A 72,089-nucleotide genomic window follows, 5' to 3' on the forward strand; every position below is an offset into this window, starting at 1 on the left:
GATCTAAAAGATTTTTTTGAAATATTTATTTCTTGCATAGTAATATAAAATCACACTTTAATCGGGCTCTTTAAAGTCCTGAAATCAGAATTCAGACTTGGGTTTTTAAAAAATTTTAAATATTGGACTGGGCTAGAGTTTAAATTTTAAAAAATTTGGGTTGGGCTCAATTATTCTAAAAAATAAAATAGTCAATGATTGTTTTCGCTTATTTTATTAAAATAACTTTGGAATTAGGACAAATAACTCGTGATTTTTATATAATTTAACTTTATAAAAATGTGTTTGATTTATATTTCTCAATTAAAATTTTCGGGCCGGGCTTGAGATTAAAATATATAATATGCTAGGCTCGAATGAACAGATAAAAATTTCGGATATGTCAAAATAACTAATAAATATTTGGAATCTAGTTTATAAATTAATAAAAATATTAAGCCAAGTCAAAAAATTGAATTTCCAGATCTCTCAGCTTAAAGCTAGAATTTTTTAGCCAAAATTTAAAGTTTGGGAAGATCCGATGGTTTTATTTTTATATGATATATCTTTTATGAGATGAAAATGAATAACATTAATTTTCTAGACTAGTAAAATTGTCGTGTGGCTCCAAATTCTGGTGATGAATGTTGAGTAGTTAATCTAATTTTTTAAGATGATATTTTAAAGTCATATCTGCTGTTTCAGTCGGCTTAATTGTTCATATAAGGTATTCATAACGTGTTTATATATTGTAAGAGGGTGGGGGATAACATTTTTTAATTTTAAGATCTGAATAGTATATTATATTATTCATATAAATAATAAATTATTCCATTCATTTAAATGAATCGAAAGATGAACTATTTAATTCACTATTCAATAGAAGGAACAAGGAACGAAGGGAAATTAGAGTTAATAGAGCGGGAAAGTTGGACAATTCCTTTGTCTCAAACACACGAATTTCCTCTTATTTACAGAGAGATGGCGATGCTCTACTCAACAAAGGCTCTGTCGCTTACCTAAAATCGAACCTTCCTTATTACAATTTCGATTTCTAACACATATACCAAGCATGTTTATGAGTTCCTGGAAGCCATTTCTCCTAATAATCTCGATTTGCTTTTATCACGGAAAATCTAAGATTTGATATTGGGCTAAGGCTTAACTGCAAAATTGTTTTGTCCTACTAATGCAATCAGAAAATCAACCTCTCTAGACTGGAACCAACCGACATCTTTCGGAACAATGATAAACGTCCTGACAAAATGTTCTCAAATCCATGGTCATGCGATCAGCCTCTGAATTTAAACTTTACATGTATCAATCAAAATTCCTCACGCAATTAAAACACCGATGCCCTCGCACTTACTAGATCTTGAAAAATAACCAAATAAAGTTCCATTACTCTTTCTTACACAATCATACCCATTGCTTGCTCTGCTCTAACGGCCTTTGGTAGCAGAGCTCAGTTTTTTTTAGAGAAATAGGAAGATGGATCCGTGAAGAGACCAATAAACTCCTTTCTATGACAAAGAATTGCTATCGCAATTATTTTCTCCAACTATCTAAGCTTTATTTCTTCTATAAAATACCATTTCCAATATTGCTTTCTTCTCTTTGCTACCTTTTAGATTATTTCTTAAATTTCTCCTATTTGTTAATTTTTTACATTTATCGGCCTCTATTAATTTAATATTTTAAATAAATAAATATATGCTTTTCCTAAAAATTTGTTATAATTTTACATAAAATGATTTTAAATTTTAGTAGAGAATATTGCTAGCAAGTTATTGTTGGAAGATGTTTTCCCACACTCCTATTTTTATTAACACCACCCAACAAATATAAATAATATTTATGAGAATTATTAATGCATAGATGGAAAAATTAATACAGATTAATGATTGTAGTTTAATAATATAGGTAGTGTTGTTAAACGACTCGTTTTGAGCCGATTTTTTAAAACGGCTAACTCAATACTTCACCTAGAAAAATATTACGCAAGCCTGAAGATTTTGCTTATAGAAGGAACAAAGGTCCATACATATATTATCGAAATCTCAAGGCTTAGGCTATATTTTTCTGGCTAAAATATTGAGTTCGCCGTTTTTAAAAATCGGCTCAAAACGAGTCGTTTAACAACACTAAATATAGGAATCAAATTAAATATTTTTTATAAACGCGTTCCAGATCTGAAATGTGGAACGGAACATTTTTGGCCGTAAATATATTTATTTTTTTATTAAATAAAAATTTATATACTATATGAATAAATATACAATTACATCATTGGCTTTAAATCAATAAAAAGAAATTGCCAAAAAATCCGTTTAAGCTCACGATTAAGTAAAGTATTATATGTAATACAAAAATGAAAAACATATAAATAAGTTATTATAAAAAATTATATATAATATGAAATATAAAAGTAAATGCTCATAATAAATAAGTATTAATAAAATTAAATTATGTATAATATTGATGTTTGTACCTGTATAATGCAAAAGTACTATATTAATTTCAATCAAATTTGGTCCCTACTGGGAAAATGTTGATATAGCAAATTTTTCTATAAAAAAGGTACTTAAAATAAGGCAAATAAAATTGATAAATTATTTACAGCCATTCACAATTTAAAAAAATAAGAAAATTTAAATAGGGATGTGCAAACAAATATTGAGCATCGTACATAATATAAATATGTGGATGGATAATATTCCTGGAACATTCTAGAAAAACATATTCTACAAAGGTAAATTTTATATTAAAATAGTAATAAGATATATTTGGAAAAAATTATCTAGATTGATAAGTTGGTTAATATTTGTTATATATAAGCCATGATAAATTTATACATTATAAACTTTGGCAATTTTATATGAATTTAAAACTTTAAAAAACGAGTTTTTGTGGTAAAGCAATACAATTAATAAGATAGGAAGCAATATATTGGTAATTAATGAGCTGGGTTTAGAATTTTTATTTAAATGATAATCTATTCATACATCTAATAATTTGTTTATTATTATAACGAATGGGAAACACGCAAGATTTCAATGGGCTCAAATAATGAGACATTTTTTCTTTTTGGGAACTTCTGGAGGTTCCAATGCGGCGAGAATTGCTTCATCAAACACATTTTTCAGTCCTTTCTATAATATTCGTAATTTTTATTTATTATAAATATAATAAGTATATGGTAAAATAGTATCTTAAACCCAAGATTTAGTTTCATCCTTTGATATTTTGAGCTTGACCCCTAAAAATCCATATTTTTTATTTTTTTAAAGTTATCGAGGTTCTAACTTTTAAAATCGAAACTTTATTTTTGAACATTACTTATAATATTTCTAAAAACAAATTTATTTTGTTACATTATTTGAAATAATACACATGTTGGGTTTATGCTAAGGTCATGGTGTTCAAGCGCATATTTAAAAGGGAGCAGTTCAAAAATTGAGCATTGCAAATAACATTTCCAAACATTTGAAAATTTCAAGAGTTTTCACATAATTTTATTACCTACTTAGTTGTATTAATTTCGAGGAATTCCCATATTTTAAAGTAGTGGGCATATCGTAAGAGGTGCACAAATGGCAAAATATCAAGGCCCGGCCTAGTGTGAATTTAGTTTGAGTTCAGCCCAGCCAAATTCTTGCCCAGCCCGGTTTCCATTATTAAATAAGTTTGCCCGACTCAATTTTTAGCCTAAACCTAAATATGTGTTATTAAACAACAAAATAACTATTTATTATATTGGTGAGTGATTAATTTAAAACATTATACTTTACGGATTATCACTTCTATGAAATATCGGAATTCATCAATTATATACAAACCTGGCCCAATTTTTTTGCCCGGCTGGCTGAAATAATTTTTTTAGTCGATAGTTTTAGTTTTTTTACAAACTCTTAATTCATTGAATGCTCAGATGTGTTATGGCATTAGTTTTAGACTAAAAGTATTTTCACATTTTAATAAATTAGAGTAATATTCTCTAAATAATTTATATATTTTTTTTAATAAAATCAATGGGGGATTCTTAGCCATAGTTATAAAATATAATAGTTATATTAAGATCGGTCTTTTTTTAAATTCATATTTTAAGTTAGAATTTTTGCAAATGTTTGGTAGTCTCATAACTGTGATTAGGCTAAAATTTTATATTTTTATAGAGTCAAGAGTAAAAAGGTAAATGAAAAACGTGTGCAAAATCTGAGATTTTTGAATAAAATTGGAGTCGTATTCCATCAAAAATGGTTGTAAATAACATATATTAATAATAATTGAAGCCTAAAAAATTTTAAGTTACAAACTTGAGTGAGGGCTGAACACTCAACGTATTTGACGGCTTTGAGCTCTTTTCCCAAACGTTCACCCATTTCAATCGTTACTGGCTTTTGCTTATTTTTAGCCAATTTTTCAAGAGTGTAGGAATCGTCTCTAAGATCTATTTGGGTACCTACTAGAAGAAATGGAGTCCTTTGGCAGTGGTGAGTTATTTCAGGAACCCACTATATTTGATTTTTTAAATAAACATTGAATCAAATGTAGTATAATTTTTAAAATCTATATAAATAAATATCAGGAGGAAAATAAATGGTATATCATTTCAATAAATATTTCTTTGGGGGGTTTGCTTACAAATTTTTTGAAGGGGGATAGGCATTTACGGAGGGTAGAGGGTATAATAAATTTATTGGGTTGGAGGGAGGGGGGGGGGGGGGGTTTATCCATTAAATTTTAGATAAAATAGGGCAAAATATATTGCTAGGCCATTCCACGTCAAATCGATCACAATTCGGCCGACCCCTTTTAAAATTAAAAATTTCTGAAATTATTTAGATAGGTAAAAAAATGAGAAAGCCGTTTATTTTAGCTCGTTAGCATACCTGATTCCCGAGATATAGGTGCAAAAAGGGAGTCTGTAAAATTTTTAAAATGCTTATATAGTAAAAAAAATTAAAATCTCTAAAGGACTAACAAAAAATAATAAAAATTGGCGCCAATTTGAGCCTTTAACTTCCGGTTTATCTATATTGCTTTACCTGTGTTTTCAAGCAAAAAAGAAAGTTTGTTTTAGAATTTTTTTTTGCTTTTTATAAATATATTTACGATGTCAAAACCTTGGCGACGCTGTCGACTACTCCGAAATATATATTTTTAACAAAAATTAAAAAAATAGATGGAGCTTTATGGAATAAGGGATTATGGTTAAAATTTAGTGGCTAATTTACCAATAACAGGATATTTTCACTTTTTATACTAAAATATTTATTTATATTAAATATACTAATTAAACTGAAGGGCAGTGTGGACAAATGCCCATTAGACACTTAATAATCTAATAAATTTCCAATATTCATATAATTTTTTTATTATTAATTTTTATTAATAATATAGAAATATAGATAGATAATTATATTCATTCCATAATTTAAAATATATTTGAAACATCTATTTAGTTAGATATAAATAATTATATATTATAAGAAAATGGTTTTAATTGTCTCATCCTTATTTAAAGTATATGTCGGTCCGGTAACAGTTGAAGAACTGACCACATCTAAAATTTGTGATTTATGTATCCACAATTTGTCAATCAAGGAGGAATATGTATAAGAAGGGTCCTTGAGGATGCAAAAAGGTGAAAAAACTAACTAACACCTCCTCTTTTTCATTTTTTTCTAAAACATAAAGTTACATGTTATATACCCATTTATTTTTTCATATAGTAAATTCGCATTAATATTCGAGTGAAATGTTATATTTAATATTTGGGATTCTGTTGAGTTTGAATAAAATTTTGCTTCAATTTTGTCCTGAGAAATTGGATGAAAAATATGAATTTTTTGCGTTCCTTGTATTGTACGCGCTTTATTGAATCTCTCTTCTAAAATTATTTGCTATTTTCTTTTCTTGCGATAATAATATCTTTGTAGTAAATGGGTTGCAAAATTTTGATATTTAACAGTTGGTACGTCCATCTGTGATATAGAATAAAATGTTAATTGATCTGCACCTAGAATATGTTTTTTCACTTTCCAAATCACGAATGTTATTGGTAGAAAGACGATAAAATAATAAGCTGCAAACGGATTGAATTATTTAAAATTAATCTGAACCGGCAAGTTAAAATTTTTATGAAAAGAGATCGTTTTAAACAGTTTATTTTGTAAAATAATATGCTCGTAAAATATTATCAATAATATGCCTAATAAAATATTCTTTTTTAATGCAGCAGTTATATATAATCGAGCTAATAATTCATTCGCTATATTAGCAAAGTAGAGATTTAAATAATGTAAATTCAACCATTAGCGCCATCTATTTTTTCAATTTTTGGTTAAAATGTATATTTCAGAAGAGTCGATAGCGTCGCCAAGGTTTTGACATTCTATATATATTTTTGGTTAAAATGTATATTTCAGAAGAGTCGATAGCGTCGCCAAGGTTTTGACATTCTATATATATATTTAAAAAAGGTGTCTAAATAAAAGGTAAAAAAAATTCAAAAACAAACTCCATTTTTTGCTTAAAAACTACTGGTAAAGCAATAGTGGTAAACCGGAAGTTAAAATACAAATTTCCGCCAATTTTTATTCTTTTAAAGCCCTTTAGAGATTTTTTTACCTACAATATGATAGGCTATATATTTTTTACTATAAATAGTTTTTGAAATATAAGAATTCTAAAAATTTTACAGATTCCAAAGTGGCTCTTTTTTGTCCCTATGAGGCTTTATACCTCGAGAACCAGGTGTGCTAGCAAGTTACGGCTTTCTCATTTTTTTTAACATATCTAAATAATTCTAGAAATTTTTAACAATTTTAAAAGGGGTTTGCTGAAAATGTGTTTTTTTTGATCGATTTGACATGGAATGGCCCAAGTATTAAATCAGGATATCTGAAAGTAAGTGTTTACTTAAGTCAGCACATAGAAATTCTGATGTGTATAAAATCTAATTTCATATGCTTCATGGGTTCCTTTCCTGAGTAGAATGACTTAGATTGGTCTACTCTTCCTTTAAATGTTTGTAATTAACTCTTTTTCCCCTTTCCTTTTTTTCTATCTAAAATTAAGAAATATATGCACTTGTTTTTTCTTTTTTATATTTGCCATTCTGATATATAAAAATCTTTCTTTTAAATACTAATTTTTAACATATAATGATTTAATACTTTTTATTTATATTATATTATATATGAAATTAAATATGATTATGTTATGAAAATTAACAAAACAAAATGTTATATTAACTGTATATTTTGTATATTATATAAATAAAGATAGAGATATTCATTTTTTACAAATACTTTTTTAAAATGCATAAAAAAATATTAGATATAAAGATATCTTATATTTGCCCTGCCTATTGGATGTGCAATTTCAAACAATGCAGAGAAATAAGCATTAAATTTTTTTAAATCAAACAAGGGTGATTAGTATTTTTAAAATTTAAATGAATATTTATAATATAATTCCTAAATAATTTTTTTTTGGAAAATTAGCACTTTTATTAAAAGTGCAGCATAGTGTTTTTTGTGTGGGCACCAGATAAGCCAAAGCCAGCATTATTGACTGATATATATCTCTGATATTAGTATTAAATAATGCTATTTATAAAATGTATTGTATTTTATAAAGGTATTTGTTAATGATTAATAATTTATTTCTGAACCGCCAAACCGGAATGAACTGTTATGATTTTCTGAACCGTAACCTTAACCAAACCGTTATAAAGAAAATATAAAAAGAGCGAACCGAAATAAATATTTTGAACCGGTTTAAACCGGTACCTAAATTTGAAATTTTAATTTTTAAATTGGTGATTTCTTTTCAAATGAAATATTTTTATATTATCAAAAGTTTATTGTTTTTTTCTTAAAATACTTATTTTATTAGAGATTAGGCTAATTATCTGTTAATTAGATAAGATATCTTAAAATCACACATAATTATTCTTGGCTAAATTAACAAGTTTATATATATAAGTTATTAATAAGCTTTTATAATAATACTTGCTAATAATTTAGGAAAGAATTAAATAAATCTACTATTAATAACTAACATCTAATAGAAATCAAGTACTTTTTACATTGATTTTTACATTATATGGTTTATTTTTTATCTCATTATAAAAACTTGGATCATAGAATTTAAATGACAATAAATAAAATGGTCAGCAATATTTTAATGATATGATAATTATTTTTTTTAATCATATTGTTTTTTTAAATTCAGAATTCTAATATTCATTTAAGTCATTATAAATTATTTATTATTAAAATAATATTTTTAACATTTGAAGAAAGAGAGATCGCCAGAAAACATCTTTGTAAAACTTGGAACTTGATACAAAGTCTAAATAATCAGAATATTGAAATTCTATATACTATGCCTACGTGTTCGCATTTGGATAATTTAGATGATGATTTTGAAGATTTATTAAAGTTGCATGAAAGTCTTAATAAGAATAATTCTCAGGGCATAGAAAATTATAATAAATGTATAGAAATAGAATATATAATTTGGTCATTTGAGAGATTAGAAAAAGATACTTATCTTTTGAATTATTGGGAAAATGTAAAGAATAGTATGCCGGAACTTTATAAGTTAGCTATAAATGTGCAAGCAGTTCCAGCTATGCAGGTATCTGTAGAAAGAGCATTTTCTAGCTTTAAGTTTATAATCTCTGCGTAGAGAACTACATTAAATCCTGAAATATTAGAAAATATTTTAGTTATCAGTTCTAATTCTATTTTTAAACAGAAATAGTATACATTTTATTATATTTAGTTATTTTATTCATCATTGTATTTACGCATGTTTGTTTTTATCTTATTTATTTATGAAATAAAAAAAATTAATTTTTTTAATTTATATTTACTAAGTTTAATAAAAATATCTATTAGCATGGTTAAATTAAATAAGAAATTATAAATTGAAAAGATTTTTCTCTAAAATTAATATATACAAGGATTCATTTTTTTTAAATCAAATTTATAAAAACCGGAACAAACCAAAATGAACCGTTATAAATTATAAACCAAACTGAATCGATATGAATTTTTTTTTAAAAACCAAAATGGAACAAAACCTTTATAAAATTTTAAACTACAACTCGGAACAAACCGAACCGTTATGCTTAACGGTTCAAAACCCTGTTCAATACTAAAATAAATGTTTCAATAATTTTATTTTTATATATCAGTATCAAATATATTTGGGAAACATGCATATGTTTAAGTATCAATGGACCTTATTAGAATTATATCATAAATGTATCATTAATAAATCTGTGATTCTTAAATAAAACTGATATAAATTTTGGAAATGCTTTTTTTCGAAATCTAAATATAACCTTCCTGATAAAGAGAGTTTTAATATATAACACTTATGAAAAAAATTTGAATTATATTTTATAATAAATAAAAATACTTATATAAAATTGCTAATTAATTAGTAAATTGTTTACACTTTATGAATTTTAAAAATCACTATTGTATTTACCTTTTCTTTAACATTTTCAAAGCTTGAGGGTGAAACAACAGAAAAACATACTAGGAAGACATCAGTCTGTGGATAGCTAAGAGGTCTTAGTCTATCATAATCTTCTTGACCTGCTGTGTCAAAAAGGCCTAACGTATAAGGTTCACCACCAATCATAACTGTGACAGCATAATTATCAAACACCTAAAACATTAATCCTTCAATTAACTCAATAAAAGAAAACTTAAATGTACTATGTTAGGAAGCATATTATATTATAATAAGCTTTTATCTCTACTTAATTTTTATCTTAGTCATTTATTTATAAAGAGTGAATGTATACCGTAGGAACATATTCAGATGGGAACTTATTTGTGGTGTAAGATATGAGTAAACAAGTTTTCCCTACTGCTCCATCCCCAACAACTACACATTTGATAGTTTGCATAGACTATTATATGAACCTAAAAATATAAATATTTATATTTATATATTACCTTATTAACGTTTCCTAACGAAATGTTTTACAAATAAAAATATAAAATATGTTAGATATTTTTAATCCACATGGAAGAAATCTTTTCTATTTTATTATACGGTTGATATTGATATAATAATTTTTCCACTTTTTTCTAAAAATGTGCAAGATTTTATACAAGGTTCTTCTAAGAAGCGCTTTAAATAAAATTTAAAATACATAGTTTATATAATTAATAAGGTGGCTTCTCTTCTAGAATATACCACATCAATCTTTAAATATATTACTTAATATATATTTGAAAAATATTTTTAAAAATAGGTGCAAGATTGATTCAATAATAGAGTTTTTAATTTTCTTTTAACCTTAATAAATTATAATGATTAATGAACTTAAATTTGGTTAATAAATTTTTTTTATTGGAATAAAATTTTCTTACTATCCTCTCCTATGCTTTTCCTCCTTATCTTATTAATAAGCTCGACAAGAAACTGGCTTTATCAATGAGTTTATTAGTTGAACCTTATCAGGGTTACGCCAATATTTATTGTCTGATGAGTACTTAATTCATCAATCAGTTTTGCCAGTCACTAACCAAAAACAGTTATATAAGCTAAATAAAAAATATAACATTACTCATAAGCCTTTGATTTTGAATGGCGATTAGAAAATAAATTACATATAACTGAAATAAGGGATTTCCCCAATTTCAAAATATTTTTGAATCTTATGATTTTACGATATTTGTATATATTTTTTTATCTTTTCTGTTTATTATATAATATTAGTATATTTCCAAAAAATTTGATTGGAATCTGAATCTAATATTAAAACGTAATCTTAAAGCGGAAAGTTTGCCAAACATCGGTGTTTAGGCCAATATGTAATGCTTTATTATAATACATGTGGGAGAATTGAATTTTGAATGAATTCCAAGTGGACCTCTCAGCCATGGAACGAGAGTTCGATCCGATGATTTTCGACAGAACACTCGACCTCTTAATACAATAAACGAGTACAGCGAAGAACAATCTCCTGCCCTCGAGTTCTTAAAATTGAATTTCTTAAAAAATATAATATATCGCTCAGAAATTTTTACAATTATTTTTAAGTGCATAAGCATGATTTTTTGAGTTTTAAAATTAATCATTACTTTATATCTTCTAGTCTATATCATGAAGAGATGGGGGTAACATATTTCCAAAAAAATTTCTAGACAAGGATATCAAATGGAAGGTAATAAAATGATTTTGAGCACTTTAAAACCAATATTCTATCTAGGTCCTCGTATCAAGGTTTATAGAAATTTAAATTCTTTTACACAAAGATACGGACATCAAATGAAAGCGAATATAAATAATTTTTGAAAGCTATTATCCTTCTTGATTCTTTGATATAGCTCATTGAAGAGGGGTAGAGGGTGTGGGCAGTGAAAAAACTTTAAAATAAATCTCCATAAGAGTATTAAATGAAAGTTAATTTTAAAAATATTTCATGGTTAGTCACTTTGTGTTAAGTCTGAGCCTGGTTGAGGGGAAGAGAAGGGTGAAATATTTATAATATATATTTCCACATGGGTAACAAATGAGAGATAATAAAAGGATGTTTACACTGAGGAAAAGGATTGGGGGGGGGGGGTAAAAATTTTAACATAATATCTCGACATGAATATCAAATAGAAATATCTTTCGATTTGTTAATCATCTCCATCACTATAACTCATGAGGAAGATCAAATTTTAAAAATTTTAATATGTATATCTTCGCATGGAAGGGAAAGGGGTAAGGGGAGGAGGGGGGGGGGGGGTGAATGATTCCCGTTTATGATTTAAGTAACTTTTGTGAGTAAATTAATATTATTTTGTTTTCTTTTAAATAGATGCATCTGCAATATATTTATTGTTTCGCGGTTATGACTTCGTGCAGATATATTCGCCGTAGAAAATTGGCAATAGGGAGTTCGCTAACACGTGTTCGCGAATAAGGTTTCGCTAAATTGTATTCGCTTTAAAGTATTAACGGTTGAGGTTTCACGGAAATAAATTCGAGATATTATTTTCGTTTAAAATGTTTCTCGAAAAAAAAAATTGCGGAATTGATTTCGTTACTTTTGATATAAATTTCCTTCGCGATAAGTTTCGCTAAATTTTTATCCATGTAAGTTTCCCTGAATTGACCTGATACGAATTTTTTAAAGTTGAATATTAAAATATTTTAACGTAGTATATTACTTTTTTTGACTTAGTAAAAATATTAATGGTTTTAATTTCATATCAAAAACATTGTGAAAATTTTTGAATAGCTTATGTCATTGTAATAACTATAGCTTATTGCCATGCATAAACCTTTTTTTGAGCGTCAACCATTTTGAAAGTAAACTGTAGTATTCTTAATTTATTTTTTCATAGAGAAAATATATATTTAAGATATATAAATAGCTTAAAGTATATATTTATATTAGCCTATTTAATAAGCGATTATAATTATTATAAACTTCTTCACTTACGTCAATATATAAAGTATAAAATACGAAGCATATTCGAAGTTATAAATAACAGAAAAATATAGTATATAAATATTAATTATATATAAGATAAATTGAATCATTTGATTATGTTTTAACTTGGGTATATATTACTAAAATTTAGAATTATATAATATGTCATGTTTTAAGAGTAGGATTCTGGAAAAAAGTTGAGGAATTTTCATTTTTAAAATTTTTATCGATGTTGTTAAGCAGACGGCGACCAATCGGAACTGAGCTTTTTCGCGATTTTAGAATCATTTCTGAAGAAGTATTGATGGATTTTATCGTTGGATTAGATAGATTATTGGTATCATTGAAAAGGCGCAAATATTGATGTTGTTTAAGGGCCTCCCCTTTCTTCCTTCTGGAATTCAACACTATCGTGTTATCGGCATTGTTGAGAATGATATTTTCCTTTTCGCCTTTCTTGGGTGATGGTACAATGTTGCAAGGTGATATTTCATCGTTAATGATACTCAAATTTATATGCGTAGGAAATGCTCCTTTTTCGTTATTGTAAATACCGTTTCCAATGAGACTAGAACGAGATCGTACGAATCCTCTTGGAAAAAAGGAGGTTTCCGGATAATTTTGACAAAAAGCGTGTTGTTTATTTAGGTTTATTTTATCGTCGATGGCAAAAATATTTCTATGATTTCTATCAATTATAGTTGCGGCATTATAAAATCTTCTGTGAAACGAGACGGGTTCTGCGTCGTACCAGGTATGCCTTTTGATAGCAGGCGGATAGGAGTCAAAATTATGACTTCCTTTCTTGTGTGGCGTACTATTATAGGTCAATTTTTCAAAATCTTAGTTATTTTATAAATAAAATTTTACGAGATTAGTAGACATAGATATATTGTATAAAATAAGAATTCCTACTATTAGGATACTCATTCATAAAATTATAAATAGTGCTGCACCGATTTTTTGCCGATATTTAAATAGCCTGGTTATAAATGTGTATATTTCGAAATTGGCACAAATTGAGAGATATTTTTTAATGTATAACCATCTTAGAATATTAATAACACTTAGAAATATGTTATCAGGTAAAAATATTTTAAATGGGGTAGCGGCAAAATAAATCAACCTATGGGGGTTTTGTGAACAAATTTTATACCGTCCGATTCTATCGTTTCCTTAAAATAATTTTGTTATATGGCAAATTGTAATGTTATATTGATATTCCAAGATGTTCATGCAAAAAAAATTAGCTGTCAATCTCGTGCCAATTCTGAGATATATACTTTTATAATTAGTTCGTTTCAATATCGGCAAAAATATCGACACAGACCTAATTATAAATTGCAATTATTAAACAAAAACTGTATAAATATAAATGTAAATGAAGACAGAAGATCAATGTTATTTAATTTAAGTTTTTTTTAAAAATTCATTTTAAAATAAATCATATAAAATGCCTTCAAATGCCGATGTACTATTATATTTTTTTAAAGTATACTTAATGTCTTATCTTTAACCATCCCTTTAGAAATGTGAAGAGAATGTGAAAGACGCAATCCTTTGTTGTGAGCCATAAATTCGCGTTCAGGATTTGACAAGACTTTCATATTGATTTTGTTCTTAATGAGTTTAGGTTTCATGAAGGCATCTTGTCTGTCATTAAGGTTATTCCTTTAAATTAAAATTAATGAACAAGTATTTAAATTTAACATAAGCTTATATCTTATTTTATGCCAGTTATTAAAAAACTATGAATTAATTGTACAAAAAATGTTTAGTAAATTTCGCGTCAGTCATGGAATGAGGAAAAATAATAATATTGGGCAGCAACTCTAATTAATAATGATAAAATAAGAATACGATCAGCGTTCTGGTATATATAACAATAGAACGATATTTCTTAATTTACATTGTTCGCCATATTTATTTTTTCATTATTTAATTTTAACTCATTCGCCATATTTATAATAATATACATTAATTCGGAATTCATATAATTATTATACAATTAATAAAAGTAGGTCTCATGTCGACCGATAAATTGAAAATAATTATAATATAATATAATCACATTTGAATCCGTCAAATAAAAAATGACTGCTTGTCATTTCTCAACACTATACTCGCTCCATCAATGATGCAAATGTCACATTTTAAGGCCAGGCCCGGATTTAACTTTTTTATCTGAGGATGCACCGATACTGTATTAGTTAGTATCTAACGATCGATACTTCAATTTTAACTGATACTAGTGAAACTAATTTTCTTTTAAAACAAATATCAAAAACGTATATAGGAAATATTACCTCAGAAAATATAAATGGGTTAACCTTTATAGATATTTGAAACTAAATATTGATAAAATCACTGAAAAATTAGCTAAATTCAGGCTTAATATTTTTTAAAAAAAATCGGACGTGTTGTTAAACTTAAATTTTTAAATATAATATTAAATTTTGTGAAATAAATTAATATATTATAAAACTATTGCAAAACAAGGCGCCAATATTTTTTATTTGTGGTTTGGCCCATTTTTTCTAATCAATAATTTTTACAAATTTATATTTATTTTAAATGCTTAAATTTTTTTATCTTTGTACAAATTATTTATCACATTCTTAAAATAAATTTTGGCGTCTCATTTTTTATATATTTATCATAATTTATAAATGTAAATTAAATTAAAGAAACAAAATTAAAAAAATTAGCAACACCTTCATTTTACTTATCTTAGAAATTTTGTAAATTAATATATTTTATAAATTCATAAATAATGTAGGCTTAAAAAGATTATTATCGGTTAAAATTAAAGTTGCATGCCGATACCATGAACATCGATTAATTTCATAAAAAATTTTCCCATTTCATAGTCTAATTTTATTATTTAAATTCAAAAGTTTGTGGATAGTTAATAAAAAATTAAACATCTATTTTTGTTTACATGGCTTGCTCCTTGTACCGAGACCATGAACTCGCCTCCTTGTACCTATGGTCGTGATGCTGTATCATGGCATTGCATAAAAAGGCTAATTTCGATTTAATAAAATTATAATTGAAGGACGAGTTTTGTTTATTAATGGACTTTACGTTCGGTGAAGGTTTCTTTTCGAGGTCACATTTGGGGATGTTTTTATTACTCTGGCCATTAACCGATTTACCATCAAAATTTTCTTTTAAACCTGCCTCGTGGGTCTCCATATAAAAACTGACAACCCTGCGAATTCCCCTAAAAGTGGTCGCATTCGTGGTATTGATAGTCAAGGTTTTGTCAGAATTATTTATAATTTCTAGAGGGGTACAATATTCGTTTTTAGGATCGTATGGGTTTATCGTGTCTTAAAAAAATAAATGAAGTATATTTTAAAATTTTGACTAATCTGGACCTTGAGAAACTATTCGAAAATAAATTAATACGGAACACAGGCGTTACTTTAAAATTAGCATCATGTTTTTGAAATATCGAAATTAAATAGATATAGGAAATACAATATAAGTTATTTTTTAAAAGATTGCATTTTATTATGCTATATTACCAGGGACCTAAAACAAGAGCAAAGGTTAGGTTCCAGGTCCCTGCTTATTATATTAACATACCTATACAGAATTTGCTAGACGCTTCAAATTTTAAATATTCGGGTTGAAGGTTTTTTTTTTCACCATTCTCATAATAAATTCTATGATTTATATTATTGTTATTGTCTATGTTGCTATCATCAAATTCCTCGTCTATATTCCCGATCTTGATACTGTTAACGTCATTGAGAGAAGTATTATGATCTTGAGAGTTTGAAGAACTAAGGAAATCATTGTTTTCTGAAGATATAGATGTTAGGTGGTTGTATTTGTTTAGATAATAAGGTTTCAAGTTTGATTCAGATTTAGAACGCCAAATCATAATTTGTCTGTTATGGCTTAAACAAAATATTTATATTTTTAAAAAAATTAAAATCTCCATAATCCTTTTACACTTAGAAATCTTAGTCATAGAAAAAGAAATTGCGAGATAAAACATGTTTTAATTAGCTTTATTTAAAAAGTAAATTAAATAGAAATGAATCATAAAAGGGACCAAGAATCGTTAAATATAATGCCGATTATAAATAAAAATAAATTTACCTTAAAACAAGAGAAGATCCAAATTTATACTAAATTATTAAATTGAAAGAATAATACCGAAAATTCTAATATATCATCAAAAAAATGAACAAAATTAAGCGCTCGTAAGACTAATGTCTTTATTTTTCTGGACCACGAACCCTGAACCCAAACCTGGTTAAGAAATAGTTCATTGAACCAGAACCCCAACCTGAACCATTTTTTTAGGTGGGTTAGCATGATTTTTACCAGCCATCATTTTGTAAAATTTCATATAAAAAAAGGTGGTATATTTTTTGTATTGGTTAGATTATTATCAAAAGTAAGACTGAATAAAAAACAAAGTCAAAATGTATCGTTTTATTAAATGATTTAAAATCTATATTTTAATTTTAACATTTTAATGGATATGTCCTGATCTTAAATACTTTTTAAAAACTTAGGGCTTATATTTGAGAAGATATCGTGATATTTCGTTTAATAATTAAAATAAATCGAAAAATAATTCTTGAACCCTGAATTTATAAAGGGTTCGAGTTCCTGGTTTTAATATTTATGTGTGTCATCAAACAACGAGATTAGAACCCAAGTTAGCGAAATTCCTTTACTTCAAATTGATTTAGGCCTAAAAACTAGGGCCTAATCGACTCAAACATTCTAGGTAAGTGATTATGTATTTTAAACATTATAAGAAATTATAACTTAATTTTATTTTTTATAAGCACTTTTTATAGGTGATTTGTAATGGGATATATATTTAGATCTAACCTTGCCCTTAAGATGCCCTGATAGGTTAGTAACTGTCGTTCAAAATTTGGGTTGGGTTGTACGCAGGGCCTCTTCGATCGAACTAACGAGAGTGCAATATCGTAGGAGAGTCGCTGGCTTTTCATCACGTAAGCTATGACAACGCTAGCTGAACGGCTTATTCCCATTTTACAATGCACTAAAATGTTGTGATTACCGGTGTTTGGATTGTTGGTGGAATTATTCGTGTCCCTTTCAATGTTATGTTTATCCCGATCAATGTTATTTAATTTGTGAAATTTTTCAGATTTTTCGAGCAAGGGCGTCGAGAAGGGATTATAGAATGGCAAATGAGATAAGTGGGTTGGGCTTGGAGATTTCCTAATAGTGCCTGATCTTTGGCCTTTTTTTATTGCTCTTGATATGAATCTAATGAGTGTAAAATTTAAATTTTAGTCTTTGATATCAATTTTTATTAATAAAAAATTACTTATAAGTTTTGTCCCAATGCGGTAGTAGATTACTTAGTTCGTCATCGGCGACACGTATATTTTGATAGAAAAAAATATCAGGGAAAAAGTTTTCGATTTCCTTTGTAACGTTAATTATGTAGCCGATGCTAATTAAATTATTCATAAAAAAAATTATAATATATTATCTAAATAGTAATAAATAAACGATTTTAAAAGCTTAAAATAACTTTTTCCGGTCTAATTGAGTAAAAATACCTAACATAAAAGCCTGCTAAGTCTGAAATCAAAAAAGATTTTAAATCACATGACTTATATAAATTAGAAGTCCGCTAGTTTATCCTGAGTTGTTTTTAAAAATATATAAATGTAACCGATTAGCCCGTAGCTCTTCAAGGTTCGAAGCATTCCATTCGCTTCCCAGGTACAGGTTAGTGGTTACAGGGGTAGCACGATCCATCCTCCCCAAGATGAGAAGCAAACGCTCTTCCACGAAAGCCTTTAATTCCCCCGGGCGGTGGAGAGAGAGGTCTCCGTCGTGCCATTCCGGCCCGATCTGGGCTAACTCTCGTTCTAGGCCGTGTCTTATTGAGAGAAAAGTTGCCTCCTCTGGATCCGCTACAGACATAACGCGACGCAGAGCTTCTGTCACGATAGATTTTTGATGCCGTGAAAGCGTTTTAATGTTAAAGTGGCGGTTAGAATTGTCAGCTGAGAGATGATTAGTTTTAGTAGTTTGGGTCCAATAGCAGTGGGCTGAGGCCAGATCGTAATAGAGGGAGGCACAGGCTGGAGATCGATCAGCCGGAGGGAGAGCACGCCATTCTCGAAAGGCTACGGGGTCGGGAGCTCGTCTGGATAGTGAGTCGTAGTGTTCTAAAGACGAGGCGTAGCTCGGAGACGATCGCTGGCGAGATAACCCGCTTGTTATAAATTGGAGGAGATAAAACAAAAAACGTAATGTGATTATTTATAAATTGTTTTAAAAAATCATTTGAAAATAATGTCTTTCTTTAATAATTTAAACCTGGTGAAGAGGAGCTCGTGCAGGCATTGAGCTGCGCACCACATAGCCCTAACACATATCGGTTTGAAGTAAAGGTCCTTTGAATGTTCCAAATTATCTTTGTCATAGAGATCAACTAAAGGGGGCGGATTTAAAGCAGGACTAATCAATATAGCACCATCTCCATCTAAGGTAATACGTGTACTCGCCGGATCAAAGGGTAGGGCTAAGCCCACGGAGAATTCACAGCTTTTGACCTGGCGGTATTCCGCAAGTTCCATCTTTGTTTTGTCATTACCGTTATTAGCATTGGCATTTATATGGTCCTTCGTATTTTTAGCGCAGCCGTTCATATCATTCTTATCTTTGGGCAGATTAGTTACAAGGTCGGGAGGCGCAAGGATAATACCCCTAGTGATACCGTCCACGCCCAAGAGAATGTATCTCTCTCCCTTATCGTTATTATTAGTAATAGTCGACGCTACGACAGTATTTTCATCTTCACTAGAGTAATCTTTGTTCGAAACTATGGCCAAATATCGCATCTTAGAAACAAAGCAAGTGGCGGAAGATTTATCGGCGACCAAGGCAGGGTGGCCTATTAAAAATTCGTCCTCTAGTTGATCGTTCGTGTATTTGAGGTCGGAAATGAAATTGCTTTCCAGCTTGACGGCCTATAATATTTATTTATAAAATATTATAATAACTATTTCTTGGAATGTTCTGAAACGATCCGCCAAAAAATTATGATCATCAGAGAACCAGAAATATATACAATGTTCTAAGTCTGGTATTTATTTCGAAAAATTAAAATTATGCATAAAATTATATAAAATCAAAAGTTTTTGTTTAATATATGCTATACTAATTTTAAATCGTCTTGAGGTCGTAGAAGATCCAATATTTTTTGAAGATGTAAGGTGATGTCATCTATATATTTCAAAAAAGATAATTATAGTAATAGAATATTTCCTATTCGAATATAGAAATATCTGCAAAATAATATAAATAATCATCCCATAAAAATAATTTTCAAGGCAAATTAGATATATGAAGTTTCGGCCTGATCCCCAAAAGTTTCTTAATATTATAAATTTAATTTCGCTTATTGAAAGTACCCATGATAACCAAGAAAAATAATTATGCCAAAATATTTTCTTAGTATAAACAGGCAGGGAGCGTATTAAGATTATATATAATAATCTGAAACTTTTAGGCCCGGCCCATAAGCTTCTCGTTTTTAAAAATATATTTTCGGACCGGCTCTGCATATATTTTTAAAATTTTGTGACTAGGTTAGTGTTTTTTTTTAATTTTTTTGTGAAGGTTTTTAAAGGAGAAATTGAAGATATGAGAAGAGGATGAATGTTAAATCTATTTATTGTATGAATTTTCAACTGGTTAATTGATTTTAATTTAATTTTAAAAACTCGGCCTTGATTTTTAAAATATTCTTTTCAAGGCCCGTTAGAGATTGGACTATTATAGGTGGGCCTACATGTATCTAATTTAAATAATCAACAAAAAAATAAGGAACATAAGTCAATATAATTTCCTTAGTTACTTACTATAAGTAATGTAATATACCAACAAATTTTTTTATAATCTGATGGGAACAGGCCGAAAATTAACTTATTTTTGCTCAGGGTTAATGTTCTGTTGGTGCATTCTTATATTACAAGATTTTACCTCTAGAATTATTGTCTATATTACGCTTGATTTGAGTATTTGATATGTTGATTGCCGCTCCCTTCAGAGTAAGATAAGTTTCTAGTTTTTTACTTATTTTTTAAAAAAATATTAATCAATACAATATAGAACATAATATAAAAAAATTGGCATGAAATTCTTATGTACTGTTTGCCGTGGTTTATACCCAACCCCTTATTTGGTTATGAATTATCCATACACACCTAAAGTATACTATGGTATCAATCCGAGTTCATAAAAAGTAAATATAACTAAATTTTAGATGTTACTAGAATTTTTCAAAAATTAGAAGTCACTTTTGTGATGCAAATTTATGATGAATTTTATTTGCTTCACTATTTCCACTCCTAATAAGAATGAATTATAGGTAGGAAAAAAATAGGTTAATTTAATCCAGTCAACTCTTTAAACTAACCGAAGCCCAATTTGCGCTTATGTAAACAATTAGTCACTACTAGAATCAATAATGATCAAGCAATCACACATTAGGATGAGTGCGTTGTTTATTGTTTGATTTTAACGAAAGAAAAAAATGATCGAAAATCTTATTTTTTAAATAACATTATTATATTATGTATGATGCTTTATTTATTTGATGCACTTTTTAAAAAAAATATTATATACTATGGTAGGTCATTTTTTGGTAGAGTTCATAAAAATTAAAATTTTTATATAAGTAATGACTGGAAAGGGAATGGGAAGTTATTTATAAATTCGACCTCTTTTCCAAAAATAAAAAAGTAAAATGAAATGAAATGAAATGATAAATTTTATTAATTTTAATTTTAAAATTATGATTATATTCAGTGTAGCCCAAACATTTTCTTTATATCTCGCTTAAATTTTTCTTTCCTTTCTTATCTTTTCTTTCTCTCTACGTAAGAGGTTTTCGAAATTAGATAAGAGATGTTTAAAATTATCAAAATATATTAACTAAAACTACTGAGAGATTTATTCATTATAATAATCTTTTTATAATTAAAATATGACACGGTAATTTCTCTTCAACCTTAACCTCTATATACAGGAATTTAATTTAATCTTATTAGCGAACTGTATCAAAAAAGGTAATAAATTATTCAAAAATGTTAATTTTTTTTTAAATCAAAGCCGACCAGCTATTATTATATAGATTCTAAAAAATGTTATCAATATGAAAATAGAGAGAGGTTTACCGAAAAAATTAGGAAATCTTTCTTTTATTTCTCGCATTTTTTTATGGAGTCTCCATATAAAATCCAACAAATTCCATTTTTTGGCTTAAGGCCCCAGAATTTATATTAATTTTTAAGCCCGAGCCTGAATATTTTAATTTTAGACGTATTTAATTGAAAAATATAAATTAAACGCATTATTATAAATTTTAATAAAATGGAAATCACAAATATTGCTTTGTTCTTCTCAGAAAATATAATTTTATTTTAATAACACATTCTTTTCTATTATATTTTTTAAAAATAAGCGTGGGGCTTTAGTACCCACAATCTTATAATCAACTCAACACTGCTTTTAGCATTATAAATTCCTGGTTATTTATACATTATAAAATATAACTAATAAACATTATGTTAAAACTTGCCTGCATGAATAAGGAGATTTTTTTTTTAATTTAAAAAAATAACAAAAAAAATATTGTATTATGTAAGATTAACGTTAATGTAAATGAATGACCTAATTCTTCTTTATTATATTATATAACGATTATATATAAGAAATGAATCGATTTATAAAGTAATAATGGTAAAGAAGGGATGAGGGAAACATTGCATTCTAAAAAAAGGGGAAATTTTCGAAAGAAAATAAGAATTATAAAAAGGATATATACAAAAATTTTACAATCCATGAATGAAAATAATATTAAAAATATTTAAATCAAAAAATGTTGTATACTATAAGAGTAAGAGATGATAATAGTATAAGGTCGGATAATTTTGTGAAAACAAAAGCGAATATTATACATTTTCAAAATAATATGTAATTTTTTAATCGGTTAATAGTTAAATTTTAAAAGCAAAAGAATCAAATTAAAGAATAAAAATTGTTAGAATTGTTCCCATTTTAATTCTCGGTTATCATAATAAATAATTAATGGTAGTAGGGGGGTGGGGGGTGGGGGGGGGGGGGGGGGTTGAAATGATTTAGTTCATAAGACATTTCGTAAATTATTTATTTTAACCCTTAGCGTCATTATATCCTATACTTCTTGAGCTCAATTTCAGGCCTGCCTGGATAGTATTTCCCCTGCTAGTAAAATTAGTCATTTTAAATGATTTCGAGTGTTTTCTAAATGGTTACAAAGCTATATTAAAAATAAGCAATTGAATGTAATGATCCATCATCATAAATGATTATTCAGCTGGTTAAAATTGATATCATAATATAATTGCATTTATAAAAAAAAATTAGATTCATCGCTAGGGTTTTTAACTAATGCTATTCTACTTGTCAACCTCAAAAAGTAATACCGAATACTGGTTTTATCAAATGTATTTTTGGGCACATGTTATCACAAAAACGTTACCGCGATAGCAATTACGCTGGATGTCTGCAGTAGAACCCCGAAATCCAGCCCTCCAATGTTTTAAAAATTTTAATCCACTCGCTGACAGGCCATAAAAATTGGTTTAACCCGACCACCCATTTTTAAATTATTGGATCAATTGATTTGGCTTTTAAATTTTTTTTATTTTCATATATTAATGCAATATTTTGAAAATAAAAAAATAATTGTTAATAAATATAAGATTATATGTTCATTTCGCCCGAAAAGTATTTTAAATTCACCGGCCCTCTCTCCCATTGTTTTAAAAATAATTTTTACCCGCCTACCCAGGGATGCGAACCCGACAAAATTTTTGCCCGGGTTCGGTTCGGGTTCGGTTCCGGGTATAAAAAAAAGGTGGGTTCGGTTCGGGTTCGGTTTAGGGAAATATTTTTGAACCCAGGTTTGGTTCGGTTCGGGTTCAAGAATTTTTGAGTTGATAAAAAAAATTCTATATTTAAATCATAATAAAAAACTAGACATAAATTTGATATAAAAAATAAATTTTTTATTTTATTTATAGGCAAATATAGTTAAAAATACAAAGCATTTAGTCATGAAAAAAGAAAGAGATAGGAATAAATATTATAAAATATAATTAATATAAACAATAATATTTTTGAAAAATATATCCGGCATTTGCATTTTTTGGCTTAACTGACCCCCCCCCCCGCTGCGTACGCGCCTATTACAAATTTATAAATTCCAGCGCTCCCCTCCCCCAGTGAAATCACCTGTTATGATCCTGAATTAATAAATCAAAAGTATAACTGGCGGCTCTAAGTATTTAGTAATTTTCTGAAACATAGATATGGGTTAGGGTTTATATATTATTTTATAAAAATTACCCCCTCTCCCATTTACCTCCGCAAAAAAAAAAGAAGGCAATCATAATTTTTTGACCTTTGGAGGGTAGGTTAAATTTTTAAAGAAATTTAACAAAATGAGAAGTTAAAAAAAATTTAACAAATAATTTACTCATTTTCCTGGTGTTGCCCATCATTATTTTCGCTTTGAATTTTCTGTGAATTTGGGGCATCTAAATGATTTTTATTATCATCATCAAGGCTTTTAGTTGCACGATTTTGACTTAGTAATAAATTCGGAGGCACAGTTTGATTGGAGTTGTTATCAGAACGTATCTTTGGAAAACGGTATTAAAAAGTATTATTAAATCGATGATGAAAATTTGATTATTATTTGGAAAATAACAAAACAACAATATTAAATCTATAAATACACCTAACATTTTATTTCAGTTGCATCAAAAAGAGAGTAGCATTTCAAAATACCTTTACTTTTATACTCAAAAAAGGATGGCATTACTAATGATTTTACTTTTCGTCAATAACTTTTTGATAAAAAAAATATTTAAAAATATCTATCTTTTCTATATGTAATATCTTGAAGTATTTATAGTGTTTATCAGTGGCGTAGACAAGAATGAGGAGTACAAAAATATGATTAGGTAAAATTTTTGTTTTTACAGAACTTTTATATGAAATCTAGACAATAATTTTCTTTCAGTTCATTTAAAATTGATAAAACCTTATCCTTTATTTTCTAACACAAAATAACCTCAGAAATTTCTTCTACTAAAAAAGTAAGTGAAAAAATCTTTAAAATCTACGAGAATTCTATCTATTAGATAAACGGAAAAAAACAAATAATATCTATACAAATGATTTTGAATCGAGGAAACCTTAATGTATTTAAATGAAATAGATTTTTGAATGCAATTTAAAATCCGATATTTAAAACTCTGATAGAGGCATGCCGTTATTTTTGACTTTAATTTATAATATTTGGTTCACCCATTTAATTCAATGCTTCTATAATCGCCCTTCTGCATGATGCCAACCTGGAAATATTTTTTGTCGATAATGAGTTCTTCTTTAAACTATCTATAAAACGGGTTTAAGTACTAAATATACTAACCATTAATTATTGATTAGAGTTCAGTTAATATTTTCAGAAGTTTAGTTTATTTGGCTTGTAATTCGGTTATTTTTTTTGTGGTTGACAAAATTGATTGAAGAATTAATATGTAAGGCATTAAAAATTAAGCCAAACTAGATATTTAGAACTTCTATATTCTTATGATGCTAATTTTTTAAAAAAAATTCTTATTTTACCAATAATTTTTTTCCCCTTTAAACCATCTAACAAATAAAATAAAATATACAAGCACTACACAATGGTTTGGTATAGGCTCTTCAAGCTTAAAGCGTAACATATTAGCTTTCGTTTTGTTTATAACTCGGTTTTTAGTGATTCTCAAAATTGATTAAGTGCTAGTCAGAAACTAAATGTTAGCGCAATCACTTCTATATTTTCCATTCGAACACAGTGCCAATTTTATCCTATTTTTATTAACTTTTTTTTATACTGTGTACCTAACGGATTGAAATAATATACAATTAAGCACTAAACAACATTGATAAAATTTTCCGAACAAATTCTTTCAGTCATTTTTTAATCGTTAAGTTGGCCAAAATTTTGTTATTAATAATTTTTTCCTTTATACTGTCTGGTATACTGGATAAAGCACTCATAGGCTCTAATAAAGCATGAAACATTAGCATAGATTTTAGAAGAAAGCTTCCAACGGTTCAGCCAACTTTAAAGGAGATGATATAAAGATATTAGATATTAAAAAGAAAATAACCATGCAACAATCAATATAATTTAATTTCAATTATAATTTTTATAGGAGGAACCTGGTTGAAGGCTGGGCAAATATAAATATGGAGGCGAAACCCTCAAAAAAAATTATACCCTACCCCCACCCCCCTTGAGTAAATTCTGGCTACGCCAATTGTTAACATATATATATTCGAATTTATTAAATTATATAAATTCGTTTTATTTATTAAAATGTCTTTCCATTTTTTCCCCGAAATGTCAAACACTTTATTTTTTTTATTAAATGTTTTAAATAAAGAAGCAAGAAACAAAAACATTTAAAATATTATTCAGGTTAAAAAATATTTCACTCAAACCTCAAAGGAGAGGTCTCGTAATATATTTAATTTCAAAAAGGAAAATAAAGTTATATATTATAATATGCGCAAGAAACAATTTTAATTATAAAATATAATATAAGTGACGTCGAAGAGCTCTGTAAAAATTTGTAAGCTAGGTACAATTTCATTTCTCAATTATATTCTAATCAAGGTTGGGTTGGCATTACAATTATATAAATACAATCCCTTTTTTATAATTCCACTTTTAAAAAAGGAGTTAATAATTATAACTAATTGCATTTTTTCAGGCATGTAATTAGGAATTATCTGTTATAATATAATTTATTATAATTGATAATTAAATTTATAATCCCTTTTCCTATTTATTTAATTTTTATGAAAAAAGCGTAATAAATACAAACATTATATTCTAGGGTTGTGCCGATATTAAAGATCGGATCGGCACCGATATTTAGCGTTTTCAAAAAATATCGAATCTGGCCAATATTTTTTAAAAACGGATCTGATATTTTTTATTGTTTTTGGTTATTTTATGATTGTATATAATTTTATAATTTTTTTATTTTATAAATAATTTCATAACAATAAATTAATGAAAGGAACTAAAATACAATTTATTCTTTGTAATGTTTAAAAAAATAGTTTAAAATTTTACACTATTCTTTGTTATATTATCTGCAATAAGAAAAGGATTTTAAAATATATATCACATTCAGCTAGTGTAACGGCTCGATTTAGCCAATTTTCAAAAATGGTTAACTCAAGATTCTGGCCAAAAGTAAATTGTTAAAGCTTATTTATTTTGCCCACATATGGCAGAAAGATTTGCGCTTCTATTGGCCAAATTCTAAGGCTTAGATAATAATATTTTGGCTAAAATCTTGATTTAGTCCTTTTTAAAAATCGGCCAAATGGAGCTGTTCAACAACACTCATTCACCCATGAACATTACAAATATTTTAAATGAGATTATTAACTTTCTTTAAATCTAATAATTGTTAATTTTATTATAAAAAGAATTGTAATTAGAAAATCACAATTATATGTAATTAGTAATTAATTACCGTTTTTAGAAAAGGAATATAAGTAATTATAATTAGTTACAAGTTTGTAAGTAATTGTAATTAGGAATTAATTATAATTTTTGAGTAATTATGCCTATCTCTGATTCTAGTCGATGCTCAATCCTGGTATTGGCCAGGTTAAGGATCAAAAGAATATTTTTCTACATTATAATCTTGATCATTCTTTGATTAAAATAAATAGTGGCTAATATAATAGTAAAAACCGGACTAAATGTTTAAAATCTGGGAATCTAGTGGTCAGTAAAACCGGGGCGCACCTTATTTTTTAACTACGGAAAACATCTTAATATGCTAAATGTAAGAAAACTTATAAAGGAAGTGTTATTGATTATGCGGTTTATTTTGTGCAGATTTGATGGAAATTTCTGCAAGTTAAATAATTTTTGCAAATAAATTAAAAAATATGGAAATGATTTCCAAGAAATCTGCACAACAATGTATATAATTTTCCAATTTAGCGTATTCCAAAATTTAAAATTATAGCTAGATATAATATTGTTATTGGTTGTTTTTTTTTAAATGATAGGTTAGTACCACATGACACAAATTATAAAAAATTTTAAAGGAAAACCGAGTATGAATAATAGTTATGTGATCCATTCGTGCTTATCTTGCTTTTTATAACAGCTGCATCGATAAAAAATGCATATGGAAAATTTTCAAAAATCAATAAATTATCAAATTTTAAATGAGTAGATTTTTACTTTTATTTTTAATTTTAACTATTTGTGCTTATAAATTTTCAGTAACACAATCTGCCAAAATACTAAGGGGCGGCACCTCTTAAACCAGCTTTCAATAAGATAAGGTATTTTTTATTTTCCTCAATAATTATGCCTAGGTTTATATTATAAAGCAGCTTGCTTAAAGTCATGAGGGGATGGCCCGAGTTCTACCATACCATCAATAAAATATTTACCCAATTTAATATCAGGAGTAAAATTGTAATACTTTTATAATCAGAGTTGGTGTAATGTTGCATAAGTACTCTAAGAAGTAATTTACATTTATTTCTGAAATCAATTTCTTGGGCGAATTAGTATACCCAGATTAAATTGTTAAATAATAAAAATGGTTTAGTAAATAGCTATATAATATTCAGGAATTCAAACCAAACATAATTACCTAACATAAACAAGACCTGAACAGTTCAAAAATTTTCACGTGAACCTGAACAGAACTTTTAAAAACCTGTAAATCGGTTTAAACCTGATGGTTAATAATCAGTTTTAATAGACAAGTACAGATGCCTTCATGGGCCAGGCCGGCCCGCTGCTTATATATTATTTTTCGTGCATCGAATTTTTTTAATGGGCTTGGTGGGCTTATAAAAAATTTTACTGTGGGCCTTGGCCAGGCCTGGTCAAAAAATCCAGGCCCATGAAGGTCTCTGGATAAGTATCAGTAATTATTTTTTGACATTTTTTTATTGCTTGACTGTGCCAGCTACCCAAGTTAGAATATAGAAATGTTCTTAGCCCTAAAATTCATTCTTTTTCCTTATAAATATAATTGACAGAAGAGAATTTTAACATTTTAATTATAAAGACTTAATATTATTTTCTAGAATAGGGATAAAAAAAATTTAAATGTTCTTTTTTAATAAACTTGTTTGTATGCAAAAAGATTTTTCTAGGATAAGCGAGATTCCCAATTTTTAGATTAGAAAATATCCCTGGAGTTTTACTTAATATTTCAAATGAACTGCTAAATCAGGCAGATTAAGAGACAAGTGATGGCTATCTTTCAATTAAAGTATTTTATCAATACTAAATTTATATACCTAAAAACTTTTTATCAATAAAATAATAAATAATAGTTCATCAAGAATGATGAAGAATCAAATTTTTTCCTTTATTTTAATTGGTTTCTATTTGATACCCATATCAATATTTTATGCTGATATAATATTCCTGACCCCCTACTACCTAGGCCTTACTATTTAAAATGATATTTAACACTATAGTCAAAAGATTTATTTACCTTTTATTTAATATCCATATAAATATTTTGTGCTGCTAAAAATACTCCTGACCCCTAAGACCTAGACACTACCACATAAATTTATATTTAACATTATGGTCATTTTGTGTTGATAAAATATTCCTGACCCCCTAACCCCCAAGACTTAGACCTACCCATTTAGAGTGATAATTATAATTACAATCAAAAAATATTTTAATTTACCTTAGTTGATACCCATAGTAAATTTTTAGTTTTCCGCTTCACCACCCTAGACCAAATCCAACCCATTAAAACCAAGAGTGAATACTATTGAGTCAAAAAATATTTTAAATAGCTTCTATTTGGATACTCTTATCAATATTTTAGGCTAATAAAATTTTCCTGAACCCCCAAGACTTGAGCCAACCCATTTATAGAGAAAATTATCATTATAATCAAAAAATATTTTAATTATCTTTAACCATATTAAATTTTTGTTTTTTAACCTACCCCTCCCCATCCAAACCAAGTCCAACACATTTTAAGACCCTAAGAGTAAATTCTAATATTTCAGTCAAAGAAATATTTTAACTAGCTTTTAATATTTCTGACCCCCCCCCCCAGCTATAAACCAACCCTACTGAACTTATAAATATCATTACAATACCCGTATATTTTTATATTTTAACCCCCCCCCCCCATTCCTAGACCAAGTCCAACTCATGAACACCAAGAGTGAATATTATTATTTTAGTCAAAAATTATAGGTGAAATTTAAAATTATTCACGATGCAATGAAATGAATTGCATTGCTATAGATTAAAAATTTGACATATTATTTGTTTGCTTTTGAAAAATATCAAGGGATACATATCACTTGAACAATGTGTGCTTACTATTAATGATATATTAACCATTTTGATAATGCATCAAATCATCTTGGATGAGAAACAGAAAATTTCAAACTATTTTATAGTTTGCCCATGGTTTACAGTTAATTATTTTTTGAATATAAAATATCGATTTTATCACATTGGTTCAAGGATAAATTATAAATATAAATCAACCTAAATATCAAATTTGTATCAGTTATCAGATGGGAGATTACAAATATAATAAATCAGATTGAATCTGTGAAAAATGAGAATATATAAAATCAATTTCATAACTTAAACAGACTATCAATAATAGCATGGTATATCATTGTTTTAGCTTAATTTAAATTTAAAAATAATCATTTTATAAAAAATATATGTAAATACAAAACTAATCCATATAAAATATATGAAAAAATTTAATTATATTATTGCAAATCATAAACTATTTTGATTTAACTTATTTAATAATTCAAGCATATGCAATACAACGCCATATAATATAATTTAATTAAACACTTACTTTAGATATTTTTAAGTTTCTTTGCACTGTCACAATCATATTATTTAAATGCCTCTAAAATACGAATTTTTAGAAACACATGATATTCTATATATATAATGTATAATCTAAATTCTAACCTGTTTGAGAGGAGAGGAGAGAAGAGGAGAGGAGAGGAGAGGAGAGGAGAGGAGAGGAGAGGAGAGGAGAGGAGAGGAGAGGAGAGGAGAGGAGAGGAGAGGAGAGGAGAGGAGAGGAGAGGAGAGGAGAGGAGAGGAGAGGAGAGGAGAGGAGAGGAGAGGAGAGGAGAGGAGAGGAGAGGAGAGGAGAGGAGAGGAGAGGAGAGGAGAGGAGAGGAGAGGAGAGGAGAGGAGAGGAGAGGAGAGGAGAGGAGAGGAGAGGAGAGGAGAGGAGAGGAGAGGAGAGGAGAGGAGAGGAGAGGAGAGGAGAGGAGAGGAGAGGAGAGGAGAGGAGAGGAGAGGAGAGGAGAGGAGAGGAGAGGAGAGAGGAGAGGAGAGGAGAGGAGAGGAGAGGAGAGGAGAGGAGAGGAGAGGAGAGGAGAGGAGAGGAGAGGAGAGGAGAGGAGAGGAGAGGAGAGCAGAGGAGAGGAGAGCAGAGGAGAGAGAGAGAGAAAGAAAGAAAGAAAGAAAGAAAGAAAGAAAGAAAGAAAGAAAGAAAGAAAGAAAGAAAGAAAGAAAGAAAGAAAGAAAGAAAGAAAGAAAGAAAGAAAGAAAGAAAGAAAGAAAGAAAGAAAGAAAGAAAGAAAGGGTATATTAAATATTATTTAAAAAACAGCGGTAATAATTTTGTTATATCTAAATCAAGATAATTTTCATTTTTCGAAAATCCTTGATTGTAGTGATTCAGCATACACATATCTCATAGGTTCAAGTCTCGATCAAGTTAACATGATAGAAAAATCATACTAGGCTCTGGATCAATTTTTTAAAAAATAATAATTTATTTATTCAATTTAAATTTAAATCCAAAACTTTAAAAAATAAAATATTTTATTTAATTTACAATTAAATCCAAAACTTTCGTATAAAAATAAAATTATTTTATTCAATTTACAATTAAATCCAAAACTTTCGTACAAAAAATATAATTATTCTTTTATTAAATTTACAATTAAATTCAAATAAATTTATTAATAATCAAAAATATATTTCTTCTCCTTTTTCCTTTTATCATAAAAAATAAAAAACGTTATTCATTTTAAAAAAATACACAACACTCTATACAACATCAATCTCCATATCTCTCTATCATATACACATAATTACAACAGATCCGATTTAGATTATGAAGTGTTTTATTAAATAAGTAAAATAGGTAAAGTAAGTAAAAGTATATTTAATACAAAATATCACGTATATATATATAATGAATTCAATCCTTCAGGTTATGTAATTTACAAACGAAAAGTTAATATTATATTCAATTTAAATTCAATTTACAATTACATTTATATTACAGTTCTCCCCACTATAAATTGAATTCATCGTGATAACGTAGTGGGGGTTTCGAAACTCTTTTTTCAAGAGTTGTATTCTCATGTTCTGCCTTTTCCACTTCTTCGGTCAACGTAACGGGTATTTCCTTCTCTTGTGTATGTGCATCCCTCAATTGATCTGCATGCTTGTTTTTAACGATCCCCTCTGATTCCACATCGTACAATATTGCGCTTTTTCGTTGTAACACTTTTCCTTCATGCCACCCTGCTGTCCTTTCGTTTGCTATCCAAACTTTTTGCTGCTCTTCAAACTCCCGAGGTTCAACACTTCTATCTTTGTAGTACTTTTGTTTCCATAGAGCGTTTTCCGTCCTTTCTCTCGTTGATAATTTCCACTGATCTGATGTCGTCCTAAGCGACCTTCCAAACATCATCTCGGCAGGGGATTTACCAGTAGTTGCATTGGGAGTATTACGGTGAGTAATTAAAACATTCGCTAAATTTAACTGGTCCGAAGTCCCACATCTCCTTCCAGCATAGAAATGCGTCTTTATCGTCCGTATATATCGTTCAGCCAAACCATTCGATTTGGGGCTATAAGGGGCCGATCTAAAATGTTTTATATTGTTTTTTAAAAGAAACATTTTGAATTCAGATCCAGTAAACTGAGTACCGTTATCTGAGACAATGTAGCGAGGTAACCCAAATCTAGCGAAATAATTACGCAGATTATTTATTACACTCGCCGAATTAATATGTGTTAAAATTGCAACTTCAACCCATTTGGTAAAAGCGTCTACGCAAATTAACCAATATTTTCCAGATACGGGGCCTGTCAAATCAATGTGTAATCGTTCCCAAGGTCGGGTAGGAATGTTCCAATTGTATAATGGCACTTCTTTCGCTCCCGGCCTTCCTTCTTGACAACTCTTACAACATTTAACAAAGTCTTCAACATCAGTATCGAGATTTGTCCAAAACACGTAATATCTACACAATGATTTCATCCCCACTATCCCAGGATGTCCTCGATCAATCACATATAAAACCTCCTTTTTTAAAATATCTGGAATAATAATTCTATCATTATAAAATAATAATCCTTCTTCGAACGAAATATTATCTTTAATCGAAATATATTTTTTACAATCTCCGAATAATTATTTATATTATCAATATACCAATGATTTTTTATTAATTTAATAATCTCTTTTAGGTTTATATCATTGCTCGTTTCACTTACGACTTTACTGCGTGTGAAAGATAAATCCTCTATTAAATTAATTTTTAATCCTCTGATTTCTTCTTCGAATTTTTTTGTAACTTCATTGGTTTTTGCTTTCTCTACCCCCAAACGGGACAGAGCATCGGCACATTTATTTTGATTACCTGGTCTATATATTATCTCATAATCATAATTTAATAGTTTCGTCGCCCACCGTATTAAACGGTTATTTGTTATTTTGTTAAGATCTCTTTTATCACCTAAAATATATTGTAATGGTTTATGATCAGTAACCAAGATAAAATGTTTTCCAAAAATATATTGATGAAACTTCTCGATAGCGAATATGATCGCCGAAGCCTCCCGATCAATTGTGGCATAATTCTTTTCAGCCGCCGAAAGTGTCCTCGATGCGTAAGCAATCGGTTTCTCCTGGCCAGTAAGAAATCGGTGTGCAATAACAGCTCCTAGACCATCTTCGGAAGCGTCACAAGAAATCACGACAGGGATATCGGCTGAATAAGGAATTATTGTATCTTCTTTTGACAATATATTTTTAACTTTAGTAAATATTTCATTTTCTTTAGCTGACCAAAACCAACCAACATTTTTACTCGTTAGTCGTTGTAAAGGCGCACAAATAGAATGCAAATTTTTAATAAATGCCTCATGATAATTCACTATTCCAAGAAATGAACGTAGTTCTTTAACATTGGAAGGTGTTTTAAAATTTTTTATAGCGCTAATCTTATCTTCTGTAGGGTGAATTCCGAAACTGTCAATAACATGACCTAAATAAGTGACTGACTTTTCTCCGATTTTAATTTTATCGGTCATCGTGGTCAGTCCAGCCTTCTCAAATCTTCTTAATACTTCTTCCAAATTAACTATGTGATCGGAATTATTCTCACCTGCAATAATTATGTCGTCTAAAAATACACTAATCATAGGAATTTCCTTTAATAGGTTTTTCATAAAGCGTTGGAATATTATCGGAGCGCTAGTCAAACCAAATGGAATTCTTGGTATCGGTAATAACCGACATTTGTCAAAATTACTAAAAGGTCCCTACATTCTGGACTAACTCCGAATTGTAAAAATGCATCTCTTAAATCTATTGTTGAAAATATTTTACCACCCGCGATTTTATTTGTTAGGTCGACGAAAGTTGGTAGTAAATCGTTATCGATCGCTAGATATTTGTTGATTGTTAAACGAAAATCTCCGCATATCCGTACGGCACCGGATTTCTTTAAGATATTAACCGTTGGCGTAGCCCAAGTGATTGGAGTTATTGTTGGATCCACCTTCTCGATAACGCCTTCGTCTAAAAGTCTGTCCAACTCAGCTTCAATGGTTCGACGCAACGGAAAAGGAACTCTTCTTGCTTGCTGGTAATGCAATCGGTAACGTGTTCGGTTCTATTCGGATGACTGCCTTTTGCAGTTTGATTTCACCTAATTTTTTTTAAAAACTTGAGGGAATTTTGAAACAATCGTATTTAAAGAGGGAATATTCATATTTATTTTATTAATACGAACTTCTTCCGGTAGTTTTATATCAAATTCTCTAATGAAAGGCATCCCAAAAATAAGGGAATTCTCCCCTTTAATTACCCAAATAAGTAAAAATTTCGAAATATTTTTTACTTTGACTTCTACGGTACATTTACCTAGTACTTCGATTTGGATATGATTATATCCCACTAATTTATAAGCCGGTGATAGTTGTGGTCTGCCAATACGATTCCAGGTGACCTCATCAATCACACTACACGCGGCGCCGGTATCAAACTCCATAGCTAGCTGCAACCCATTTATCTTCGCATCGATGGTTGCTTTATTTGAAAATGACAGGCGAGGTGTCCGTGGCAGAATCATTTGTATGGCATGGGTTCTACAATCTTTCGCTATGTGGTTTGCCTTACCGCAACGAAAGCATATCACTTTCTTTTGAATAGAGTTAGGTTTGATACTAGGTCTATAATTATTATTAGGAATATAATTGTTACTAAGTGTTTATTATTATTGAATCTATTGACGTTTGTATAATTATTATTTCTAAAATAATTATTTTTCGAACCCTGTGTTGGCTTATTTTTATTTATTTTATTAACTTCAGTCTGGGTTTTATTTTCCAACGAAGACAGCGCGATCGCTAAACGCACGGTCTCTTCAAAAGTAATATTGCCTTCGATATACTTTGACCGAAGTTCTTTGTCCAACTCAAGTAAGCCTACTCCTAGGATAAATATATCTCTTAAAAGTTCATCAAAAGGCGGTTTAAAATTACAAAGAGAACAGACAGTTTTAACCCTAATTGAAAAGTCAATAATCGTCTCATTACATCTTTTTAGCGTAAAAATTTTCCTATTTACGAAAATACTCGAACTATCCTTGAACACCAAATTTAAGCTTTTTATTAAAGTATCATAATTTATCATCTCTAAATTTATTGGAAAGTGAAAGTTCTTAATTTTGATAAGATTGTCTGTTCCTATATAGGCTAAAAGCAGGTCTTTTTTTGTATTTAAATCTATAATATTTCTTACTTTATAAATTAACTCCAAGTTAAATAAGTAGTCCTGAATATTTACTTTTTCTTTGACGAATTCTGGAATATGGAATTTAATAGGAACTACTTCCATTGAGTCTTTAACTTTAATAGGAACTACTTCCATTGAATCTTCAACTTTAATAGGAGCTACTTCCATTGAGTCTTTTACTTTAAATTTAATAAATCAAATAAATCTTCTCTAAAAATCGTCGCCAATGAAGTGTTTTATTAAATAAGTAAAATAGGTAAAGTAAGTAAAAGTATATTTAATACAAAATATCACTTATATATATATCATGAATTCAATCCTTCAGGTTATGTAATTTACAAACGAAAAGTTTATAATATTCAATTTAAATTCAATTTACAATTACATTTATATTACAGATTATAGCCAAAATAATATTATGTAAACCTGAAGATTTTGCTGATAGTGTCAGAAAGTTAGAAATTTTAATCATGCCATTTTTAAAAATCAGCTCAAATTGGACTTTATGTAAACACTGCTATCTCGAAATTACCTATAGGTAAAATTATACAAATAATTTTTATGAAACCCAATTTAAGGTTAGATATAAAAAATTAGTATATATGCTATATATATACAGTCCCATAGCCAATAATGTATTTTAAAAATTAGGAGTATGGGGAGGGGGGGCTCAAATTTATTATATATTTTTAAAAATTATGATAATATAATAAATATTTGAATTTTTTTATTGCGAATATAAATAAATTCTTTAATTATATTAAAATAAAATTTTAAATAATATAATGAAATAAAAGAAATTTCTACTTATTTCATTTTCTTAAATCTGTATTTTTAGAAGATTTCATTTGTCCCACTAGAACTCCTTTTCCATATTTTGATTATTTTAATATATATTTATATGTAATCCACTCTATTATCAAATGTCTATGAATATTTATGAACATTTAGTTTGAAAATTATTTACTTTTATATTCATTTGATTATCTACCAAGGTCATATTATTCATAAGATGCCGTGATTACTGCTAAATAAAGCAACCACACTGTTATGGAATTTTAATTTTTTTAAATCAATATATTATCAAAACCAAACAATCGTTATATATTTATTTATCAAAATTTAGTAAATTACTACCATTTACTCTTCTGGCCAAATCACGTATTTTAGGTCATTTTTCTTTTTGAATAAAGTATCCATAACAAAATTTTAATATTTATTTTTGAAGCCAAATAAATATGAATGGTTCTCTTTTTACTTTGATATAATTTTTTTTTAAAAAAATTGGCCCAATTAGTAATGAGATTTAATTCGTACATAATTATTTAGGTCCAAAATTCGAATTGAAAGCAAGAAATAATGATAAAAAATTTATTCAACAATAATTACCTTTCTTTATTTTTCTGTCAAATTATTTGTTCATTCAAAGTATTTCTAAATATTTAATAACAAAAGTTATTAAATTATTAAATTCTTAATATTTAAAATTTAAAATTTTTTGTAATTTTTATTAAGATAATTATTTTTAATTATTTAACAAGTTCCTAAATTAAATTTTTTTGAATATAAATAATCAATGGGAAAAAATGGTTGTCATATCATAAGGACACCTAACAACCTAATAAAAAAATATCCAATTTATTTATAAATTTTAATTAATCCTGTCAACTAATAACCCACCAGGGATCCAAACCGTATCTCAACCAATGATCTCAAGTGAACAGTTAAAGGATATTAACCAGTATTTTTTATTGAACCTGAAATATTAAAAGATGTTCTACCTAACTTGAACCGAACCGATAAAATGCCTGTGAACAGCGTCGAGCTCATAATTTTATGATTTTTATAATATGAAAATTATTAATATAGCCAAATTGTCTGAAGATTATTATCAATCAATTTTGATTAATAAGTGTCAGTTACATTTTTTAAAATTTATAAATATTTTTAAACTTATAATGCTTAGAGATAAATTGAATCTAAGTAATATTACTGATTGTGAGCCAACTATGAACCACGAAGCAAATCTTGAGCATCATATAAAAAAACCAAGAACTCAATAAAATTCAGGGCTTTAAACTTAAGTAAACTGGTTCAGTTCGTTTCGGTTTTTAATTAAAAAATTTATTAAGGTTTTGTTTTATTCCAGTTTTTTTATTTGAAGAAATCTTGTTAATTTAGCCAAAAATAGTTTTGTATGATTGTAGTGTGATTAATTAACTCCCCTTATCACATACCTCTGAATTAAGAAATTACTATGATAGATTAACTCCTCCTTTGATAAATAGTGTTAAGGAGGGAGTTGATTAATAACAAAGATCTTAATTACAATGTAAATTGATAGGGAGAGTTATATGATCATGCAGTTTTTTTTAATATTACTGACTGAAATTCTTGTACATTTAATTTTTGATATTAAATTTGATTTTCGAATTTAAATTTTGAATCGATTTTAATTATATTTATCTAATTTGTATAATTCAAAAAACTCTTTAGCCAACAACAAAAACTTTTAGTCTCATTCCATGGAGGATGTGAGACAAATCTCACAGAAATGTCATTATCAGGTCACTTTGGAATCAACAAGACATATGATAAACTAGTTAAAAGGTATATTTACACTTGTTTCTAAATTTTTATGAATATTACTGATAAATTCAAAATTCACTTTTGAAGTGTAAAAAAGGCATTCAGAAAGATTGGCCTGGAGTTCTCGCTGGTATTGTATTTGCCTACAATACATCAAGGCACGAATCCTCAAAATTTATGCCATATGAGATGATGTATGGCAGGCTTTACTGCCCTGTGAGGTATGATATATATATCATTATTTGTATAAAATTATTATACATATTAAATATTTATTTTTATTATTTAAGGATGATAGACCAGAAACAGTTATTGATGATCTTTCTGATTCAGACTATGACTGCAATTTCCAAAGAAGGGTAGACAATATGGGTTAATGATGCTTGGTACCTTAAGGTACCATCTATCAAATTTGAATTTTGTTCATTTTTCATTTGGATAGGCACTACCAAATATATTCATAATATATATTTGAAAAATCGTGATTTTTGGAAAGCCTCTATGGCCTAGTAGGCAAGAGCTTGGCTTACTTATCCTATGCTCCCGGGTTCGAATCCCAGGAATGATCATGTTTTTTTCTTATTCTAACTTGGTGGTTCCATCCTTGGGGGGATGATATATAGAAGGCCGGACTCGACCATGTGATTCCGTATTAATATATTAAATAATAAGGGTCTTATTACATTTAAATTATTTTTGGTCGGTATTTAGCAAATTAGATTTGTATTTAAAATATTTCCATACATTCACTTGGTTGTAAGCATCATTAACCGACAATATGAAAGGCATCTTCAAGACTGCAGCAAAAAATATTATAAAGGCTCAGATAAACAGCAACGAGATTATAAACGTAATGCTGCTAAGAATGCACTCTATCACATAAATGATAAAGGGCTTGTGTGGAATAATCGTTGGGCTGACAGGAAAGGAGGGAAAATGTTGCAGCCTTGGGTAGGTCCTTATACAATTGTTAATATTGTTAATAGTAAATTTATTATTTTTTAACAAAATATTTATACATATTTAGGCAATGTAGAATTATCCTCTTCAACAGGAAAAATTTTACATATAAAGGCTAATATAAGTAATTTAAAGCACTATATAGAGGGGAACAAAGGTGTTATTTTTTAAATATATGAATATAACTTATGGTAAAGATATAGTCAAAAAATTGCATATTGTGAAACTATAGAAGGTAGGGTGTTCAATATCAAGGTAATATCAGTTTAGTCATAAGTGTTAATATTGCAATATATAAACTTTTAACATTACCCATAAGTCATAAATGTTAGTATCTATATATATAATCCTCAAAAAATGTGAATCAAATTTAGCCAATAGTTTTCTTTTAAATATTATTTGTCTAATCAAAATGATTATAGCAGTCACAGTCACAACTGTGACATTATATAGTCAATTATTTTACCTGGTAATAGTCAATTATAATTTTGTTAATATATTATGTAATATTCAACTTCTTTATTAATTATTAGACGTTCGTCCTACTTAAATAGGGAGTGATTCTTAATAATATTTAATTAATATTAACAAATTCGGAAGTATTTAAGTTATGTTAAATTGTAGTTTTAATCTCCATGATATTTAGCGCCATCTATAATATTATATTTTATTTTAAATAGCATTATATTTCTAAGTTGAAATGTAAATATTTTGTCTTAATTGATGTCAAATATATTGTTCTTTCTATATATCTATAATTTATCTATCTATCATAGCAATTTTAAGCCAATTTAGATCATATTAGCAAAATGGATTTAATCTCCTATAAATCATGGAAAGCATTTCAGAAGTATTTTGAGGCAATAGGCAGGAAGGAACATTAGTATGAAAAAAATGTTTGCAGATAATCCTACAAGAGCTAAGGAATTCAAATCTATAATATATATATATTCAATAAAAATCATCATAGCTTAAACATATCAAACACGCATTCATAAACCAAATCGAACCGTCATTTTCAAAAAAAGAATTTCAATACAAAAAACAATTACAAAACATATAATAATATAATAATTACAATAATTGATATTTTTTTTAACAGACACAACATCGAGCAAAACCTTCAATCATCAGTAAATAATTATATTTTTTAACAGACACCACATCGAGCAAAACCATATACTTTCAATTTACACATCTTAATCTTGAAGATACTGAAAATCAAGAACAAGTTGAACATTACTGTGGGCCATTAAAATCTATTTTATTATTTTTTTTTAGATTCCTACACAAGATACCATTCAACAAAACCAAACAATGGAACGTTTCATACTACCAAAATCTAAAGAAGGCATTATTGCTTCAACAAGAGTAAATTTTATATTTTTAAGATGTGATTCCGAAATATATATTTATTAGGTGAGGGGCTATTCTAATATTTTCCATTATTTTTTATAAATATGTTTATGAAGTATATATTTAGTAATTTTATTTTATGTCCACAATAATAAATATTTTAAACTAAACTTATTTTTATAAAATTGAGTAATTCCTATATTTTTAAATTTTAATAATAAATCAACATAAGGAGAAAGCTAGAAAGAGACAGGCACTTTGTCGTATCAAGAAAAGGAACGAACAAAGTCTTATTCCTACAACATCCAACCATCTTGAAGATACTGGAAATAAACAATTTGCTTCAACATCCAATCATCTTGAAGATACTGAAAATCAAGAACAAGTTGAACTAAAAATTAGATTGCAAATCTTATATTGCTGATAAGTTTCAGCAGATAGAGGAATTATTATAATTGCCTTCCAAAAACTAAAAATACTGTGGGCCATTAAAATATATTTTTTTATTTTTTTTTAGATTCCTACACAAGATACCATTCAACAAAACCAAACAATGGAACGTTTCATACTACCAAAATCTAAAGAAGGCATTATTGCTTCAACAAGAGTAAATTTTATATTTTTAAGATGTGATTCCGAAATATATACTTATTAGGTGAGGGGCTATTCTAATATTTTCCATTATTTTTTATAAATATGTTTATGAAGTATATATTTAGTAATTTTATTTTATGTCCACAATAATAAATATTTTAAAATAAACTTATTTTTATAAAATTGAGTAATTCTTATATTTTTAAATTTTAATAATAAATTAACATAAGGAGAAAGCTAGAAAGAGACAGGCACTTTGTCGTATCAAGAAAAGGAACGAACAAAGTCTTATTCCTACAACATCCAACCATCTTGAAGATACTGGAAATAAACAATTTGCTTCAACATCCAATCATCTTGAAGATACTGAAAATCAAGAACAAGTTGAACTAAAAATTAGATTGCAAATCTTATATTGCTGATAAGTTTCAGCAGATAGAGGAATTATTATAATTGCCCTTCAAAAATTAAAAATACTGTGGGCCATTAAAATCTATTTATTATTTTTTTTAGATTCCTACACATGATACCATTCAACAAAACCAAACAATGGAACGTTTCATACTACCAAAATCTAAAGAAGGCATTATTGCTTCAACAAGAGTAAATTTTATATTTTTTTTAATTTGTATTGTATGTTAGCTGATCAGATTTTTCCTATCTTATAAGATGTGATTCCGAAATCTATATTTATTAGGTGAGGGGCTATTCTAATATTTTCCATTAATCACAACATCATCTTCAAAAACGAAACCACCTTGAGCAAAGAAAAGAGAACTTCTTCACCATCGCTAAACCATCTTCCTCACCAACAACAGTATATTCTATTTTATAATTTCAATTTACACGTTTTATTTCAGGTTATTTACGGCAAACTACGAACAAGGAAATCACAACATCATCTTCAAAATCGAAACCACCTTGAGCAAAGAAAAGAGAACTTCTTCACCATCGCTACCAACAACAGTAAATTCTATTTTATAATTTCAATTTACACGTTTTTTTTCAGGTTATTTACGGCAAACTACGAGCAAGGAAATTACAACATCATCTTCAAAAACGAAACCAACTTGAGCAAAGAAAAGAGAACTTCTTCACCATCGCTAAACCATCTTCCTCACCAACAACAGTATATTCTATTTAATTTCAATTTACATGTTTTATTTCAGGTTATTTACGGCAAACTACGAGCAAGGAAATCACAACATCATCTTCAAAAACGAAACCACCTTGAGCAAAGAAAAGAGAACTTCTTCACCATCGCTAAACCATCTTCCTCACCAACAACAGTATATTCTATTTTATAATTTCAATTTACACGTTTTATTTCAGGTTATTTACGGCAAACTACGAACAAGGAAATCACAACATCATCTTCAAAAACGAAACCACCTTGAGCAAAGAAAAGAGAACTTCTTCACCATCGCTACCAACAACAGTAAATTCTATTTTATAATTTCAATTTACACGTTTTTTTTCAGGTTATTTACGGCAAACTACGAACAAGGAAATCACAACATAATCTTCAAAAACGAAACCACCTTGAGCAAAGAAAAGAGAACTTCTTCACCATCGCTACCAACAACAGTAAATTCTATTTTATAATTTCAATTTACACGTTTTATTTCAGGTTATTTACGGCAAACTAGCAAGGAAATCACAACATCATCTTCAAAAACGAAACCACCTTGAGCAAAGAAAAGAGAACTTCTTCACCATCGCTAAACCATCTTCCTCAACAACAACAGTATATTCTATTTTATAATTTCAATTTACACGTTTTATTTCAGGTTATTTACGGCAAACTACGAACAAGGAAATCACAACATCATCTTCAAAATCGAAACCACCTTGAGCAAAGAAAAGAGAACTTCTTCACCATCGCTACCAACAACAGTAAATTCTATTTTATAATTTCAATTTACACGTTTTTTTTCAGGTTATTTACGGCAAACTACGAGCAAGGAAATTACAACATCATCTTCAAAAACGAAACCAACTTGAGCAAAGAAAAGAGAACTTCTTCACCATCGCTAAACCATCTTCCTCACCAACAACAGTATATTCTATTTAATTTCAATTTACATGTTTTATTTCAGGTTATTTACGGCAAACTACGATCAAGGAAATCACAACATCATCTTCAAAAACGAAACCACCTTGAGCAAAGAAAAGAGAACTTCTTCACCATCGCTAAACCATCTTCCTCACCAACAACAGTATATTCTATTTTATAATTTCAATTTACACGTTTTATTTCAGATTATTTACGGCAAACTACGAACAAGGAAATCACAACATCATCTTCAAAAACGAAACCACCTTGAGTAAAGAAAAGAGAACTTCTTCACCATCGCTAAACAATCTTCCTCACCAACAACAGTATATTCTATTTTATAATTTCAATTTACACGTTTTATTTCAGGTTATTTACGGCAAACTACGAGCAAGGAAATTACAACATCATCTTCAAAAACGAAACCACCTTGAGCAAAGAAAAGAGAACTTCTTCACCATCGCTACCAACAACAGTAAATTCTATTTTATAATTTCAATTTACACGTTTTTTTTCAGGTTATTTACGGCAAACTACGAGCAAGGAAATTACAACATCATCTTCAAAAACGAAACCAACTTGAGCAAAGAAAAGAGAACTTCTTCACCATCGCTAAACCATCTTCCTCACCAACAACAGTATATTCTATTTAATTTCAATTTACATGCTTTATTTCAGGTTATTTACGGCAAACTACGAGCAAGGAAATCACAACATCATCTTCAAAAACGAAACCACCTTGAGCAAAGAAAAGAGAACTTCTTCACCATCGCTAAACCATCTTCCTCACCAACAACAGTATATTCTATTTTATAATTTCAATTTACACGTTTTTTTTTCAGGTTATTTACGGCAAACTACGAGCAAGGAAATTACAACAACATCTTTAAAAATGAAACCAACTTGAGCAAAGAAAAGAGAACTTCTTCACCATCGCTAAACCATCTTCCTCACCAACAACAGTATATTCTATTTTATAATTTCAATTTACACGTTTTATTTCAGGTTATTTACGGCAAACTACGAACAAGGAAATCACAACATCATCTTCAAAAACGAAACCACCTTGAGCAAAGAAAAGAGAACTTCTTCACCATCGCTACCAACAACAGTAAATTCTATTTTATAATTTCAATTTACACGTTTTTTTTCAGGTTATTTACGGCAAACTACGAACAAGGAAATCACAACATAATCTTCAAAAACGAAACCACCTTGAGCAAAGAAAAGAGAACTTCTTCACCATCGCTACCAACAACAGTAAATTCTATTTTATAATTTCAATTTACACGTTTTATTTCAGGTTATTTACGGCAAACTAGCAAGGAAATCACAACATCATCTTCAAAAACGAAACCACCTTGAGCAAAGAAAAGAGAACTTCTTCACCATCGCTAAACCATCTTCCTCACCAACAACAGTATATTCTATTTTATAATTTCAATTTACACGTTTTATTTCAGGTTATTTACGGCAAACTACGAACAAGGAAATCACAACATCATCTTCAAAATCGAAACCACCTTGAGCAAAGAAAAGAGAACTTCTTCACCATCGCTACCAACAACAGTAAATTCTATTTTATAATTTCAATTTACACGTTTTTTTTCAGGTTATTTACTGCAAACTACGAGCAAGGAAATTACAACATCATCTTCAAAAACGAAACCAACTTGAGCAAAGAAAAGAGAACTTCTTCACCATCGCTAAACCATCTTCCTCACCAACAACAGTATATTCTATTTAATTTCAATTTACATGTTTTATTTCAGGTTATTTACGGCAAACTACGAGCAAGGAAATCACAACATCATCTTCAAAAACGAAACCACCTTGAGCAAAGAAAAGAGAACTTCTTCACCATCGCTAAACCATCTTCCTCACCAACAACAGTATATTCTATTTTATAATTTCAATTTACACGTTTTATTTCAGGTTATTTACGGCAAACTACGAACAAGGAAATCACAACATCATCTTCAAAAACGAAACCACCTTGAGCAAAGAAAAGAGAACTTCTTCACCATCGCTAAACCATCTTCCTCACCAACAACAGTATATTCTATTTTATAATTTCAATTTACACGTTTTATTTCAGGTTATTTACGGCAAACTACGAACAAGGAAATCACAACATAATCTTCAAAAACGAAACCACCTTGAGCAAAGAAAAGAGAACTTCTTCACCATCGCTACCAACAACAGTAAATTCTATTTTATAATTTCAATTTACACGTTTTATTTCAGGTTATTTACGGCAAACTAGCAAGGAAATCACAACATCATCTTCAAAAACGAAACCACCTTGAGCAAAGAAAAGAGAACTTCTTCACCATCGCTAAACCATCTTCCTCAACAACAACAGTATATTCTATTTTATAATTTCAATTTACACGTTTTATTTCAGGTTATTTACGGCAAACTACGAACAAGGAAATCACAACATCATCTTCAAAATCGAAACCACCTTGAGCAAAGAAAAGAGAACTTCTTCACCATCGCTACCAACAACAGTAAATTCTATTTTATAATTTCAATTTACACGTTTTTTTTCAGGTTATTTACGGCAAACTACGAGCAAGGAAATTACAACATCATCTTCAAAAACGAAACCAACTTGAGCAAAGAAAAGAGAACTTCTTCACCATCGCTAAACCATCTTCCTCACCAACAACAGTATATTCTATTTAATTTCAATTTACATGTTTTATTTCGTTATTTACGGCAAACTACGAGCAAGGAAATCACAACATCATCTTCAAAAACGAAACCACCTTGAGCAAAGAAAAGAGAACTTCTTCACCATCGCTAAACCATCTTCCTCACCAACAACAGTATATTCTATTTTATAATTTCAATTTACACGTTTTATTTCAGGTTATTTACGGCAAACTACGAACAAGGAAATCACAACATCATCTTCAAAAACGAAACCACCTTGAGTAAAGAAAAGAGAACTTCTTCACCATCGCTAAACAATCTTCCTCACCAACAACAGTATATTCTATTTTATAATTTCAATTTACACGTTTTATTTCAGGTTATTTACGGCAAACTACGAGCAAGGAAATTACAACATCATCTTCAAAAACGAAACCACCTTGAGCAAAGAAAAGAGAACTTCTTCACCATCGCTACCAACAACAGTAAATTCTATTTTATAATTTCAATTTACACGTTTTTTTTCAGGTTATTTACGGCAAACTACGAGCAAGGAAATTACAACATCATCTTCAAAAACGAAACCAACTTGAGCAAAGAAAAGAGAACTTCTTCACCATAGCTAAACCATCTTCCTCACCAACAACAGTATATTCTATTTTATAATTTCAATTTACACGTTTTATTTCAGGTTATTTACGGCAAACTACGAACAAGGAAATCACAACATCATCTTCAAAAACGAAACCACCTTGAGCAAAGAAAAGAGAACTTCTTCACCATCGCTAAACCATCTTCCTCACCAACAACAGTATATTCTATTTTATAATTTCAATTTACACGTTTTATTTCAGGTTATTTACGGCAAACTACGAACAAGGAATTCACAACATCATCTTCAAAAACGAAACCACCTTGAGCAAAGAAAAGAGAACTTCTTCACCATCGCTACCAACAACAGTAAATTCTATTTTATAATTTCAATTTACACGTTTTTTTTCAGGTTATTTACGGCAAACTACGAACAAGGAAATCACAACATAATCTTCAAAAACGAAACCACCTTGAGCAAAGAAAAGAGAACTTCTTCACCATTGCTACCAACAACAGTAAATTCTATTTTATAATTTCAATTTACACGTTTTATTTCAGGTTATTTACGGCAAACTACGAGCAAGGAAATCACAACATCATCTTCAAAAACGAAACCACCTTGAGCAAAGAAAAGAGAACTTCTTCACCATCGCTAAACCATCTTCCTCACCAACAACAGTATATTCTAATTTATAATTTCAATTTACACGTTTTATTTCAGGTTATTTACGGCAAACTACGAACAAGGAAATCACAACATCATCTTCAAAATCAAAACCACTTTGAGCAAAGAAAAGAGAACTTCTTCACCATCGCTACCAACAACAGTAAATTCTATTTTATAATTTCAATTTACACGTTTTTTTTCAGGTTATTTACGGCAAACTACGAGCAAGGAAATTACAACATCATCTTCAAAAACGAAACCAACTTGAGCAAAGAAAAGAGAACTTCTTCACCATCGCTAAACCATCTTCCTCACCAACAACAGTATATTCTATTTAATTTCAATTTACATGTTTTATTTCAGGTTATTTACGGCAAACTACGAGCAAGGAAATCACAACATCATCTTCAAAAACGAAACCACCTTGAGCAAAGAAAAGAGAACTTCTTCACCATCGCTAAACCATCTTCCTCACCAACAACAGTATATTCTATTTTATAATTTCAATTTACACGTTTTATTTCAGGTTATTTACGGCAAACTACGAACAAGGAAATCACAACATCATCTTCAAAAACGAAACCACCTTGAGTAAAGAAAAGAGAACTTCTTCACCATCGCTAAACAATCTTCCTCACCAACAACAGTATATTCTATTTTATAATTTCAATTTACACGTTTTATTTCAGGTTATTTACGGCAAACTACGAGCAAGGAAATTACAACATCATCTTCAAAAACGAAACCACCTTGAGCAAAGAAAAGAGAACTTCTTCACCATCGCTACCAACAACAGTAAATTCTATTTTATAATTTCAATTTACACGTTTTTTTTCAGGTTATTTACGGCAAACTACGAGCAAGGAAATTACAACATCATCTTCAAAAACGAAACCAACTTGAGCAAAGAAAAGAGAACTTCTTCACCATAGCTAAACCACTTCAAAAACGAAACCACCTTGAGCAAAGAAAAGAGAACTTCTTCACCATCGCTAAACCATCTTCCTCACCAACAACAGTATATTCTATTTTATAATTTCAATTTACACGTTTTATTTCAGGTTATTTACGGCAAACTACGAACAAGGAAATCACAACATCATCTTCAAAATCGAAACCACCTTGAGCAAAGAAAAGAGAACTTCTTCACCATCGCTACCAACAACAGTAAATTCTATTTTATAATTTCAATTTACACGTTTTTTTTCAGGTTATTTACGGCAAACTACGAGCAAGGAAATTACAACATCATCTTCAAAAACGAAACCAACTTGAGCAAAGAAAAGAGAACTTCTTCACCATCGCTAAACCATCTTCCTCACCAACAACAGTATATTCTATTTAATTTCAATTTACATGTTTTATTTCAGGTTATTTACGGCAAACTACGAGCAAGGAAATCACAACATCATCTTCAAAAACGAAACCACCTTGAGCAAAGAAAAGAGAACTTCTTCACCATCGCTAAACCATCTTCCTCACCAACAACAGTATATTCTATTTTATAATTTCAATTTACACGTTTTATTTCAGGTTATTTACGGCAAACTACGAACAAGGAAATCACAACATCATCTTCAAAAACGAAACCACCTTGAGCAAAGAAAAGAGAACTTCTTCACCATCGCTACCAACAACAGTAAATTCTATTTTATAATTTCAATTTACACGTTTTTTTTCAGGTTATTTACGGCAAACTACGAACAAGGAAATCACAACATAATCTTCAAAAACGAAACCACCTTGAGCAAAGAAAAGAGAACTTCTTCACCATCGCTACCAACAACAGTAAATTCTATTTTATAATTTCAATTTACACGTTTTATTTCAGGTTATTTACGGCAAACTAGCAAGGAAATCACAACATCATCTTCAAAAACGAAACCACCTTGAGCAAAGAAAAGAGAACTTCTTCACCATCGCTAAACCATCTTCCTCAACAACAACAGTATATTCTATTTTATAATTTCAATTTACACGTTTTATTTCAGGTTATTTACGGCAAACTACGAACAAGGAAATCACAACATCATCTTCAAAATCGAAACCACCTTGAGCAAAGAAAAGAGAACTTCTTCACCATCGCTACCAACAACAGTAAATTCTATTTTATAATTTCAATTTACACGTTTTTTTTCAGGTTATTTACGGCAAACTACGAGCAAGGAAATTACAACATCATCTTCAAAAACGAAACCAACTTGAGCAAAGAAAAGAGAACTTCTTCACCATCGCTAAACCATCTTCCTCACCAACAACAGTATATTCTATTTAATTTCAATTTACATGTTTTATTTCAGGTTATTTACGGCAAACTACGATCAAGGAAATCACAACATCATCTTCAAAAACGAAACCACCTTGAGCAAAGAAAAGAGAACTTCTTCACCATCGCTAAACCATCTTCCTCACCAACAACAGTATATTCTATTTTATAATTTCAATTTACACGTTTTATTTCAGATTATTTACGGCAAACTACGAACAAGGAAATCACAACATCATCTTCAAAAACGAAACCACCTTGAGTAAAGAAAAGAGAACTTCTTCACCATCGCTAAACAATCTTCCTCACCAACAACAGTATATTCTATTTTATAATTTCAATTTACACGTTTTATTTCAGGTTATTTACGGCAAACTACGAGCAAGGAAATTACAACATCATCTTCAAAAACGAAACCACCTTGAGCAAAGAAAAGAGAACTTCTTCACCATCGCTACCAACAACAGTAAATTCTATTTTATAATTTCAATTTACACGTTTTTTTTCAGGTTATTTACGGCAAACTACGAGCAAGGAAATTACAACATCATCTTCAAAAACGAAACCAACTTGAGCAAAGAAAAGAGAACTTCTTCACCATCGCTAAACCATCTTCCTCACCAACAACAGTATATTCTATTTAATTTCAATTTACATGCTTTATTTCAGGTTATTTACGGCAAACTACGAGCAAGGAAATCACAACATCATCTTCAAAAACGAAACCACCTTGAGCAAAGAAAAGAGAACTTCTTCACCATCGCTAAACCATCTTCCTCACCAACAACAGTATATTCTATTTTATAATTTCAATTTACACGTTTTTTTTTCAGGTTATTTACGGCAAACTACGAGCAAGGAAATTACAACAACATCTTTAAAAATGAAACCAACTTGAGCAAAGAAAAGAGAACTTCTTCACCATCGCTAAACCATCTTCCTCACCAACAACAGTATATTCTATTTTATAATTTCAATTTACACGTTTTATTTCAGGTTATTTACGGCAAACTACGAACAAGGAAATCACAACATCATCTTCAAAAACGAAACCACCTTGAGCAAAGAAAAGAGAACTTCTTCACCATCGCTACCAACAACAGTAAATTCTATTTTATAATTTCAATTTACACGTTTTTTTTCAGGTTATTTACGGCAAACTACGAACAAGGAAATCACAACATAATCTTCAAAAACGAAACCACCTTGAGCAAAGAAAAGAGAACTTCTTCACCATCGCTACCAACAACAGTAAATTCTATTTTATAATTTCAATTTACACGTTTTATTTCAGGTTATTTACGGCAAACTAGCAAGGAAATCACAACATCATCTTCAAAAACGAAACCACCTTGAGCAAAGAAAAGAGAACTTCTTCACCATCGCTAAACCATCTTCCTCACCAACAACAGTATATTCTATTTTATAATTTCAATTTACACGTTTTATTTCAGGTTATTTACGGCAAACTACGAACAAGGAAATCACAACATCATCTTCAAAATCGAAACCACCTTGAGCAAAGAAAAGAGAACTTCTTCACCATCGCTACCAACAACAGTAAATTCTATTTTATAATTTCAATTTACACGTTTTTTTTCAGGTTATTTACTGCAAACTACGAGCAAGGAAATTACAACATCATCTTCAAAAACGAAACCAACTTGAGCAAAGAAAAGAGAACTTCTTCACCATCGCTAAACCATCTTCCTCACCAACAACAGTATATTCTATTTAATTTCAATTTACATGTTTTATTTCAGGTTATTTACGGCAAACTACGAGCAAGGAAATCACAACATCATCTTCAAAAACGAAACCACCTTGAGCAAAGAAAAGAGAACTTCTTCACCATCGCTAAACCATCTTCCTCACCAACAACAGTATATTCTATTTTATAATTTCAATTTACACGTTTTATTTCAGGTTATTTACGGCAAACTACGAACAAGGAAATCACAACATCATCTTCAAAAACGAAACCACCTTGAGCAAAGAAAAGAGAACTTCTTCACCATCGCTAAACCATCTTCCTCACCAACAACAGTATATTCTATTTTATAATTTCAATTTACACGTTTTATTTCAGGTTATTTACGGCAAACTACGAACAAGGAAATCACAACATAATCTTCAAAAACGAAACCACCTTGAGCAAAGAAAAGAGAACTTCTTCACCATCGCTACCAACAACAGTAAATTCTATTTTATAATTTCAATTTACACGTTTTATTTCAGGTTATTTACGGCAAACTAGCAAGGAAATCACAACATCATCTTCAAAAACGAAACCACCTTGAGCAAAGAAAAGAGAACTTCTTCACCATCGCTAAACCATCTTCCTCAACAACAACAGTATATTCTATTTTATAATTTCAATTTACACGTTTTATTTCAGGTTATTTACGGCAAACTACGAACAAGGAAATCACAACATCATCTTCAAAATCGAAACCACCTTGAGCAAAGAAAAGAGAACTTCTTCACCATCGCTACCAACAACAGTAAATTCTATTTTATAATTTCAATTTACACGTTTTTTTTCAGGTTATTTACGGCAAACTACGAGCAAGGAAATTACAACATCATCTTCAAAAACGAAACCAACTTGAGCAAAGAAAAGAGAACTTCTTCACCATCGCTAAACCATCTTCCTCACCAACAACAGTATATTCTATTTAATTTCAATTTACATGTTTTATTTCGTTATTTACGGCAAACTACGAGCAAGGAAATCACAACATCATCTTCAAAAACGAAACCACCTTGAGCAAAGAAAAGAGAACTTCTTCACCATCGCTAAACCATCTTCCTCACCAACAACAGTATATTCTATTTTATAATTTCAATTTACACGTTTTATTTCAGGTTATTTACGGCAAACTACGAACAAGGAAATCACAACATCATCTTCAAAAACGAAACCACCTTGAGTAAAGAAAAGAGAACTTCTTCACCATCGCTAAACAATCTTCCTCACCAACAACAGTATATTCTATTTTATAATTTCAATTTACACGTTTTATTTCAGGTTATTTACGGCAAACTACGAGCAAGGAAATTACAACATCATCTTCAAAAACGAAACCACCTTGAGCAAAGAAAAGAGAACTTCTTCACCATCGCTACCAACAACAGTAAATTCTATTTTATAATTTCAATTTACACGTTTTTTTTCAGGTTATTTACGGCAAACTACGAGCAAGGAAATTACAACATCATCTTCAAAAACGAAACCAACTTGAGCAAAGAAAAGAGAACTTCTTCACCATAGCTAAACCATCTTCCTCACCAACAACAGTATATTCTATTTTATAATTTCAATTTACACGTTTTATTTCAGGTTATTTACGGCAAACTACGAACAAGGAAATCACAACATCATCTTCAAAAACGAAACCACCTTGAGCAAAGAAAAGAGAACTTCTTCACCATCGCTAAACCATCTTCCTCACCAACAACAGTATATTCTATTTTATAATTTCAATTTACACGTTTTATTTCAGGTTATTTACGGCAAACTACGAACAAGGAATTCACAACATCATCTTCAAAAACGAAACCACCTTGAGCAAAGAAAAGAGAACTTCTTCACCATCGCTACCAACAACAGTAAATTCTATTTTATAATTTAAATTTACACGTTTTTTTTCAGGTTATTTACGGCAAACTACGAACAAGGAAATCACAACATAATCTTCAAAAACGAAACCACCTTGAGCAAAGAAAAGAGAACTTCTTCACCATTGCTACCAACAACAGTAAATTCTATTTTATAATTTCAATTTACACGTTTTATTTCAGGTTATTTACGGCAAACTACGAGCAAGGAAATCACAACATCATCTTCAAAAACGAAACCACCTTGAGCAAAGAAAAGAGAACTTCTTCACCATCGCTAAACCATCTTCCTCACCAACAACAGTATATTCTAATTTATAATTTCAATTTACACGTTTTATTTCAGGTTATTTACGGCAAACTACGAACAAGGAAATCACAACATCATCTTCAAAATCAAAACCACTTTGAGCAAAGAAAAGAGAACTTCTTCACCATCGCTACCAACAACAGTAAATTCTATTTTATAATTTCAATTTACACGTTTTTTTTCAGGTTATTTACGGCAAACTACGAGCAAGGAAATTACAACATCATCTTCAAAAACGAAACCAACTTGAGCAAAGAAAAGAGAACTTCTTCACCATCGCTAAACCATCTTCCTCACCAACAACAGTATATTCTATTTAATTTCAATTTACATGTTTTATTTCAGGTTATTTACGGCAAACTACGAGCAAGGAAATCACAACATCATCTTCAAAAACGAAACCACCTTGAGCAAAGAAAAGAGAACTTCTTCACCATCGCTAAACCATCTTCCTCACCAACAACAGTATATTCTATTTTATAATTTCAATTTACACGTTTTATTTCAGGTTATTTACGGCAAACTACGAACAAGGAAATCACAACATCATCTTCAAAAACGAAACCACCTTGAGTAAAGAAAAGAGAACTTCTTCACCATCGCTAAACCATCTTCCTCACCAACAACAGTATATTCTATTTTATAATTTCAATTTACACGTTTTATTTCAGGTTATTTACGGCAAACTACGAACAAGGAAATCACAACATCATCTTCAAAAAAACCATCTTGAGCAAAGAAAAGAGAACTTCTTCACCATCGCTAAACCATCTTCCTCACCAACAACAGTATATTCTATTTAATTTCAATTTACACATTTTATTTCAGGTTATTTACGGCAAACTACGAGCAAGGAAATTACAACATCATCTTCAAAAACGAAACCAACTTGAGCAAAGAAAAGAGAACTTCTTCACCATCGCTAAACCATCTTCCTCACCAACAACAGTATATTCTATTTAATTTCAATTTACATGTTTTATTTCAGGTTATTTACGGCAAACTACGAGCAAGGAAATCACAACATCATCTTCAAAAACGAAACCACCTTGAGCAAAGAAAAGAGAACTTCTTCACGATCGCTAAACCATCTTCCTCACCAACAACAGTATATTCTATTTTATAATTTCAATTTACACGTTTTATTTCAGGTTATTTACAGCAAACTACGAACAAGGAAATCACAACATCATCTTCAAAAACGAAACCACCTTGAGTAAAGAAAAGAGAACTTCTTCACCATCGATAAACAATCTTCCTTACCAACAACAGTATATTCTATTTTATAATTTCAATTTACACGTTTTATTTCAGGTTATTTACGGCAAACTACGAACAAGGAAATCACAACATCATCTTCAAAAACGAAACCACCTTGAGCAAAGAAAAGAGAACTTCTTCACCATCGCTACCAACAACAGTAAATTCTATTTTATAATTTCAATTTACACGTTTTTTTTCAGGTTATTTACGGCAAACTACGAGCAAGGAAATTACAACAACATCTTCAAAAATGAAACCAACTTGAGCAAAGAAAAAAGAACTTCTTCACCATCGCTAAACCATCTTCCTCACCAACAACAGTATATTCTATTTAATTTCAATTTACACGTTTTATTTCAGGTTATTTACGGCAAACTACGAACAAGGAAATCACAACATCATCTTCAAAAACGAAACCACCTTGAGCAAAGAAAAGAGAACTTCTTCACCATCGCTACCAACAACAGTAAATTCTATTTTATAATTTCAATTTACACGTTTTTTTTCAGGTTATTTACGGCTAACTACGAGCAAGGAAATTACAACATCATCTTCAAAAACGAAACCAACTTGAGCAAAGAAAAAAGAACTTCTTCACCATCGCTAAACCATCTTCCTCACCAACAATAGTATATTCTATTTAATTTCAATTTACACGTTTTACTTCAGGTTATTTACGGCAAACTACGAGCAAGGAAATCACAACATCATTTTCAAAAACGAAACCACCTTGAGCAAAGAAAAGAGAACTTCTTCACCATCGCTAAACCATCTTCCTCACCAACAACAGTATATTCTATTTAATTTCAATTTACATGTTTTATTTCAGGTTATTTACGGCAAACTACGAGCAAGGAAATCACAACATCATCTTCAAAAACGAAACCACCTTGAGCAAAGAAAAGAGAACTTCTTCACCATCGCTAAACCATCTTCCTCACCAACAACAGTATATTCTATTTTATAATTTCAATTTACACGTTTTATTTCAGGTTATTTACGGCAAACTACGAACAAGGAAATCACAACATCATCTTCAAAAACGAAACCACCTTGAGTAAAGAAAAGAGAACTTCTTCACCATCGATAAACAATCTTCCTCACCAACAACAGTATATTCTATTTTATAATTTCAATTTACACGTTTTATTTCAGGTTATTTACGGCAAACTACGAACAAGGAAATCACAACATCATCTTCAAAAACGAAACCACCTTGAGCAAAGAAAAGAGAACTTCTTCACCATCGCTACCAACAACAGTAAATTCTATTTTATAATTTCAATTTACACGTTTTTTTTCAGGTTATTTACGGCAAACTACGAGCAAGGAAATTACAACAACATCTTCAAAAATGAAACCAACTTGAGCAAAGAAAAAAGAACTTCTTCACCATCGCTAAACCATCTTCCTCACCAACAACAGTATATTCTATTTAATTTCAATTTACACGTTTTATTTCAGGTTATTTACGGCAAACTACGAACAAGGAAATCACAACATCATCTTCAAAAACGAAACCACCTTGAGCAAAGAAAAGAGAACTTCTTCACCATCGCTACCAACAACAGTAAATTATATTTTATAATTTCAATTTACACGTTTTTTTTCAGGTTATTTACGGCTAACTACGAGCAAGGAAATTACAACATCATCTTCAAAAACGAAACCAACTTGAGCAAAGAAAAAAGAACTTCTTCACCATCGCTAAACCATCTTCCTCACCAACAACAGTATATTCTATTTAATTTCAATTTACACGTTTTATTTCAGGTTATTTACGGCAAACTACGAGCTAGGAAATCACAACATCATTTTCAAAAACGAAACCACCTTGAGCAAAGAAAAGAGAACTTCTTCACCATCGCTAAACCATCTTCCTCACCAACAACAGTATATTCTATTTAATTTCAATTTACACATTTTATTTCAGGTTATTTACGGCAAACTACGAGCAAGGAAATCACAACATCATCTTCAAAAACGAAACCACCTTGAGCAAAGAAAAGAGAACTTCTTCACCATCGCTAAACCATCTTCCTCACCAATAACAGTATATTCTATTTTATAATTTCAATTTACACGTTTTATTTCAGGTTATTTACGGCAAACTACGAACAAGGAAATCACAACATCATCTTCAAAAACGAAACCACCTTGAGCAAAGAAAAGAGAACTTCTTCACCATCGCTACCAACAACAGTAAATTCTATTTTATAATTTCAATTTACACGTTTTATTTAAGGTTATTTACGGCAAACTACGAGCAAGGAAATTACAACAACATCTTCAAAAATGAAACCAACTTGAGCAAAGTAAAAAGAACTTCTTCACCATCGCTAAACCATCTTCCTCACCAACAACAGTATATTCTATTTAATTTCAATTTACACGTTTTATTTCAGGTTATTTACGGCAAACTACGAACAAGGAAATCACAACATCATCTTCAAAAACGAAACCACCTTGAGCAAAGAAAAGAGAACTTCTTCACCATCGCTAAACCATCTTCCTCACCAACAACAGTATATTCTATTTTATAATTTCAATTTACACGTTTTATTTCAGGTTATTTACGGCAAACTACGAACAAGGAAATCACAACATCATCTTCAAAAACGAAACCACCTTGAGTAAAGAAAAGAGAACTTCTTCACCATCGATAAACAATCTTCCTCACCAACAACAGTATATTCTATTTTATAATTTCAATTTACACGTTTTATTTCAGGTTATTTACGGCAAACTACGAACAAGGAAATCACAACATCATCTTCAAAAACGAAACCACCTTGAGCAAAGAAAAGAGAACTTCTTCACCATCGCTACCAACAACAGTAAATTCTATTTTATAATTTAAATTTACACGTTTTTTTTCAGGTTATTTACGGCAAACTACGAGCAAGGAAATTACAACAACATCTTCAAAAATGAAACCAACTTGAGCAAAGAAAAAAGAACTTCTTCACCATCGCTAAACCATCTTCCTCACCAACAACAGTATATTCTATTTAATTTCAATTTACACGTTTTATTTCAGGTTATTTACGGCAAACTACGAACAAGGAAATCACAACATCATCTTCAAAAACGAAACCACCTTGAGCAAAGAAAAGAGAACTTCTTCACCATCGCTACCAACAACAGTAAATTATATTTTATAATTTCAATTTACACGTTTTTTTTCAGGTTATTTACGGCTAACTACGAGCAAGGAAATTACAACATCATCTTCAAAAACGAAACCAACTTGAGCAAAGAAAAAAGAACTTCTTCACCATCGCTAAACCATCTTCCTCACCAACAATAGTATATTCTATTTAATTTCAATTTACACGTTTTACTTCAGGTTATTTACGGCAAACTACGAGCAAGGAAATCACAACATCATTTTCAAAAACGAAACCACCTTGAGCAAAGAAAAGAGAACTTCTTCACCATCGCTAAACCATCTTCCTCACCAACAACAGTATATTCTATTTAATTTCAATTTACATGTTTTATTTCAGGTTATTTACGGCAAACTACGAGCAAGGAAATCACAACATCATCTTCAAAAACGAAACCACCTTGAGCAAAGAAAAGAGAACTTCTTCACCATCGCTAAACCATCTTCCTCACCAACAACAGTATATTCTATTTTATAATTTCAATTTACACGTTTTATTTCAGGTTATTTACGGCAAACTACGAACAAGGAAATCACAACATCATCTTCAAAAACGAAACCACCTTGAGTAAAGAAAAGAGAACTTCTTCACCATCGATAAACAATCTTCCTCACCAACAACAGTATATTCTATTTTATAATTTCAATTTACACGTTTTATTTCAGGTTATTTACGGCAAACTACGAACAAGGAAATCACAACATCATCTTCAAAAACGAAACCACCTTGAGCAAAGAAAAGAGAACTTCTTCACCATCGCTACCAACAACAGTAAATTCTATTTTATAATTTCAATTTACACGTTTTTTTTCAGGTTATTTACGGCAAACTACGAGCAAGGAAATTACAACAACATCTTCAAAAATGAAACCAACTTGAGCAAAGAAAAAAGAACTTCTTCACCATCGCTAAACCATCTTCCTCACCAACAACAGTATATTCTATTTAATTTCAATTTACACGTTTTATTTCAGGTTATTTACGGCAAACTACGAACAAGGAAATCACAACATCATCTTCAAAAACGAAACCACCTTGAGCAAAGAAAAGAGAACTTCTTCACCATCGCTACCAACAACAGTAAATTATATTTTATAATTTCAATTTACACGTTTTTTTTCAGGTTATTTACGGCTAACTACGAGCAAGGAAATTACAACATCATCTTCAAAAACGAAACCAACTTGAGCAAAGAAAAAAGAACTTCTTCACCATCGCTAAACCATCTTCCTCACCAACAACAGTATATTCTATTTAATTTCAATTTACACGTTTTATTTCAGGTTATTTACGGCAAACTACGAGCTAGGAAATCACAACATCATTTTCAAAAACGAAACCACCTTGAGCAAAGAAAAGAGAACTTCTTCACCATCGCTAAACCATCTTCCTCACCAACAACAGTATATTCTATTTAATTTCAATTTACACATTTTATTTCAGGTTATTTACGGCAAACTACGAGCAAGGAAATCACAACATCATCTTCAAAAACGAAACCACCTTGAGCAAAGAAAAGAGAACTTCTTCACCATCGCTAAACCATCTTCCTCACCAATAACAGTATATTCTATTTTATAATTTCAATTTACACGTTTTATTTCAGGTTATTTACGGCAAACTACGAACAAGGAAATCACAACATCATCTTCAAAAACGAAACCACCTTGAGCAAAGAAAAGAGAACTTCTTCACCATCGCTACCAACAACAGTAAATTCTATTTTATAATTTCAATTTACACGTTTTTTTTAAGGTTATTTACGGCAAACTACGAGCAAGGAAATTACAACAACATCTTCAAAAATGAAACCAACTTGAGCAAAGTAAAAAGAACTTCTTCACCATCGCTAAACCATCTTCCTCACCAACAACAGTATATTCTATTTAATTTCAATTTACACGTTTTATTTCAGGTTATTTACGGCAAACTACGAACAAGGAAATCACAACATCATCTTCAAAAACGAAACCACCTTGAGCAAAGAAAAGAGAACTTCTTCACCATCGCTAAACCATCTTCCTCACCAACAACAGTATATTCTATTTTATAATTTCAATTTACACGTTTTATTTCAGGTTATTTACGGCAAACTACGAACAAGGAAATCACAACATCATCTTCAAAAACGAAACCACCTTGAGTAAAGAAAAGAGAACTTCTTCACCATCGATAAACAATCTTCCTCACCAACAACAGTATATTCTATTTTATAATTTCAATTTACACGTTTTATTTCAGGTTATTTACGGCAAACTACGAACAAGGAAATCACAACATCATCTTCAAAAACGAAACCACCTTGAGCAAAGAAAAGAGAACTTCTTCACCATCGCTACCAACAACAGTAAATTCTATTTTATAATTTAAATTTACACGTTTTTTTTCAGGTTATTTACGGCAAACTACGAACAAGGAAATCACAACATAATCTTCAAAAACGAAACCACCTTGAGCAAAGAAAAGAGAACTTCTTCACCATCGCTACCAACAACAGTAAATTCTATTTTATAATTTCAATTTACACGTTTTATTTCAGGTTATTTACGGCAAACTACGAGCAAGGAAATCACAACATCATCTTCAAAAACGAAACCACCTTGAGCAAAGAAAAGAGAACTTCTTCACCATCGCTAAACCATCTTCCTCACCAACAACAGTATATTCTATTTTATAATTTCAATTTACACGTTTTATTTCAGGTTATTTACGGCAAACTACGAACAAGGAAATCACAACATCATCTTCAAAATCAAAACCACCTTGAGCAAAGAAAAGAGAACTTCTTCACCATCGCTACCAACAACAGTAAATTCTATTTTATAATTTCAATTTACACGTTTTTTTTCAGGTTATTTACGGCAAACTACGAGCAAGGAAATTACAACATCATCTTCAAAAACGAAACCAACTTGAGCAAAGAAAAGAGAACTTCTTCACCATCGCTAAACCATCTTCCTCACCAACAACAGTATATTCTATTTAATTTCAATTTACATGTTTTATTTCAGGTTATTTACGGCAAACTACGAGCAAGGAAATCACAACATCATCTTCAAAAACGAAACCACCTTGAGCAAAGAAAAGAGAACTTCTTCACCATCGCTAAACCATCTTCCTCACCAACAACAGTATATTCTATTTTATAATTTCAATTTACACGTTTTATTTCAGGTTATTTACGGCAAACTACGAACAAGGAAATCACAACATCATCTTCAAAAACGAAACCACCTTGAGTAAAGAAAAGAGAACTTCTTCACCATCGCTAAACCATCTTCCTCACCAACAACAGTATATTCTATTTTATAATTTCAATTTACACGTTTTATTTCAGGTTATTTACGGCAAACTACGAACAAGGAAATCACAACATCATCTTCAAAAAAACCACCTTGAGCAAAGAAAAGAGAACTTCTTCACCATCGCTAAACCATCTTCCTCACCAACAACAGTATATTCTATTTAATTTCAATTTACACATTTTATTTCACGTTATTTACGGCAAACTACGAGCAAGGAAATTACAACATCATCTTCAAAAACGAAACCAACTTGAGCAAAGAAAAGAGAACTTCTTCACCATCGCTAAACCATCTTCCTCACCAACAACAGTATATTCTATTTAATTTCAATTTACATGTTTTATTTCAGGTTATTTACGGCAAACTACGAGCAAGGAAATCACAACATCATCTTCAAAAACGAAACCACCTTGAGCAAAGAAAAGAGAACTTCTTCACCATCGCTAAACCATCTTCCTCACCAACAACAGTATATTCTATTTTATAATTTCAATTTACACGTTTTATTTCAGGTTATTTACAGCAAACTACGAACAAGGAAATCACAACATCATCTTCAAAAACGAAACCACCTTGAGTAAAGAAAAGAGAACTTCTTCACCATCGATAAACAATCTTCCTTACCAACAACAGTATATTCTATTTTATAATTTAAATTTACACGTTTTTTTTCAGGTTATTTACGGCAAACTACGAACAAGGAAATCACAACATAATCTTCAAAAACGAAACCACCTTGAGCAAAGAAAAGAGAACTTCTTCACCATCGCTACCAACAACAGTAAATTCTATTTTATAATTTCAATTTACACGTTTTATTTCAGGTTATTTACGGCAAACTACGAGCAAGGAAATCACAACATCATCTTCAAAAACGAAACCACCTTGAGCAAAGAAAAGAGAACTTCTTCACCATCGCTAAAGCATCTTCCTCACCAACAACAGTATATTCTAATTTATAATTTCAATTTACACGTTTTATTTCAGGTTATTTACGGCAAACTACGAACAAGGAAATCACAACATCATCTTCAAAATCAAAACCACCTTGAGCAAAGAAAAGAGAACTTCTTCACCATCGCTACCAACAACAGTAAATTCTATTTTATAATTTCAATTTACACGTTTTTTTTCAGGTTATTTACGGCAAACTACGAGCAAGGAAATTACAACATCATCTTCAAAAACGAAACCAACTTGAGCAAAGAAAAGAGAACTTCTTCACCATCGCTAAACCATCTTCCTCACCAACATCAGTATATTCTATTTAATTTCAATTTACATGTTTTATTTCAGGTTATTTACGGCAAACTACGAGCAAGGAAATCACAACATCATCTTCAAAAACGAAACCACCTTGAGCAAAGAAAAGAGAACTTCTTCACCATCGCTAAACCATCTTCCTCACCAACAACAGTATATTCTATTTTATAATTTCAATTTACACGTTTTATTTCAGGTTATTTACGGCAAACTACGAACAAGGAAATCACAACATCATCTTCAAAAACGAAACCACCTTGAGCAAAGAAAAGAGAACTTCTTCACCATCGCTACCAACAACAGTAAATTATATTTTATAATTTCAATTTACACGTTTTATTTCAGGTTATTTACGGCAAACTACGAACAAGGAAATCACAACATCATCTTCAAAAAAACCACCTTGAGCAAAGAAAAGAGAACTTCTTCACCATCGCTAAACCATCTTCCTCACCAACAACAGTATATTCTATTTAATTTCAATTTACACATTTTATTTCACGTTATTTACGGCAAACTACGAGCAAGGAAATTACAACATCATCTTCAAAAACGAAACCAACTTGAGCAAAGAAAAGAGAACTTCTTCACCATCGCTAAACCATCTTCCTCACCAACAACAGTATATTCTATTTAATTTCAATTTACATGTTTTATTTCAGGTTATTTACGGCAAACTACGAGCAAGGAAATCACAACATCATCTTCAAAAACGAAACCACCTTGAGCAAAGAAAAGAGAACTTCTTCACCATCGCTAAACCATCTTCCTCACCAACAACAGTATATTCTATTTTATAATTTCAATTTACACGTTTTATTTCAGGTTATTTACAGCAAACTACGAACAAGGAAATCACAACATCATCTTCAAAAACGAAACCACCTTGAGTAAAGAAAAGAGAACTTCTTCACCATCGATAAACAATCTTCCTTACCAACAACAGTATATTCTATTTTATAATTTAAATTTACACGTTTTTTTTCAGGTTATTTACGGCAAACTACGAACAAGGAAATCACAACATAATCTTCAAAAACGAAACCACCTTGAGCAAAGAAAAGAGAACTTCTTCACCATCGCTACCAACAACAGTAAATTCTATTTTATAATTTCAATTTACACGTTTTATTTCAGGTTATTTACGGCAAACTACGAGCAAGGAAATCACAACATCATCTTCAAAAACGAAACCACCTTGAGCAAAGAAAAGAGAACTTCTTCACCATCGCTAAAGCATCTTCCTCACCAACAACAGTATATTCTAATTTATAATTTCAATTTACACGTTTTATTTCAGGTTATTTACGGCAAACTACGAACAAGGAAATCACAACATCATCTTCAAAATCAAAACCACCTTGAGCAAAGAAAAGAGAACTTCTTCACCATCGCTACCAACAACAGTAAATTCTATTTTATAATTTCAATTTACACGTTTTTTTTCAGGTTATTTACGGCAAACTACGAGCAAGGAAATTACAACATCATCTTCAAAAACGAAACCAACTTGAGCAAAGAAAAGAGAACTTCTTCACCATCGCTAAACCATCTTCCTCACCAACATCAGTATATTCTATTTAATTTCAATTTACATGTTTTATTTCAGGTTATTTACGGCAAACTACGAGCAAGGAAATCACAACATCATCTTCAAAAACGAAACCACCTTGAGCAAAGAAAAGAGAACTTCTTCACCATCGCTAAACCATCTTCCTCACCAACAACAGTATATTCTATTTTATAATTTCAATTTACACGTTTTATTTCAGGTTATTTACGGCAAACTACGAACAAGGAAATCACAACATCATCTTCAAAAACGAAACCACCTTGAGCAAAGAAAAGAGAACTTCTTCACCATCGCTACCAACAACAGTAAATTATATTTTATAATTTCAATTTACACGTTTTATTTCAGGTTATTTACGGCAAACTACGAACAAGGAAATCACAACATCATCTTCAAAAAAACCACCTTGAGCAAAGAAAAGAGAACTTCTTCACCATCGCTAAACCATCTTCCTCACCAACAACAGTATATTCTATTTAATTTCAATTTACACATTTTATTTCAGGTTATTTACGGCAAACTACGAGCAAGGAAATTACAACATCATCTTCAAAAACGAAACCAACTTGAGCAAAGAAAAGAGAACTTCTTCACCATCGCTAAACCATCTTCCTCACCAACAACAGTATATTCTATTTAATTTCAATTTACACGTTTTATTTCAGGTTATTTACGGCAAACTACGAGCAAGGAAATTACAACATCATCTTCAAAAACGAAACCAACTTGAGCAAAGAAAAGAGAACTTCTTCACCATCGCTAAACCATCTTCCTCACCAACAACAGTATATTCTATTTAATTTCAATTTACATGTTTTATTTCAGGTTATTTACGGCAAACTACGAGCAAGGAAATCACAACATCATCTTCAAAAACGAAACCACCTTGAGCAAAGAAAAGAGAACTTCTTCACCATCGCTAAACCATCTTCCTCACCAACAACAGTATATTCTATTTTATAATTTCAATTTACACGTTTTATTTCAGGTTATTTACAGCAAACTACGAACAAGGAAATCACAACATCATCTTCAAAAACGAAACCACCTTGAGTAAAGAAAAGAGAACTTCTTCACCATCGATAAACAATCTTCCTTACCAACAACAGTATATTCTATTTTATAATTTCAATTTACACGTTTTATTTCAGGTTATTTACGGCAAACTACGAACAAGGAAATCACAACATCATCTTCAAAAACGAAACCACCTTGAGTAAAGAAAAGAGAACTTCTTCACCATCGCTAAACCATCTTCCTCACCAACAACAGTATATTCTATTTTATAATTTCAATTTACACGTTTTATTTCAGGTTATTTACGGCAAACTACGAACAAGGAAATCACAACATCATCTTCAAAAACGAAACCACCTTGAGTAAAGAAAAGAGAACTTCTTCACCATCGCTAAACCATCTTCCTCACCAACAACAGTATATTCTATTTTATAATTTCAATTTACACGTTTTATTTCAGGTTATTTACGGCAAACTACGAACAAGGAAATCACAACATCATCTTCAAAAACGAAACCACCTTGAGTAAAGAAAAGAGAACTTCTTCACCATCGCTAAACCATCTTCCTCACCAACAACAGTATATTCTATTTTATAATTTCAATTTACACGTTTTATTTCAGGTTATTTACGGCAAACTACGAACAAGGAAATCACAACATCATCTTCAAAAAAACCACCTTGAGCAAAGAAAAGAGAACTTCTTCACCATCGCTAAACCATCTTCCTAACCAACAACAGTATATTCTATTTAATTTCAATTTACACATTTTATTTCAGGTTATTTACGGCAAACTACGAGCAAGGAAATTACAACATCATCTTCAAAAACGAAACCAACTTGAGCAAAGAAAAGAGAACTTCTTCACCATCGCTAAACCATCTTCCTCACCAACAACAGTATATTCTATTTAATTTCAATTTACATGTTTTATTTCAGGTTATTTACGGCAAACTACGAGCAAGGAAATCACAACATCATCTTCAAAAACGAAACCACCTTGAGCAAAGAAAAGAGAACTTCTTCACCATCGCTAAACCATCTTCCTCACCAACAACAGTATATTCTATTTTATAATTTCAATTTACACGTTTTATTTCAGGTTATTTACAGCAAACTACGAACAAGGAAATCACAACATCATCTTCAAAAACGAAACCACCTTGAGTAAAGAAAAGAGAACTTCTTCACCATCGATAAACAATCTTCCTTACCAACAACAGTATATTCTATTTTATAATTTCAATTTACACGTTTTATTTCAGGTTATTTACGGCAAACTACGAACAAGGAAATCACAACATAATCTTCAAAAACGAAACCACCTTGAGCAAAGAAAAGAGAACTTCTTCACCATCGCTACCAACAACAGTAAATTCTATTTTATAATTTCAATTTACACGTTTTATTTCAGGTTATTTACGGCAAACTACGAGCAAGGAAATCACAACATCATCTTCAAAAACGAAACCACCTTGAGCAAAGAAAAGAGAACTTCTTCACCATCGCTAAAGCATCTTCCTCACCAACAACAGTATATTCTAATTTATAATTTCAATTTACACGTTTTATTTCAGGTTATTTACGGCAAACTACGAACAAGGAAATCACAACATCATCTTCAAAATCAAAACCACCTTGAGCAAAGAAAAGAGAACTTCTTCACCATCGCTACCAACAACAGTAAATTCTATTTTATAATTTCAATTTACACGTTTTTTTTCAGGTTATTTACGGCAAACTACGAGCAAGGAAATTACAACATCATCTTCAAAAACGAAACCAACTTGAGCAAAGAAAAGAGAACTTCTTCACCATCGCTAAACCATCTTCCTCACCAACATCAGTATATTCTATTTTAATTTCAATTTACATGTTTTATTTCAGGTTATTTACGGCAAACTACGAGCAAGGAAATCACAACATCATCTTCAAAAACGAAACCACCTTGAGCAAAGAAAAGAGAACTTCTTCACCATCGCTAAACCATCTTCCTCACCAACAACAGTATATTCTATTTTATAATTTCAATTTACACGTTTTATTTCAGGTTATTTACGGCAAACTACGAACAAGGAAATCACAACATCATCTTCAAAAACGAAACCACCTTGAGCAAAGAAAAGAGAACTTCTTCACCATCGCTACCAACAACAGTAAATTATATTTTATAATTTCAATTTACACGTTTTATTTCAGGTTATTTACGGCAAACTACGAACAAGGAAATCACAACATCATCTTCAAAAAAACCACCTTGAGCAAAGAAAAGAGAACTTCTTCACCATCGCTAAACCATCTTCCTCACCAACAACAGTATATTCTATTTAATTTCAATTTACACATTTTATTTCAGGTTATTTACGGCAAACTACGAGCAAGGAAATTACAACATCATCTTCAAAAACGAAACCAACTTGAGCAAAGAAAAGAGAACTTCTTCACCATCGCTAAACCATCTTCCTCACCAACAACAGTATATTCTATTTAATTTCAATTTACACGTTTTATTTCAGGTTATTTACGGCAAACTACGAGCAAGGAAATTACAACATCATCTTCAAAAACGAAACCAACTTGAGCAAAGAAAAGAGAACTTCTTCACCATCGCTAAACCATCTTCCTCACCAACAACAGTATATTCTATTTAATTTCAATTTACATGTTTTATTTCAGGTTATTTACGGCAAACTACGAGCAAGGAAATCACAACATCATCTTCAAAAACGAAACCACCTTGAGCAAAGAAAAGAGAACTTCTTCACCATCGCTAAACCATCTTCCTCACCAACAACAGTATATTCTATTTTATAATTTCAATTTACACGTTTTATTTCAGGTTATTTACAGCAAACTACGAACAAGGAAATCACAACATCATCTTCAAAAACGAAACCACCTTGAGTAAAGAAAAGAGAACTTCTTCACCATCGATAAACAATCTTCCTTACCAACAACAGTATATTCTATTTTATAATTTCAATTTACACGTTTTATTTCAGGTTATTTACGGCAAACTACGAACAAGGAAATCACAACATCATCTTCAAAAACGAAACCACCTTGAGTAAAGAAAAGAGAACTTCTTCACCATCGCTAAACCATCTTCCTCACCAACAACAGTATATTCTATTTTATAATTTCAATTTACACGTTTTATTTCAGGTTATTTACGGCAAACTACGAACAAGGAAATCACAACATCATCTTCAAAAACGAAACCACCTTGAGTAAAGAAAAGAGAACTTCTTCACCATCGCTAAACCATCTTCCTCACCAACAACAGTATATTCTATTTTATAATTTCAATTTACACGTTTTATTTCAGGTTATTTACGGCAAACTACGAACAAGGAAATCACAACATCATCTTCAAAAACGAAACCACCTTGAGTAAAGAAAAGAGAACTTCTTCACCATCGCTAAACCATCTTCCTCACCAACAACAGTATATTCTATTTTATAATTTCAATTTACACGTTTTATTTCAGGTTATTTACGGCAAACTACGAACAAGGAAATCACAACATCATCTTCAAAAAAACCACCTTGAGCAAAGAAAAGAGAACTTCTTCACCATCGCTAAACCATCTTCCTAACCAACAACAGTATATTCTATTTAATTTCAATTTACACATTTTATTTCAGGTTATTTACGGCAAACTACGAGCAAGGAAATTACAACATCATCTTCAAAAACGAAACCAACTTGAGCAAAGAAAAGAGAACTTCTTCACCATCGCTAAACCATCTTCCTCACCAACAACAGTATATTCTATTTAATTTCAATTTACATGTTTTATTTCAGGTTATTTACGGCAAACTACGAGCAAGGAAATCACAACATCATCTTCAAAAACGAAACCACCTTGAGCAAAGAAAAGAGAACTTCTTCACCATCGCTAAACCATCTTCCTCACCAACAACAGTATATTCTATTTTATAATTTCAATTTACACGTTTTATTTCAGGTTATTTACAGCAAACTACGAACAAGGAAATCACAACATCATCTTCAAAAACGAAACCACCTTGAGTAAAGAAAAGAGAACTTCTTCACCATCGATAAACAATCTTCCTTACCAACAACAGTATATTCTATTTTATAATTTCAATTTACACGTTTTATTTCAGGTTATTTACGGCAAACTACGAACAAGGAAATCACAACATCATCTTCAAAAACGAAACCACCTTGAGCAAAGAAAAGAGAACTTCTTCACCATCGCTACCAACAACAGTAAATTATATTTTATAATTTCAATTTACACGTTTTTTTTCAGGTTATTTACGGCTAACTACGAGCAAGGAAATTACAACATCATCTTCAAAAACGAAACCAACTTGAGCAAAGAAAAAAGAACTTCTTCACCATCGCTAAACCATCTTCCTCACCAACAACAGTATATTCTATTTATAATTTCAATTTACACGTTTTATTTCAGGTTATTTACGGCAAACTACGAACAAGGAAATCACAACATCATCTTCAAAATCAAAACCACCTTGAGCAAAGAAAAGAGAACTTCTTCACCATCGCTACCAACAACAGTAAATTCTATTTTATAATTTAAATTTACACGTTTTTTTTCAGGTTATTTACGGCAAACTACGAACAAGGAAATCACAACATAATCTTCAAAAACGAAACCACCTTGAGCAAAGAAAAGAGAACTTCTTCACCATCGCTACCAACAACAGTAAATTCTATTTTATAATTTCAATTTACACGTTTTATTTCAGGTTATTTACGGCAAACTACGAGCAAGGAAATCACAACATCATCTTCAAAAACGAAACCACCTTGAGCAAAGAAAAGAGAACTTCTTCACCATCGCTAAACCATCTTCCTCACCAACAACAGTATATTCTATTTTATAATTTCAATTTACACGTTTTATTTCAGGTTATTTACGGCAAACTACGAACAAGGAAATCACAACATCATCTTCAAAATCAAAACCACCTTGAGCAAAGAAAAGAGAACTTCTTCACCATCGCTACCAACAACAGTAAATTCTATTTTATAATTTCAATTTACACGTTTTTTTTCAGGTTATTTACGGCAAACTACGAGCAAGGAAATTACAACATCATCTTCAAAAACGAAACCAACTTGAGCAAAGAAAAGAGAACTTCTTCACCATCGCTAAACCATCTTCCTCACCAACAACAGTATATTCTATTTAATTTCAATTTACATGTTTTATTTCAGGTTATTTACGGCAAACTACGAGCAAGGAAATCACAACATCATCTTCAAAAACGAAACCACCTTGAGCAAAGAAAAGAGAACTTCTTCACCATCGCTAAACCATCTTCCTCACCAACAACAGTATATTCTATTTTATAATTTCAATTTACACGTTTTATTTCAGGTTATTTACGGCAAACTACGAACAAGGAAATCACAACATCATCTTCAAAAACGAAACCACCTTGAGTAAAGAAAAGAGAACTTCTTCACCATCGCTAAACCATCTTCCTCACCAACAACAGTATATTCTATTTTATAATTTCAATTTACACGTTTTATTTCAGGTTATTTACGGCAAACTACGAACAAGGAAATCACAACATCATCTTCAAAAAAACCACCTTGAGCAAAGAAAAGAGAACTTCTTCACCATCGCTAAACCATCTTCCTCACCAACAACAGTATATTCTATTTAATTTCAATTTACACATTTTATTTCACGTTATTTACGGCAAACTACGAGCAAGGAAATTACAACATCATCTTCAAAAACGAAACCAACTTGAGCAAAGAAAAGAGAACTTCTTCACCATCGCTAAACCATCTTCCTCACCAACAACAGTATATTCTATTTAATTTCAATTTACATGTTTTATTTCAGGTTATTTACGGCAAACTACGAGCAAGGAAATCACAACATCATCTTCAAAAACGAAACCACCTTGAGCAAAGAAAAGAGAACTTCTTCACCATCGCTAAACCATCTTCCTCACCAACAACAGTATATTCTATTTTATAATTTCAATTTACACGTTTTATTTCAGGTTATTTACGGCAAACTACGAACAAGGAAATCACAACATCATCTTCAAAAAAACCACCTTGAGCAAAGAAAAGAGAACTTCTTCACCATCGCTAAACCATCTTCCTCACCAACAACAGTATATTCTATTTAATTTCAATTTACACATTTTATTTCAGGTTATTTACGGCAAACTACGAGCAAGGAAATTACAACATCATCTTCAAAAACGAAACCAACTTGAGCAAAGAAAAGAGAACTTCTTCACCATCGCTAAACCATCTTCCTCACCAACAACAGTATATTCTATTTAATTTCAATTTACACGTTTTATTTCAGGTTATTTACGGCAAACTACGAACAAGGAAATCACAACATCATCTTCAAAAACGAAACCACCTTGAGCAAAGAAAAGAGAACTTCTTCACCATCGCTACCAACAACAGTAAATTCTATTTTATAATTTCAATTTACACGTTTTTTTTCAGGTTATTTACGGCAAACTACGAGCAAGGAAATTACAACAACATCTTCAAAAACGAAACCACCTTGAGTAAAGAAAAGAGAACTTCTTCACCATCGCTAAACCATCTTCCTCACCAACAACAGTATATTCTATTTTATAATTTCAATTTACACGTTTTATTTCAGGTTATTTACAGCAAACTACGAACAAGGAAATCACAACATCATCTTCAAAAACGAAACCACCTTGAGTAAAGAAAAGAGAACTTCTTCACCATCGATAAACAATCTTCCTTACCAACAACAGTATATTCTATTTTATAATTTCAATTTACACGTTTTATTTCAGGTTATTTACGGCAAACTACGAACAAGGAAATCACAACATCATCTTCAAAAACGAAACCACCTTGAGCAAAGAAAAGAGAACTTCTTCACCATCGCTACCAACAACAGTAAATTCTATTTTATAATTTCAATTTACACGTTTTTTTTCAGGTTATTTACAGCAAACTACGAACAAGGAAATCACAACATCATCTTCAAAAACGAAACCACCTTGAGTAAAGAAAAGAGAACTTCTTCACCATCGATAAACAATCTTCCTTACCAACAACAGTATATTCTATTTTATAATTTAAATTTACACGTTTTTTTTCAGGTTATTTACGGCAAACTACGAACAAGGAAATCACAACATAATCTTCAAAAACGAAACCACCTTG

At 30.1% G+C, this 72,089-nt stretch overlaps 2 protein-coding genes across 3 annotated transcripts; both read right to left on the reverse strand.

Moving 5' to 3' along the window:
• Positions 1-2,305: 2,305 nt before the first annotated feature.
• Positions 2,306-10,048, reverse strand: LOC135924953 (cdc42 homolog). Of its 2 annotated transcripts, none has more exons than XM_065460091.1 (5): positions 9,969-10,048; positions 9,815-9,922; positions 9,493-9,675; positions 4,296-4,493; positions 2,306-3,131 (listed from the first exon to the last, which is right to left on the reverse strand). In XM_065460091.1, the coding sequence occupies exons 2-5, from the start codon at positions 9,917-9,919 to the stop codon at positions 3,042-3,044; spliced, it is 576 nt and encodes a 191-aa protein (XP_065316163.1). In that variant the 5' UTR covers positions 9,920-9,922; positions 9,969-10,048; the 3' UTR covers positions 2,306-3,041. The 2 variants fall into 2 exon arrangements, with proteins under 2 accessions (XP_065316163.1, XP_065316164.1); XM_065460092.1 differs by having other exon boundaries at positions 9,815-9,935; positions 9,969-10,030.
• A 2,389-nt stretch (positions 10,049-12,437) lies between these two features.
• Positions 12,438-30,569, reverse strand: LOC135923291 (uncharacterized). The gene is made up of 13 exons (XM_065457962.1): positions 30,549-30,569; positions 30,430-30,483; positions 23,994-24,157; positions 20,453-20,544; positions 19,629-19,693; positions 18,785-19,437; positions 18,132-18,680; positions 17,778-17,906; positions 17,309-17,716; positions 16,040-16,356; positions 15,387-15,780; positions 13,944-14,116; positions 12,438-13,287 (listed from the first exon to the last, which is right to left on the reverse strand). The coding sequence occupies exons 2-13, from the start codon at positions 30,466-30,468 to the stop codon at positions 12,611-12,613; spliced, it is 3,660 nt and encodes a 1,219-aa protein (XP_065314034.1). The 5' UTR covers positions 30,469-30,483; positions 30,549-30,569; the 3' UTR covers positions 12,438-12,610.
• Between the last annotated feature and the right edge of the window lie 41,520 nt (positions 30,570-72,089).

The sequence above is a fragment of the Gordionus sp. m RMFG-2023 genome, chromosome 2 (assembly GCF_954871325.1).
Source record: "Gordionus sp. m RMFG-2023 chromosome 2, tfGorSpeb1-WG-v2, whole genome shotgun sequence".
NCBI lineage: Eukaryota > Metazoa > Nematomorpha > Gordioida > Chordodea > Parachordodidae > Gordionus > Gordionus sp. m RMFG-2023.

Bases quoted from the DNA above. Each gene is read 5' to 3' on its own strand.
- LOC135923291 (XM_065457962.1), bottom strand. From the start codon at position 30,468: ATGATTGTGACAGTGCAAAGAAACTTAAAAATATCTAAA. The intron at 15,781-16,039 runs GTATGTTAATAT...TATTTTTTTAAG, and splicing joins GTCTAGCAAATTCTGTATAG to ACACGATAAACCCATACGAT. The intron at 13,288-13,943 runs GTATACTTTAAA...AAAATAACTAAG, and splicing joins GGTTAAAGATAAGACATTAA to ATTTTGAAAAATTGACCTAT.
- LOC135924953 (XM_065460091.1), bottom strand. From the start codon at position 9,919: ATGCAAACTATCAAATGTGTAGTTGTTGGGGATGGAGCAGTAGGGAAA. The intron at 9,676-9,814 runs GTATACATTCAC...TTAATGTTTTAG, and splicing joins CATCTGAATATGTTCCTACG to GTGTTTGATAATTATGCTGT. The intron at 3,132-4,295 runs GTTTGTAACTTA...CGAATATTATAG, and splicing joins AGTGTTCAGCCCTCACTCAA to AAAGGACTGAAAAATGTGTT.